The sequence below is a fragment of the Phyllobates terribilis genome, unplaced genomic scaffold (genome assembly GCF_046119375.1).
Source record: "Phyllobates terribilis strain yellow unplaced genomic scaffold, ASM4611937v1 Scaffold_25__1_contigs__length_18738178, whole genome shotgun sequence".
Taxonomy (NCBI): domain Eukaryota; kingdom Metazoa; phylum Chordata; class Amphibia; order Anura; family Dendrobatidae; genus Phyllobates; species Phyllobates terribilis.
Window position 1 is genome coordinate 16,828,266 of NW_027362785.1, and position 72,089 is coordinate 16,900,354.

Sequence of the window (72,089 nt, forward strand, 5' to 3'; positions counted from 1 at the left end):
CTCTCAGGGTAGAGGACCCCCATATGTAGAGCTGCTGTGAGGACCTGTTAGTGCACTCACCAAAGGTGCCATAATCTCTCAGAGCGGAGGACCCCCATATGTAGAGCTGCTGTGAGGACCTGTCAGTGCGCTCACCACCTGCACCATAAGCTCTCAGGGTAGAGGACCCCCATATGTAGAGTTGCTGTGAGGACCTGTCAGTGCACTCACCACCTGCACCATAAGTTCTCAGGGTAGAGGACCCCCATATGTAGAGCTGCTGTGAGGACCTGTCAGTGCGCTCACCACCTGCACCATAAGCTCTCAGGGTAGAGGACCCCCATATGTAGAGCTGCTGTGAGGACCTGTCAGTGCGCTCACCACCTGCACCATCAGCTCTCAGGGCAGAGGACCCCCATATGTAGAGCTGCTGTGAGGACCTGTCAGTGCGGTCATCACCTACACCATCAGCTCTCAGGGTAGAGGACCCCCATATGTAGAGCTGCTGTGAGGACATGTCAGTGCACTCACCACCTGCAAAATCAGCTCTCAGGGCAGAGGACCCCCATATGTTTAGCTGCTCTGAGGACATGTCAGTGCGGTCATCACCTGCACCATAATCTCTCAGGGCGGAGGACCTCCACATGTAGAGCTGCTGTGAGGACCTGTCAGTGCGCTCTCCACCTGCACCATAAGCTCTCAGGGTAGAGGACCCCCATATGTAGAGCTGCTGTGAGGACCAGTCAGTGCACTCACCACATGCATCATCAGCTTTCAGGGCAGAGGACCCCCATATGTAGAGCTGCTGTGAGGACCTGTCAGTGCGCTCACCACCTGCACCATCAGCTCTCAGGGCAGAGGACCCCCATATGTAGAGCTGCTGTGAGGACCTGTCAGTGCGCTCATCACCTGCACCATCAGATCTCAGGGTAGAGGACCCCCATATGTAGAGCTGCTGTGAGGACCTGTCAGTGCGCTCACCACCTGCACCATCAGCTCTCAGGGTAGAGGACCCCCATATGTAGAGCTGCTGTGAGGACCTGTCAGTGCGCTCTCCACCTGCACCATAAGCTCTGAGGGCGGAGGACCCCCATATGTAGAGCTGCTGTGAGGACCTGTCAGTGCGCTCTCCACCTGCACCATAAGCTCTCAGGGTAGAGGACCCCCATATGTAGAGCTGCTGTGAGGACCTGTCAGTGCGCTCACCACCTGCACCATAATCTCTCAGGGTAGAGGACCCCCATATGTAGAGCTGCTAAAGATCTGTCAGTGCGCTCATCATCTGCTCCATAAGCTCTCAGGGTAGAGGACCCCCATATGTAAAGCTGCTGTGAGGACCTGTCAGTGCGCTCATCACCTGCACCATAAGCTCTCAGGGCAAAGGACCCCCATATGTAGAGCTGCTGTGAGGACCTGTCAGTGCGCTCATCACCTGCACCATCAGCTCTCAGGGCAGAGGACCCCCATATGTAAAGCTGCTGTGTGGACCTGTCAGTGCACTCATCACCTGCACCATCAGCTCTCAGGGCAAAGGACCCCCATATGTAGAGCTGCTGTGAGGACCTGTCAGTGCACTCACCACCTGCTCCATAAGCTCTCAGGGTAGAGGACCCCCATATGTAGAGCTGCTGTGAGAACCTGTCAGTGCACTCATCACCTGCACCATCAGCTCTCAGGGCAAAGGACCCCCATATGTAGAGCTGCTGTGAGGACCTGTCAGTGCACTCACCACCTGCTCCATAAGCTCTCAGGGTAGAGGACCCCCATATGTAGAGCTGCTGTGAGGACCTGTCAGTGCGCTCATCACCTGCACCATCAGCTCTCAGGGTAGAGGATCCCCATATGTAGAGCTGCTGTGAGGACCTGTCAGTGCACTCACCACCTGCACCATAAGCTCTCAGGGTAGAGGACCCCCATATGTAGAGCTGATGTGAGGACCTGTCAGTGCACTCACCACCTGCACCATCAGCTCTCAGGGTAGAGGACCCCCATATGTAGAGCTGCTGTGAGGACCTGTCAGTGCGCTCATCACCTGCAACATAAGCTCTCAGGGTAGAGGATCCTCATATGTAGAGCTGCTGTGAGGACCTGTCAGTGCGCTCATCACCTGCACCATAAGATCTCAGGGTAGAGGACCCCCATATGTAGAGCTGCTGTGAGGACCTGTCAGTGCACTCACCACCTGCACCATCAGCTCTCAGGGTAGAGGATCCCCATATGTAGAGCTGCTGTGAGGACCTGTCAGTGCACTCACCACCTGCACCATCAGCTATCAGGGTAGAGGATCCCCATATGTAGAGCTGCTGTGAGGACCTGTCAGTGCACTCACCACCTGCACCATAAGCTCTCAGGGTAGAAGACTCCCATATGTAGAGATGCTGTGAGGAACTGTCAGTGCACTCACCATCTGCACCATCAGCTCTCAGGGTAGAGGACCCCCATATGTAGAGCTGCTGTGAGGACCTGTCAGTGCACTCACCACCTGCACCATCAGCTCTCAGGGTAGAGGACCCCCATATGTAGAGCTGCTGTGAGGACCTGTCAGTGCGCTCATCACCTGCACCATCAGCTCTCAGGGTAGAGGACCCCCATATGTAGAGCTGCTGTGAGGACCTGTCAGTGCGCTCATCACCTGCACCATAAGCTCTCAGAGAGGAGGACCTCCATTTGTAGAGCTGTTGTGAGGACCTGTAAGTGCACTCACCACCTGCACCATCAGCTCTCAGGGTAGAGGACCCCCATATGTAGAGCTGCTGTGAGGACCTGTCAGTGCGCTCATCACCTGCACCATCAGCTCTCAGGGCAGAGGACCCCCATATGTAGAGCTGCTGTGAGGACCTGTCAGTGCTCTCACCAACTGCATCATAAGCTCTCAGGGCAGAGGACCCCCATATGTAGAGCTGCTGTGAGGACCTGTCAGTGCGCTCATCACCTGCACCATCAGCTCTCAGGGCAGAGGACCCCCATATGTAGAGCTGCTGTGAGGACCTGTCAGTGCGCTCATCACCTGCACCATCAGCTTTCAGGGTAGAGGACTCCCATATGTAGAGCTGCTGTGAGGACCTGTCAGTGCACTCAACACTGGTGCCATAATCTCTCAGAGCGGAGGACCCCCATATGTAGAGCTGATGTGAGGACCTGTCAGTGCACTCACCACCTGCACAATCAGCTCTCAGGGTAGAGGACCCCCATATGTAGAGCTGCTGTGAGGACCTGTCAGTGCACTCACCAACTGCACCATCAGCTCTCAGGGCAGAGGACCCCCATATGTAGAGCTGCTGTGAGGACCTGTCAGTGCGCTCATCACCTGCACCATCAGCTCTCAGGGTAGAGGATCCCCATATGTAGAGCTGCTGTGAGGACCTGTCAGTGCACTCACCACCTGCACCATAAGCTCTCAGGGTAGAGGACCCCCATATGTAGAGCTGATGTGAGGACCTGTCAGTGCACTCACCACCTGCACCATCAGCTCTCAGGGTAGAGGACCCCCATATGTAGAGCTGCTGTGAGAACCTGTCAGTGCACTCACCAACTGCACCATCAGCTCTCAGGGCAGAGGACCCCCATATGTAGAGCTGCTGTGAGGACCTGTCAGTGCGCTCATCACCTGCACCATCAGCTCTCAGGGTAGAGGATCCCCATATGTAGAGCTGATGTGAGGACCTGTCAGTGCACTCAACACTGGTGCCATAATCTCTCAGAGCGGAGGACCCCCATATGTAGAGCTGCTGTGAGGACCTGTCAGTGCACTCACCACCTGCACCATAAGCTCTCAGGGTAGAGGACCCCCATATGTAGAGCTGATGTGAGGACCTGTCAGTGCACTCACCACCTGCACCATCAGCTCTCAGGGTAGAGGACCCCCATATGTAGAGCTGCTGTGAGGACCTGTCAGTGCGCTCATCACCTGCAACATAAGCTCTCAGGGTAGAGGATCCCCATATGTAGAGCTGCTGTGAGGACCTGTCAGTGCACTCACCACCTGCACCATCAGCTCTCAGGGTAGAGGATCCCCATATGTAGAGCTGCTGTGAGGACCTGTCAGTGCGCTCATCACCTGCAACATAAGCTCTCAGGGTAGAGGACCCCCATATGTAGAGCTGATGTGAGGACCTGTCAGTGCACTCACCACCTGCACCATCAGCTATCAGGGTAGAGGATCCCCATATGTAGAGCTGCTGTGAGGACCTGTCAGTACACTCACCACCTGCACCATAAGATCTCAGGGCAGAGGACCCCCATATGTAGAGCTGCTGTGAGGACCTGTCAGTGCGCTCATCACCTGCACCATCAGCTCTCAGGGCAGAGGACCCCCATATGTAGAGCTGCTGTGAGGACCTGTCAGTGCACTCACCAACTGCATCATCAGCTCTCAGGGCAGAGGACCCCCATATGTAGAGCTGCTGTGAGGACCTGTCAGTGCGCTCATCACCTGCACCATCAGCTCTCAGGGCAGAGGACCCCCATATGTAGAGCTGCTGTGAGGACCTGTCAGTGCGCTCATCACCTGCACCATCAGCTTTCAGGGTAGAGGACTCCCATATGTAGAGCTGCTGTGAGGACCTGTCAGTGCACTCAACACTGGTGCCATAATCTCTCAGAGCGGAGGACCCCCATATGTAGAGCTGATGTGAGGACCTGTCAGTGCACTCACCAACTGCACCATCAGCTCTCAGGGCAGAGGACCCCCATATATGTAGAGCTGCTGTGAGGACCTGTCAGTGCGCTCTCCACCTGCACCATAAGCTCTCAGGGTAGAGGACCCCCATATGTAGAGCTGCTGTGAGGACCAGTCAGTGCACTCACCACATGCATCATCAGCTTTCAGGGCAGAGGACCCCCATATGTAGAGCTGCTGTGAGGACCTGTCAGTGCGCTCACCACCTGCACCATCAGCTCTCAGGGCAGAGGACCCCCATATGTAGAGCTGCTGTGAGGACCTGTCAGTGCGCTCATCACCTGCACCATCAGATCTCAGGGTAGAGGACCCCCATATGTAGAGCTGCTGTGAGGACCTGTCAGTGCGCTCTCCACCTGCACCATAAGTTCTGAGGGCGGAGGACCCCCATATGTAGAGCTGCTGTGAGGACCTGTCAGTGCGCTCATCACCTGCACCATCAGCTTTCAGGGTAGAGGACTCCCATATGTAGAGCTGCTGTGAGGACCTGTCAGTGCACTCAACACTGGTGCCATAATCTCTCAGAGCGGAGGACCCCCATATGTAGAGCTGATGTGAGGACCTGTCAGTGCACTCACCACCTGCACCATCAGCTCTCAGGGTAGAGGACCCCCATATGTAGAGCTGCTGTGAGGACCTGTCAGTGCACTCACCAACTGCACCATCAGCTCTCAGGGCAGAGGACCCCCATATGTAGAGCTGCTGTGAGGACCTGTGAGTGCGCTCTCCACCTGCACCATAAGCTCTCAGGGTAGAGGACCCCCATATGTAGAGCTGCTGTGAGGACCAGTCAGTGCACTCACCACATGCATCATCAGCTTTCAGGGCAGAGGACCCCCATATGTAGAGCTGCTGTGAGGACCTGTCAGTGCGCTCACCACCTGCACCATCAGCTCTCAGGGCAGAGGACCCCCATATGTAGAGCTGCTGTGAGGACCTGTCAGTGCGCTCATCACCTGCACCATCAGATCTCAGGGTAGAGGACCCCCATATGTAGAGCTGCTGTGAGGACCTGTCAGTGTGCTCACCACCTGCACCATCAGCTCTCAGGGTAGAGGACCCCCATATGTAGAGCTGCTGTGAGGACCTGTCAGTGCGCTCTCCACCTGCACCATAAGTTCTGAGGGCGGAGGACCCCCATATGTAGAGCTGCTGTGAGGACCTGTCAGTGCGCTCTCCACCTGCACCATAAGCTCTTAGGGTAGAGGACCCCCATATGTAGAGCTGCTGTGAGGACCTGTCAGTGCGCTCACCACCTGCACCATAATCTCTCAGGGTAGAGGACCCCCATATGTAGAGCTGCTAAAGACATGTCAGTGCGCTCATCACCTGCACCATAAGCTCTCAGGGTAGAGGACCCCCATATGTAGAGCTGCTGTGAGGACTTGTCAGTGCGCTCACCACCTGCACCATAATCTCTCAGGGTAGAGGACCCCCATATGTAGAGCTGATGTGAGGACCTGTCAGTGCACTCAACACCTGCACCATCAGCTCTCAGGGTAGAGGACCCCCATATGTAGAGCTGCTGTGAGGACCTGTCAGTGCACTCTCCACCTGCACCATAAGCTCTCAGGGTAGAGGGCCCCCATATGTAGAGCTGCTGTGAGGACCTGTCAGTGCTATCATCACCTGCACCATAAGCTCTCAGGGTAGAGGACCCCCATATGTAGAGCTGCAGTGAGGACCTGTCAGTGCGCTCTCCACCTGCACTATCAGCTCTCAGAGTAGAGGACTACCATATGTAGAGCTGCTGTGAGGACCTGTCAGTGCGCTCACCACCTGCACCATCAGCTCTCAGGGAGGAGGACCCCCATATGTAGAGCTGTTGTGAGGACCTGTCAGTGCGCTCATCACCTGCAACATAAGCTCTCAGGGTAGAGGACCCCCATTTGTAGAGCTGCTGTGAGGACCTGTCAGTGCGCTCTCCACCTGCACCATAAATTCTCAGGGCAGAGGACCCCCATATGTAGTGCTGCTGTGAGGACCTGTCAGTGCGCTCACCACCTGCACCATCAGCTCTCAGGGTAGAGGACTCCCATATGTAGAGCTGCTGTGAGGACCTGTCAGTGCGCTCACCACCTGCACCATCAGCTCTCAGGGCGGAGGACCCCCATATGTAGAGCTGCTGTGAGGACCTGTCAGTGCGCTCATCACCTGCAACATAAGCTCTCAGGGCAGAGGACCCCCATATGTTGAGCTGCTGTGAGGACCTGTCAGTGCGCTCACCACCTGCACCATAAGCTCTCAGGGCAGAGGACCCCAATATGTAAAGCTGCTGTGAGGACCTATCAGTGCGCTCATCACCTGCAACCTAAGCTCTCAGGGTAGAAGACCCCCATATGTAGAGCTGCTGTGAGGACCTGTCAGTGCGCTCATCACCTGCACCATTAGCTCTCAGGGTAGAGGACCCCCATATGTAGAGCTGCTGTAAGAACCTGTCAGTGCGCTCATCATCTGCTCCATAAGCTCTCAGGGTAGAGGACCCCCATATGTAAAGCTGCTGTGAGGAACTGTCAGTGCGCTCATCACCTGCACCATAAGCTCTCAGGGCAAAGGACCCCCATATGTAGAGCTGCTGTGAGGACCTGTCAGTGCGCTCATCACCTGCACCATCAGCTCTCAGGGCAGAGGACCCCCATATGTAAAGCTGCTGTGTGGACCTGTCAGTGCACTCATCACCTGCACCATCAGCTCTCAGGGCAAAGGACCCCCATATGTAGAGCTGCTGTGAGGACCTGTCAGTGCGCTCATCACCTGCACCATCAGCTCTCAGGGTAGAGGATCCCCATATGTAGAGCTGCTGTGAGGACCTGTCAGTGCACTCATCACCTGCACCATCAGCTCTCAGGGTAGAGGATCCCCATATGTAGAGCTGCTGTGAGGACCTGTCAGTGCGCTCATCACCTGCACCATCAGCTCTCAGGGCAGAGGACCCCCATATGTAGAGCTGCTGTGAGGACCTGTCAGTGCTCTCACCAACTGCATCATAAGCTCTCAGGGCAGAGGACCCCCATATGTAGAGCTGCTGTGAGGACCTGTCAGTGCGCTCATCACCTGCACCATCAGCTCTCAGGGCAGAGGACCCCCATATGTAGAGCTGCTGTGAGGACCTGTCAGTGCGCTCATCACCTGCACCATCAGCTTTCAGGGTAGAGGACTCCCATATGTAGAGCTGCTGTGAGGACCTGTCAGTGCACTCAACACTGGTGCCATAATCTCTCAGAGCGGAGGACCCCCATATGTAGAGCTGATGTGAGGACCTGTCAGTGCACTCACCACCTGCACAATCAGCTCTCAGGGTAGAGGACCCCCATATGTAGAGCTGCTGTGAGGACCTGTCAGTGCACTCACCAACTGCACCATCAGCTCTCAGGGCAGAGGACCCCCATATGTAGAGCTGCTGTGAGGACCTGTCAGTGCGCTCATCACCTGCACCATCAGCTCTCAGGGTAGAGGATCCCCATATGTAGAGCTGCTGTGAGGACCTGTCAGTGCACTCACCACCTGCACCATAAGCTCTCAGGGTAGAGGACCCCCATATGTAGAGCTGATGTGAGGACCTGTCAGTGCACTCACCACCTGCACCATCAGCTCTCAGGGTAGAGGACCCCCATATGTAGAGCTGCTGTGAGAACCTGTCAGTGCACTCACCAACTGCACCATCAGCTCTCAGGGCAGAGGACCCCCATATGTAGAGCTGCTGTGAGGACCTGTCAGTGCGCTCATCACCTGCACCATCAGCTCTCAGGGTAGAGGATCCCCATATGTAGAGCTGATGTGAGGACCTGTCAGTGCACTCAACACTGGTGCCATAATCTCTCAGAGCGGAGGACCCCCATATGTAGAGCTGCTGTGAGGACCTGTCAGTGCACTCACCACCTGCACCATAAGCTCTCAGGGTAGAGGACCCCCATATGTAGAGCTGATGTGAGGACCTGTCAGTGCACTCACCACCTGCACCATCAGCTCTCAGGGTAGAGGACCCCCATATGTAGAGCTGCTGTGAGGACCTGTCAGTGCGCTCATCACCTGCAACATAAGCTCTCAGGGTAGAGGATCCCCATATGTAGAGCTGCTGTGAGGACCTGTCAGTGCACTCACCACCTGCACCATCAGCTCTCAGGGTAGAGGATCCCCATATGTACAGCTGCTGTGAGGACCTGTCAGTGCGCTCATCACCTGCAACATAAGCTCTCAGGGTAGAGGACCCCCATATGTAGAGCTGATGTGAGGACCTGTCAGTGCACTCACCACCTGCACCATCAGCTATCAGGGTAGAGGATCCCCATATGTAGAGCTGCTGTGAGGACCTGTCAGTGCACTCACCACCTGCACCATCAGCTATCAGGGTAGAGGATCTCCATATGTAGAGCTGCTGTGAGGACCTGTCAGTGCACTCACCACCTGCACCATAAGCTCTCAGGGTAGAAGACTCCCATATGTAGAGATGCTGTGAGGAACTGTCAGTGCGCTCACCAACTGCACCATCAGCTCTCAGGGCAGAGGACCCCCATATGTAGAGCTGCTGTGAGGACCTGTCAGTGCGCTCACCACCTGCACCATAAGCTCTCAGGGTAGAGGACCCCCATATGTAGAGCTGCTGTGAGGACCTGTCAGTGCGCTCATCACCTGCACCATAAGCTCTCAGAGCGGAGGACCTCCATTTGTAGAGCTGTTGTGAGGACCTGTAAGTGCACTCACCACCTGCACCATCAGCTCTCAGGGTAGAGGACCCCCATATGTAGAGCTGCTGTGAGGACCTGTCAGTGCGCTCATCACCTGCACCATCAGCTCTCAGGGCAGAGGACCCCCATATGTAGAGCTGCTGTGAGGACCTGTCAGTGCACTCACCAACTGCATCATCAGCTCTCAGGGCAGAGGACCCCCATATGTAGAGCTGCTGTGAGGACCTGTCAGTGCGCTCATCACCTGCACCATCAGCTCTCAGGGCAGAGGACCCCCATATGTAGAGCTGCTGTGAGGACCTGTCAGTGCGCTCATCACCTGCACCATCAGCTTTCAGGGTAGAGGACTCCCATATGTAGAGCTGCTGTGAGGACCTGTCAGTGCACTCAACACTGGTGCCATAATCTCTCAGAGCGGAGGACCCCCATATGTAGAGCTGATGTGAGGACCTGTCAGTGCACTCACCAACTGCACCATCAGCTCTCAGGGCAGAGGACCCCCATATATGTAGAGCTGCTGTGAGGACCTGTCAGTGCGCTCTCCACCTGCACCATAAGCTCTCAGGGTAGAGGACCCCCATATGTAGAGCTGCTGTGAGGACCAGTCAGTGCACTCACCACATGCATCATCAGCTTTCAGGGCAGAGGACCCCCATATGTAGAGCTGCTGTGAGGACCTGTCAGTGCGCTCACCACCTGCACCATCAGCTCTCAGGGCAGAGGACCCCCATATGTAGAGCTGCTGTGAGGACCTGTCAGTGCGCTCATCACCTGCACCATCAGATCTCAGGGTAGAGGACCCCCATATGTAGAGCTGCTGTGAGGACCTGTCAGTGCGCTCTCCACCTGCACCATAAGTTCTGAGGGCGGAGGACCCCCATATGTAGAGCTGCTGTGAGGACCTGTCAGTGCGCTCATCACCTGCACCATCAGCTTTCAGGGTAGAGGACTCCCATATGTAGAGCTGCTGTGAGGACCTGTCAGTGCACTCAACACTGGTGCCATAATCTCTCAGAGCGGAGGACCCCCATATGTAGAGCTGATGTGAGGACCTGTCCGTGCACTCACCACCTGCACCATCAGCTCTCAGGGTAGAGGACCCCCATATGTAGAGCTGCTGTGAGGACCTGTCAGTGCACTCACCAACTGCACCATCAGCTCTCAGGGCAGAGGACCCCCATATGTAGAGCTGCTGTGAGGACCTGTGAGTGCGCTCTCCACCTGCACCATAAGCTCTCAGGGTAGAGGACCCCCATATGTAGAGCTGCTGTGAGGACCAGTCAGTGCACTCACCACATGCATCATCAGCTTTCAGGGCAGAGGACCCCCATATGTAGAGCTGCTGTGAGGACCTGTCAGTGCGCTCACCACCTGCACCATCAGCTCTCAGGGCAGAGGACCCCCATATGTAGAGCTGCTGTGAGGACCTGTCAGTGCGCTCATCACCTGCACCATCAGATCTCAGGGTAGAGGACCCCCATATGTAGAGCTGCTGTGAGGACCTGTCAGTGTGCTCACCACCTGCACCATCAGCTCTCAGGGTAGAGGACCCCCATATGTAGAGCTGCTGTGAGGACCTGTCAGTGCGCTCTCCACCTGCACCATAAGTTCTGAGGGCGGAGGACCCCCATATGTAGAGCTGCTGTGAGGACCTGTCAGTGCGCTCTCCACCTGCACCATAAGCTCTTAGGGTAGAGGACCCCCATATGTAGAGCTGCTGTGAGGACCTGTCAGTGCGCTCACCACCTGCACCATAATCTCTCAGGGTAGAGGACCCCCATATGTAGAGCTGCTAAAGACATGTCAGTGCGCTCATCACCTGCACCATAAGCTCTCAGGGTAGAGGACCCCCATATGTAGAGCTGCTGTGAGGACTTGTCAGTGCGCTCACCACCTGCACCATAATCTCTCAGGGTAGAGGACCCCCATATGTAGAGCTGATGTGAGGACCTGTCAGTGCACTCAACACCTGCACCATCAGCTCTCAGGGTAGAGGACCCCCATATGTAGAGCTGCTGTGAGGACCTGTCAGTGCACTCTCCACCTGCACCATAAGCTCTCAGGGTAGAGGGCCCCCATATGTAGAGCTGCTGTGAGGACCTGTCAGTGCTATCATCACCTGCACCATAAGCTCTCAGGGTAGAGGACCCCCATATGTAGAGCTGCAGTGAGGACCTGTCAGTGCGCTCTCCACCTGCACTATCAGCTCTCAGAGTAGAGGACTACCATATGTAGAGCTGCTGTGAGGACCTGTCAGTGCGCTCACCACCTGCACCATCAGCTCTCAGGGAGGAGGACCCCCATATGTAGAGCTGTTGTGAGGACCTGTCAGTGCGCTCATCACCTGCAACATAAGCTCTCAGGGTAGAGGACCCCCATTTGTAGAGCTGCTGTGAGGACCTGTCAGTGCGCTCTCCACCTGCACCATAAATTCTCAGGGCAGAGGACCCCCATATGTAGTGCTGCTGTGAGGACCTGTCAGTGCGCTCACCACCTGCACCATCAGCTCTCAGGGTAGAGGACTCCCATATGTAGAGCTGCTGTGAGGACCTGTCAGTGCGCTCACCACCTGCACCATCAGCTCTCAGGGCGGAGGACCCCCATATGTAGAGCTGCTGTGAGGACCTGTCAGTGCGCTCATCACCTGCAACATAAGCTCTCAGGGCAGAGGACCCCCATATGTTGAGCTGCTGTGAGGACCTGTCAGTGCGCTCACCACCTGCACCATAAGCTCTCAGGGCAGAGGACCCCAATATGTAAAGCTGCTGTGAGGACCTATCAGTGCGCTCATCACCTGCAACCTAAGCTCTCAGGGTAGAAGACCCCCATATGTAGAGCTGCTGTGAGGACCTGTCAGTGCGCTCATCACCTGCACCATTAGCTCTCAGGGTAGAGGACCCCCATATGTAGAGCTGCTGTAAGAACCTGTCAGTGCGCTCATCATCTGCTCCATAAGCTCTCAGGGTAGAGGACCCCCATATGTAAAGCTGCTGTGAGGACCTGTCAGTGCGCTCATCACCTGCACCATAAGCTCTCAGGGCAAAGGACCCCCATATGTAGAGCTGCTGTGAGGACCTGTCAGTGCGCTCATCACCTGCACCATCAGCTCTCAGGGCAGAGGACCCCCATATGTAAAGCTGCTGTGTGGACCTGTCAGTGCACTCATCACCTGCACCATCAGCTCTCAGGGCAAAGGACCCCCATATGTAGAGCTGCTGTGAGGACCTGTCAGTGCGCTCATCACCTGCACCATCAGCTCTCAGGGTAGAGGATCCCCATATGTAGAGCTGCTGTGAGGACCTGTCAGTGCACTCATCACCTGCACCATCAGCTCTCAGGGTAGAGGATCCCCATATGTAGAGCTGCTGTGAGGACCTGTCAGTGCACTCACCACCTGCTCCATAAGCTCTCAGGGTAGAGGACCACCATATGTAGAGCTGATGTGAGGACCTGTCAGTGCACTCACCACCTGCACCATCAGCTCTCAGGGTAGAGGACCCCCATATGTAGAGCTGCTGTGAGGACCTGTCAGTGCGCTCATCACCTGCAACATAAGCTCTCAGGGTAGAGGATCCCCATATGTAGAGCTGCTGTGAGGACCTGTCAGTGCACTCACCACCTGCACCATCAGCTCTCAGGGTAGAGGACCCCCATATGTAGAGCTGCTGTGAGGACCTGTCAGTGCGCTCATCACCTGCAACATAAGCTCTCAGGGTAGAGGACCCCCATATGTAGAGCTGATGTGAGGACCTGTCAGTGCACTCACCACCTGCACCATCAGCTATCAGGGTAGAGGATCCCCATATGTAGAGCTGCTGTGAGGACCTGTCAGTGCACTCACCACCTGCACCATAAGCTCTCAGGGTAGAGGACCCCCATATGTAGAGCTGCTGTGAGGACCTGTCAGTGCGCTCATCACCTGCACCATCAGCTCTCAGGGTAGAGGACCCCCATATGTAGAGCTGCTGTGAGGACCTGTCAGTGCGCTCATCACCTGCACCATAAGCTCTCAGAGCGGAGGACCTCCATTTGTAGAGCTGTTGTGAGGACCTGTAAGTGCACTCACCACCTGCACCATCAGCTCTCAGGGTAGAGGACCCCCATATGTAGAGGTGCTGTGAGGACCTGTCAGTGCGCTCATCACCTGCACCATCAGCTCTCAGGGCAGAGGACCCCCATATGTAGAGCTGCTGTGAGGACCTGTCAGTGCACTCACCAACTGCATCATCAGCTCTCAGGGCAGAGGACCCCCATATGTAGAGCTGCTGTGAGGACCTGTCAGTGCGCTCATCACCTGCACCATCAGCTCTCAGGGCAGAGGACCCCCATATGTAGAGCTGCTGTGAGGACCTGTCAGTGCGCTCATCACCTGCACCATCAGCTTTCAGGGTAGAGGACTCCCATATGTAGAGCTGCTGTGAGGACCTGTCAGTGCACTCAACACTGGTGCCATAATCTCTCAGAGCGGAGGACCCCCATATGTAGAGCTGATGTGAGGACCTGTCAGTGCACTCACCACCTGCACCATCAGCTCTCAGGGTAGAGGACCCCCATATGTAGAGCTGCTGTGAGGACCTGTCAGTGCGCTCACCACCTGCACCATAAGCTCTCAGGATAGCGGACCCCCATATGTAGAGCTGCTGTGAGGACCTGTCAGTGCACTCACCACCTGCACCATAAGGTCTCAGGGTAGAGTACCCCCATATGTAGAGCTGATGTGAGGACCTGTCAGTGCGCTCACGACCTGCGTCATAATCTCTCAGGGTAGAGGACCCCCATATGTAGAGTTGATGTGAGGACCTGTCAGTGCACTCACCACCTGCACCATCAGCTCTCAGGGTAGAGGACCCCCATATGTAGAGCTGCTGTGAAGACCTGTCAGTGCGCTCACCACCTGCACCATCAGCTCTCAGGGTAGAGGACCCCCATATGTAGAGCTGCTGTGAGGACCTGTCAGTGCACTCACCACCTGCACCATAAGCTCTCAGGGTAAAGGACCACCATATATAGAGCTGCTGTGAGGACCTGTCAGTGCGCTCTCCACCTGCACCATAAGCTCTCAGGGTAAAGGACCACCATATATAGAGCTGCTGTGAGGACCTGTCAGTGCGCTCTCCACCTGAACCATAAGCTCTCAGGGTAGAGGACCCCCATATGTAGAGCTGCTGTGAGGACCTGTCAGTGCACTCACCACCTGCACCATAAGGTCTCAGGGTAAAGGACCCCCATATGTAGAGCTGCTGTGAGGACCTGTAAGTGCGCTCACGACCTGCATCATAATCTCTCAGGGTAGAGGACCCCCATATGTAGAGCTGATGTGAGGACCTGTCAGTGCGCTCATCACCTGCAACATAAGCTCTCAGGGTAGAGGACCCCCATATGTAGAGCTGATGTGAGGACCTGTCAGTGCACTCACCACCTGCACCATAAGATCTCAGGGTAGAGGACCTCCATATGTAGAGCTGCTGTGAGGACCTGTCAGTGCACTCACCACCTGCACCATCAGCTCTCAGGGTAGAGGATCCCCATATGTAGAGCTGCTGTGAGGACCTTTCAGTGCGCTCATCACCTGCACCATCAGCTCTCAGGGTAGAGGACTCCCATATGTAGAGCTGCTGTGAGGACCTGTCAGTGCACTCACCACCTGCACCATAAGCTCTCAGGGTAGAGGACTCCCATATGTAGAGCTGCTGTGAGGAACTGTCAGTGCACTCACCATCTGCACCATCAGCTCTCAGGGTAGAGGACCCCCATATGTAGAGCTGCTGTGAGGACCTGTCAGTGCGCTCATCACCTGCACCATAAGCTCTCAGAGCGGAGGACCTCCATTTGTAGAGCTGTTGTGAGGACCTGTCAGTGCACTCACCACCTGCACCATCAGCTCTCAGGGTAGAGGACCCCCATATGTAGAGCTGCCTTGAGGACCTGTCAGTGCGCTCATCACCTGCACCATCAGCTCTCAGGGCAGAGGACCCCCATATGTAGAGCTGCTGTGAGGACCTGTCAGTGCGCTCATCACTGGTGCCATAATCTCTCAGGGCGGAGAACCCCATATGTAGAGCTGCTGTGAGGACCTGTCAGTGCGCTCATCACCTGCACCATCAGGTCTCAGGGCAGAGGACTCCCATATGTAGAGCTGCTGTGAGGACCTGTCAGTGCGCTCATCACCTGCACCATCAGCTCTCAGGGCAGAGGACCCCCATATGTAGAGTTGCTGTGAGGACCTGTCAGTGCGCTCATCACCTGCACCATCAGCTCTCAGGGTAGAGGACCCCCATATGTAGAGGTGCTGTGAGGACCTGTCAGTGCGCTCATTACCTGCACCCTCAGCTTTCAGGGTAGAGCACTCCCATATGTAGAGCTGCTGTGAGGACCTGTCAGTGCACTCACCACTGGTGCCATAATCTCTCAGAGCGGAGGACCCCCATATGTAGAGCTGATGTGAGGACCTGTCAGTGCACTCACCACCTGCACCATCAGCTCTCAGGGTAGAGGACCCCCATATGTAGAGCTGCTGTGAGGACCTGTCAGTGCGCTCACCACCTGCACCATAAGCTCTCAGGGTAGAGGACCCCCATATGTAGAGCTGCTGTGAGGACCTGTCAGTGCACTCATCACCTGCACCATAAGGTCTCAGGGTAGAGGACCCCCATATGTAGAGCTGCTGTGAGCACCTGTCAGTGCGCTCATCACCTGCACCATCAGCCCTCTGGGCAGAGGACCCCCATATGTAGAGCTGCTGTGAGGACCTGTCAGTGCGCTCATCACTGGTGCCATAATCTCTCAGGGCAGAGGACCCCATATGTAGAGCTGCTGTGAGGACCTGTCAGTGCGCTCATCACCTGCACCATCAGCTCTCAGGGCAGAGGACTCCCATATGTAGAGCTGCTGTGAGGACCTGTCAGTGCGCTCATCACCTGCACCATCAGCTCTCAGGGCAGAGGACCCCCATATGTAGAGCTGCTGTGAGGACCTGTCAGTGCGCTCATCACCTGCACCATCAGCTCTCAGGGTAGAGGACCCCCATATGTAGAGCTGCTGTGAGGACCTGTCAGTGCGCTCATCACCTGCATCATAAGCTCTCAGGGCAGAGGACCCCCATATGTAGAGCTGCTGTGAGGACCTGTCAGTGCGCTCATCACCTGCACCATCAGCTCTCAGGGTAGAGGACCCCCATATGTAGAGCTGCTGTGAGGACCTGTCAGTACACTCACCACTGGTGCGATAATCTCTCAGAGCGGAGGACCCCCATATGTACAGCTGCTGTGAGGACCTGTCAGTGCGCTCTCCACCTGAACCATAAGCTCTCAGGGTAGAGGACCCCCATATGTAGAGCTGCTGTGAGGACCTGTCAGTGCACTCACCACCTGCACCATCAGCTCTCAGGGTAGAGGACCCCCATATGTAGAGCTGATTTGAGGACCTGTCAGTGCGCTCATCACCTGCACCATAAGCTCTCAGGGCAGAGGACCCCCATATGTAGAGCTGCTGTGAGGACCTGTCAGTGCGCTCATCACCTGCATCATAAGCTCTCAGGGCAGAGGACCCCCATATGTAGAGCTGCTGTGAGGACCTGTTAGTGCACTCACCCCTGGTGCCATAATCTCTCAGAGCGGAGGACCCCCATATGTAGTGCTGCTGTGAGGACCTGTCAGTGCGCTCACCACCTCCACCATAAGATCTCAGGGTAGAGGACCCCCATTTGTAGAGCTGCTGTGAGGACCTGTCAGTGCACTCACCACCTGCACCATCAGCTCTCAGGGTAGAGGACCCCCATATGTAGAGCTGATTTGAGGACCTGTCAGTGCGCTCATCACCTGCACCATAAGCTCTCAGGGCAGAGGACCCCCATATGTAGAGCTGCTGTGAGGACCTGTCAGTGCGCTCATCACCTGCATCATAAGCTCTCAGGGCAGAGGACCCCCATATGTAGAGCTGCTGTGAGGACCTGTTAGTGCACTCACCACTGGTGCCATAATCTGTCAGAGCGGAGGACCCCCATATGTAGTGCTGCTGTGAGGACCTGTCAGTGCGCTCACCACCTCCACCATAAGATCTCAGGGTAGAGGACCCCCATTTGTAGAGCTGCTGTGAGGACCTGTCAGTGCGCTCACCACCTCCACCATAAGATCTCAGGGCAGAGGACCCCCATATGTAGAGCTGCTGTGAGGACCTGTCAGTGCGCTCATCACCTACACCATCAGCTCTCAGGGCATAGGACCCCCATATGTAGAGCTGCTGTAAGAACCTGTCAGTGCGCTCATCACCTGCACCATTAGTTCTCAGGGTAGAGGATCCCCATATGTAGAGCTGATGTGAGGACCTGTCAGTGCGCTCATCACCTGCACCATTAGTTCTCAGGGAAGAGGACCCCCATATGTAGAGCTGCTGTGAGGACCTGTCAGCGCGCTCATCACCTGCACAATAAGCTCTCAGGGCAGAGGACCCCAATATGTAGAGCTGCTGTGAGGACCTGTCAGTGCGCTCATCACCTGCACCATAAGCTCTCAGGGCATAGGACCCCCATATGTAGAGCTGCTGTGAGGACCGGTCAGTGCACTCACCACCTGCACCATCAGCTCTCAGCTCAGAGGACTCCCATATGTAGAGCTGCTGTGAGGACCTGTCAGTGCGCTCATCACCTGCACCATAAGCTCTGAGGGTAGAGGACCCCCATATGTAGAGCTGCTGTGAGGACCTGTCAGTGCACTCACCACTGGTGCCATAATCTCTCAGAGCGGAGGACCCCCATATGTAGAGCTGCTGTGAGGACCTGTCAGTGCGCTCACCACCTGCACCATAAGCTCTCAGGAAAGAGGACTCCCATATGTAGAGCTGATGTGAGGACCTGTCAGTGCACTCACTACCTGCACCATCAGCTCTCAGGGTAGAGGACCACCATATGTAGAGCTGCTGTGAGGACCTGTCAGTGCGCTCATCACCTGCACCATAAGCTCTCAGGGCAGAGGACCCCCATATGTAGAGCTGCTGTAAGAACCTGTCAGTGAGCTCACCACCTGCACCATAAGTTCTCAGGGTAGAGGACTCCCATATGTAGAGCTGCTGTGAGGACCTGTCAGTGCGCTCACCACCTGCACCATAAGTTCTCAGGGTAGAGAACCCCCATATGTAGAGCTGCTGTGAGGACCTGTCAATGCGCTCAACACCTGCACCATAAGTTCTCAGGGTAGAGGACCTCCATATGTAGAGCTGCTGTGAGGACCTGTCAGTGCGCTCATCACCTGCACCATAAGCTCTCAGGGTAGAGGACCCCCATATGTAGAGCTGCTGTGAGGACCTGTAAGTGCGCTCATCACCTGCACCATAAGCTCTCAGGGCAGAGGACCCCCATATGTAGAGATGCTGTAAGAACCTGTCAGTGCGCTCATCACCTGCACCATCAGCTCTCAGGGTAGAGGACCCCCATATGTAGAGCTGATGTGAGGACCTGTCAGTGCACTCACCACTGGTGCCATAATCTCTCAGAGCGGAGGACCCCCATATGTAGAGCTGCTGTGAGGACCTGTCAGTGCGCTCACCACCGGTACCATAAGCTCTCAGGGTAGAGGACCCCCATATGTAGAGCTGCTGTGAGGATCTGTCAGTGCGCTCTCCACCTGCACCATAAGCTCTCAGGGTAGAGGACCCCCATATGTAGAGCTGCTGTGAGGACCTGTCAGTGCGCTCATCACCTGCAGCACAAGCTCTCAGGGCAGAGGACCTCCATATGTAGAGCTGCTGTAAGAACCTGTCAGTGCGCTCATCACCTGCACCATCAGCTCTCAGGGTAGAGGACCCCCATATGTAGAGCAGCTGTGAGGACCTGTCAGCGCGCTCACCACCTGCACCATAAGCTCTCAGGGTAGAGGACCTCCATATGTAGAGCTGCTGTGAGGACCTGTCAGTGCACTCACCACCTGCACCATAAGCTCTCAGGGTAGAGGACCCCCATATGTAGTGCTGCTGTGAGGACCTGTCAGTGCACTCACCACCTGCACCATAAGCTCTCAGGGCAGAGGACCCCCATATGTAGAGCTGCTGTAAGAACCTGTCAGTGCGCTCATCACCTGCACCATCAGCTCTCAGGGTAGAGGACCCCCATATGTAGAGCTGCTGTGAGGACCTGTCAGTGCGCTCATCACCTGCACTATAAGCTCTCAGGGTAGAGGACCCCCATATGTAGAGCTGCTGTGAGGACCTGTCAGTGCGCTCTCCACCTGCACCATAAGTTCTGAGGGCGGAGGACCCCCATATGTAGAGCTGCTGTGAGGACCTGTCAGTGCGCTCATCACCTGCACCATCAGCTTTCAGGGTAGAGGACTCCCATATGTAGAGCTGCTGTGAGGACCTGTCAGTGCACTCAACACTGGTGCCATAATCTCTCAGAGCGGAGGACCCCCATATGTAGAGCTGATGTGAGGACCTGTCCGTGCACTCACCACCTGCACCATCAGCTCTCAGGGTAGAGGACCCCCATATGTAGAGCTGCTGTGAGGACCTGTCAGTGCACTCACCAACTGCACCATCAGCTCTCAGGGCAGAGGACCCCCATATGTAGAGCTGCTGTGAGGACCTGTGAGTGCGCTCTCCACCTGCACCATAAGCTCTCAGGGTAGAGGACCCCCATATGTAGAGCTGCTGTGAGGACCAGTCAGTGCACTCACCACATGCATCATCAGCTTTCAGGGCAGAGGACCCCCATATGTAGAGCTGCTGTGAGGACCTGTCAGTGCGCTCACCACCTGCACCATCAGCTCTCAGGGCAGAGGACCCCCATATGTAGAGCTGCTGTGAGGACCTGTCAGTGCGCTCATCACCTGCACCATCAGATCTCAGGGTAGAGGACCCCCATATGTAGAGCTGCTGTGAGGACCTGTCAGTGTGCTCACCACCTGCACCATCAGCTCTCAGGGTAGAGGACCCCCATATGTAGAGCTGCTGTGAGGACCTGTCAGTGCGCTCTCCACCTGCACCATAAGTTCTGAGGGCGGAGGACCCCCATATGTAGAGCTGCTGTGAGGACCTGTCAGTGCGCTCTCCACCTGCACCATAAGCTCTTAGGGTAGAGGACCCCCATATGTAGAGCTGCTGTGAGGACCTGTCAGTGCGCTCACCACCTGCACCATAATCTCTCAGGGTAGAGGACCCCCATATGTAGAGCTGCTAAAGACATGTCAGTGCGCTCATCACCTGCACCATAAGCTCTCAGGGTAGAGGACCCCCATATGTAGAGCTGCTGTGAGGACTTGTCAGTGCGCTCACCACCTGCACCATAATCTCTCAGGGTAGAGGACCCCCATATGTAGAGCTGATGTGAGGACCTGTCAGTGCACTCAACACCTGCACCATCAGCTCTCAGGGTAGAGGACCCCCATATGTAGAGCTGCTGTGAGGACCTGTCAGTGCACTCTCCACCTGCACCATAAGCTCTCAGGGTAGAGGGCCCCCATATGTAGAGCTGCTGTGAGGACCTGTCAGTGCTATCATCACCTGCACCATAAGCTCTCAGGGTAGAGGACCCCCATATGTAGAGCTGCAGTGAGGACCTGTCAGTGCGCTCTCCACCTGCACTATCAGCTCTCAGAGTAGAGGACTACCATATGTAGAGCTGCTGTGAGGACCTGTCAGTGCGCTCACCACCTGCACCATCAGCTCTCAGGGAGGAGGACCCCCATATGTAGAGCTGTTGTGAGGACCTGTCAGTGCGCTCATCACCTGCAACATAAGCTCTCAGGGTAGAGGACCCCCATTTGTAGAGCTGCTGTGAGGACCTGTCAGTGCGCTCTCCACCTGCACCATAAATTCTCAGGGCAGAGGACCCCCATATGTAGTGCTGCTGTGAGGACCTGTCAGTGCGCTCACCACCTGCACCATCAGCTCTCAGGGTAGAGGACTCCCATATGTAGAGCTGCTGTGAGGACCTGTCAGTGCGCTCACCACCTGCACCATCAGCTCTCAGGGCGGAGGACCCCCATATGTAGAGCTGCTGTGAGGACCTGTCAGTGCGCTCATCACCTGCAACATAAGCTCTCAGGGCAGAGGACCCCCATATGTTGAGCTGCTGTGAGGACCTGTCAGTGCGCTCACCACCTGCACCATAAGCTCTCAGGGCAGAGGACCCCAATATGTAAAGCTGCTGTGAGGACCTATCAGTGCGCTCATCACCTGCAACCTAAGCTCTCAGGGTAGAAGACCCCCATATGTAGAGCTGCTGTGAGGACCTGTCAGTGCGCTCATCACCTGCACCATTAGCTCTCAGGGTAGAGGACCCCCATATGTAGAGCTGCTGTAAGAACCTGTCAGTGCGCTCATCATCTGCTCCATAAGCTCTCAGGGTAGAGGACCCCCATATGTAAAGCTGCTGTGAGGACCTGTCAGTGCGCTCATCACCTGCACCATAAGCTCTCAGGGCAAAGGACCCCCATATGTAGAGCTGCTGTGAGGACCTGTCAGTGCGCTCATCACCTGCACCATCAGCTCTCAGGGCAGAGGACCCCCATATGTAAAGCTGCTGTGTGGACCTGTCAGTGCACTCATCACCTGCACCATCAGCTCTCAGGGCAAAGGACCCCCATATGTAGAGCTGCTGTGAGGACCTGTCAGTGCGCTCATCACCTGCACCATCAGCTCTCAGGGTAGAGGATCCCCATATGTAGAGCTGCTGTGAGGACCTGTCAGTGCACTCATCACCTGCACCATCAGCTCTCAGGGTAGAGGATCCCCATATGTAGAGCTGCTGTGAGGACCTGTCAGTGCACTCACCACCTGCTCCATAAGCTCTCAGGGTAGAGGACCACCATATGTAGAGCTGATGTGAGGACCTGTCAGTGCACTCACCACCTGCACCATCAGCTCTCAGGGTAGAGGACCCCCATATGTAGAGCTGCTGTGAGGACCTGTCAGTGCGCTCATCACCTGCAACATAAGCTCTCAGGGTAGAGGATCCCCATATGTAGAGCTGCTGTGAGGACCTGTCAGTGCACTCACCACCTGCACCATCAGCTCTCAGGGTAGAGGACCCCCATATGTAGAGCTGCTGTGAGGACCTGTCAGTGCGCTCATCACCTGCAACATAAGCTCTCAGGGTAGAGGACCCCCATATGTAGAGCTGATGTGAGGACCTGTCAGTGCACTCACCACCTGCACCATCAGCTATCAGGGTAGAGGATCCCCATATGTAGAGCTGCTGTGAGGACCTGTCAGTGCACTCACCACCTGCACCATAAGCTCTCAGGGTAGAGGACCCCCATATGTAGAGCTGCTGTGAGGACCTGTCAGTGCGCTCATCACCTGCACCATCAGCTCTCAGGGTAGAGGACCCCCATATGTAGAGCTGCTGTGAGGACCTGTCAGTGCGCTCATCACCTGCACCATAAGCTCTCAGAGCGGAGGACCTCCATTTGTAGAGCTGTTGTGAGGACCTGTAAGTGCACTCACCACCTGCACCATCAGCTCTCAGGGTAGAGGACCCCCATATGTAGAGATGCTGTGAGGACCTGTCAGTGCGCTCATCACCTGCACCATCAGCTCTCAGGGCAGAGGACCCCCATATGTAGAGCTGCTGTGAGGACCTGTCAGTGCACTCACCAACTGCATCATCAGCTCTCAGGGCAGAGGACCCCCATATGTAGAGCTGCTGTGAGGACCTGTCAGTGCGCTCATCACCTGCACCATCAGCTCTCAGGGCAGAGGACCCCCATATGTAGAGCTGCTGTGAGGACCTGTCAGTGCGCTCATCACCTGCACCATCAGCTTTCAGGGTAGAGGACTCCCATATGTAGAGCTGCTGTGAGGACCTGTCAGTGCACTCAACACTGGTGCCATAATCTCTCAGAGCGGAGGACCCCCATATGTAGAGCTGATGTGAGGACCTGTCAGTGCACTCACCACCTGCACCATCAGCTCTCAGGGTAGAGGACCCCCATATGTAGAGCTGCTGTGAGGACCTGTCAGTGCGCTCACCACCTGCACCATAAGCTCTCAGGATAGCGGACCCCCATATGTAGAGCTGCTGTGAGGACCTGTCAGTGCACTCACCACCTGCACCATAAGGTCTCAGGGTAGAGTACCCCCATATGTAGAGCTGATGTGAGGACCTGTCAGTGCGCTCACGACCCGCATCATAATCTCTCAGGGTAGAGGACCCCCATATGTAGAGTTGATGTGAGGACCTGTCAGTGCACTCACCACCTGCACCATCAGCTCTCAGGGTAGAGGACCCCCATATGTAGAGCTGCTGTGAAGACCTGTCAGTGCGCTCACCACCTGCACCATCAGCTCTCAGGGTAGAGGACCCCCATATGTAGAGCTGCTGTGAGGACCTGTCAGTGCACTCACCACCTGCACCATAAGCTCTCAGGGTAAAGGACCACCATATATAGAGCTGCTGTGAGGACCTGTCAGTGCGCTCTCCACCTGCACCATAAGCTCTCAGGGTAAAGGACCACCATATATAGAGCTGCTGTGAGGACCTGTCAGTGCGCTCTCCACCTGAACCATAAGCTCTCAGGGTAGAGGACCCCCATATGTAGAGCTGCTGTGAGGACCTGTCAGTGCACTCACCACCTGCACCATAAGGTCTCAGGGTAAAGGACCCCCATATGTAGAGCTGCTGTGAGGACCTGTAAGTGCGCTCACGACCTGCATCATAATCTCTCAGGGTAGAGGACCCCCATATGTAGAGCTGATGTGAGGACCTGTCAGTGCGCTCATCACCTGCAACATAAGCTCTCAGGGTAGAGGACCCCCATATGTAGAGCTGATGTGAGGACCTGTCAGTGCACTCACCACCTGCACCATAAGATCTCAGGGTAGAGGACCTCCATATGTAGAGCTGCTGTGAGGACCTGTCAGTGCACTCACCACCTGCACCATCAGCTCTCAGGGTAGAGGATCCCCATATGTAGAGCTGCTGTGAGGACCTGTCAGTGCGCTCATCACCTGCACCATCAGCTCTCAGGGCAGAGGACTCCCATATGTAGAGCTGCTGTGAGGACCTGTCAGTGCGCTCATCACCTGCACCATCAGCTCTCAGGGCAGAGGACCCCCATATGTAGAGCTGCTGTGAGGACCTGTCAGTGCGCTCATCACCTGCACCATCAGCTCTCAGGGTAGAGGACCCCCATATGTAGAGCTGCTGTGAGGACCTGTCAGTGCGCTCATCACCTGCATCATAAGCTCTCAGGGCAGAGGACCCCCATATGTAGAGCTGCTGTGAGGACCTGTCAGTGCGCTCATCACCTGCACCATCAGCTCTCAGGGTAGAGGACCCCCATATGTAGAGCTGCTGTGAGGACCTGTCAGTACACTCACCACTGGTGCGATAATCTCTCAGAGCGGAGGACCCCCATATGTACAGCTGCTGTGAGGACCTGTCAGTGCGCTCTCCACCTGAACCATAAGCTCTCAGGGTAGAGGACCCCCATATGTAGAGCTGCTGTGAGGACCTGTCAGTGCACTCACCACCTGCACCATCAGCTCTCAGGGTAGAGGACCCCCATATGTAGAGCTGATTTGAGGACCTGTCAGTGCGCTCATCACCTGCACCATAAGCTCTCAGGCAGAGGACCCCCATATGTAGAGCTGCTGTGAGGACCTGTCAGTGCGCTCATCACCTGCATCATAAGCTCTCAGGGCAGAGGACCCCCATATGTAGAGCTGCTGTGAGGACCTGTTAGTGCACTCACCCCTGGTGCCATAATCTCTCAGAGCGGAGGACCCCCATATGTAGTGCTGCTGTGAGGACCTGTCAGTGCGCTCACCACCTCCACCATAAGATCTCAGGGTAGAGGACCCCCATTTGTAGAGCTGCTGTGAGGACCTGTCAGTGCACTCACCACCTGCACCATCAGCTCTCAGGGTAGAGGACCCCCATATGTAGAGCTGATTTGAGGACCTGTCAGTGCGCTCATCACCTGCACCATAAGCTCTCAGGGCAGAGGACCCCCATATGTAGAGCTGCTGTGAGGACCTGTCAGTGCGCTCATCACCTGCATCATAAGCTCTCAGGGCAGAGGACCCCCATATGTAGAGCTGCTGTGAGGACCTGTTAGTGCACTCACCACTGGTGCCATAATCTCTCAGAGCGGAGGACCCCCATATGTAGTGCTGCTGTGAGGACCTGTCAGTGCGCTCACCACCTCCACCATAAGATCTCAGGGTAGAGGACCCCCATTTGTAGAGCTGCTGTGAGGACCTGTCAGTGCGCTCACCACCTCCACCATAAGATCTCAGGGCAGAGGACCCCCATATGTAGAGCTGCTGTGAGGACCTGTCAGTGCGCTCATCACCTACACCATCAGCTCTCAGGGCATAGGACCCCCATATGTAGAGCTGCTGTAAGAACCTGTCAGTGCGCTCATCACCTGCACCATTAGTTCTCAGGGTAGAGGATCCCCATATGTAGAGCTGATGTGAGGACCTGTCAGTGCGCTCATCACCTGCACCATTAGTTCTCAGGGAAGAGGACCCCCATATGTAGAGCTGCTGTGAGGACCTGTCAGCGCGCTCATCACCTGCACAATAAGCTCTCAGGGCAGAGGACCCCAATATGTAGAGCTGCTGTGAGGACCTGTCAGTGCGCTCATCACCTGCACCATAAGCTCTCAGGGCATAGGACCCCCATATGTAGAGCTGCTGTGAGGACCGGTCAGTGCACTCACCACCTGCACCATCAGCTCTCAGCTCAGAGGACTCCCATATGTAGAGCTGCTGTGAGGACCTGTCAGTGCGCTCATCACCTGCACCATAAGCTCTGAGGGTAGAGGACCCCCATATGTAGAGCTGCTGTGAGGACCTGTCAGTGCACTCACCACTGGTGCCATAATCTCTCAGAGCGGAGGACCCCCATATGTAGAGCTGCTGTGAGGACCTGTCAGTGCGCTCACCACCTGCACCATAAGCTCTCAGGAAAGAGGACTCCCATATGTAGAGCTGCTGTGAGGACCTGTCAGTGCACTCACTACCTGCACCATCAGCTCTCAGGGTAGAGGACCACCATATGTAGAGCTGCTGTGAGGACCTGTCAGTGCGCTCATCACCTGCACCATAAGCTCTCAGGGCAGAGGACCCCCATATGTAGAGCTGCTGTAAGAACCTGTCAGTGAGCTCACCACCTGCACCATAAGTTCTCAGGGTAGAGGACTCCCATATGTAGAGCTGCTGTGAGGACCTGTCAGTGCGCTCACCACCTGCACCATAAGTTCTCAGGGTAGAGAACCCCCATATGTAGAGCTGCTGTGAGGACCTGTCAATGCGCTCAACACCTGCACCATAAGTTCTCAGGGTAGAGGACCTCCATATGTAGAGCTGCTGTGAGGACCTGTCAGTGCGCTCATCACCTGCACCATAAGCTCTCAGGGTAGAGGACCCCCATATGTAGAGCTGCTGTGAGGACCTGTAAGTGCGCTCATCACCTGCACCATAAGCTCTCAGGGCAGAGGACCCCCATATGTAGAGATGCTGTAAGAACCTGTCAGTGCGCTCATCACCTGCACCATCAGCTCTCAGGGTAGAGGACCCCCATATGTAGAGCTGATGTGAGGACCTGTCAGTGCACTCACCACTGGTGCCATAATCTCTCAGAGCGGAGGACCCCCATATGTAGAGCTGCTGTGAGGACCTGTCAGTGCGCTCACCACCGGTACCATAAGCTCTCAGGGTAGAGGACCCCCATATGTAGAGCTGCTGTGAGGATCTGTCAGTGCGCTCTCCACCTGCACCATAAGCTCTCAGGGTAGAGGACCCCCATATGTAGAGCTGCTGTGAGGACCTGTCAGTGCGCTCATCACCTGCAGCACAAGCTCTCAGGGCAGAGGACCTCCATATGTAGAGCTGCTGTAAGAACCTGTCAGTGCGCTCATCACCTGCACCATCAGCTCTCAGGGTAGAGGACCCCCATATGTAGAGCAGCTGTGAGGACCTGTCAGCGCGCTCACCACCTGCACCATAAGCTCTCAGGGTAGAGGACCTCCATATGTAGAGCTGCTGTGAGGACCTGTCAGTGCACTCACCACCTGCACCATAAGCTCTCAGGGTAGAGGACCCCCATATGTAGTGCTGCTGTGAGGACCTGTCAGTGCACTCACCACCTGCACCATAAGCTCTCAGGGCAGAGGACCCCCATATGTAGAGCTGCTGTAAGAACCTGTCAGTGCGCTCATCACCTGCACCATCAGCTCTCAGGGTAGAGGACCCCCATATGTAGAGCTGCTGTGAGGACCTGTCAGTGCGCTCATCACCTGCACTATAAGCTCTCAGGGTAGAGGACCCCCATATGAAGAGCTGCTGTGAGGACCTGTCAGTGCACTCACCACTGGTGCCATAATCTCTCAGAGCGGAGGATCCCCATATGTAGAGCTGCTGTGAGGACCTGTCAGTGCGCTCATCACCTGCACCATCAGCTCTCAGGGTAGAGGACTCCCATATGTAGAGCTGCTGTGAGAACCTGTCAGTGCGCTCATCACCTGCACCATCAGCTCTCAGGGTAGAGGACCCCCATATGTAGAGCTGCTGTGAGGACCTGTCAGTGCGCTCATCACCTGCACCATCAGCTCTCAGGGTAGAGGACCCCCATATGTAGAGCTGCTGTGAGGACCTGTCAGTGCACTCACCACCTGCACCATAAGCTCTCAGGGTAGAGGACCCCCATATGTAGAGCTGCTGTGAGGACCTGTCAGTGCGCTCATCACCTGCACCATCAGCTCTCAGGGTAGAGGAGCCCTATATGTAGTGCTGCTGTGAGGACCTGTCAGTGCGCTCATCACCTGCACCATCAGCTCTCAGGGTAGAGGACCCCCATATGTAGTGCTGCTTTGAGGACCTGTCAGTGCACTCATCACCTGCACCATGAGCTCTCAGGGTAGAGGACCCCCATATGTAGAGGTGCTGTAAGAACCTGTTAGTGCGCTCTCCACCTGCACCATAAGCTCTCAGGGCGGAGGACCCCCATATGTAGAGCTGATGTGAGGATAAATGATGGCGCTCCCGTACAGCCACCACTGCAGATAAAATCTCTAAGTTATTTTATTCCATTGTATAAAAGCATCGACCCCCGGACAATCGAGGGAAAAACACAAAGTCTACAAACATGTCGTACTGTGCCGTCACCACCGGAGGGACCCGAGTCCTCAATCAAGGACCCGGAGCCACGAAAGCAATCAGGAGCCCAAAGCCACGAAAGCCATCAGCATCGGTCAGGGGCATGGAGCCACGAAAACCATCAGGGGCCCGGAGTCAGCAATGCAGGATGATGAGATTCTGTCACTAATCTTGGTTCAATGAGCGAACTCCATCCCTGTGTGATCTACAGACAGAATAATACTCAGTAATATCTTATAACACATCTCCCACGAGCTCCAGCCCTGTGTGCTCTACAGACAGTATATAATACACCTCCCTCCCACGAGCTCCAGCCCTGTGTGCTCTACAGACAGTATATAATACTCCTCCCTCCCCCGAGCTCCAGCCCTGTGTGCTCTACAGACAGTATATAATACACCTCCCTCCCCCGAGCTCCAGCCCTGTGTGCTCTACAGACAGTATATAATACTCCTCCCTCCCCCGAGCTCCAGCCCTGTGTGCTCTACAGACAGTATATAATACTCCTCCCTCCCCCGAGCTCCAGCCCTGTGTGCTCTACAGACCGTATATAATACTCCTCCCTCCTCCGAGCTCCAGCCCTGTGTGCTCTACAGACAGTATATAATACACCTCCCTCCCCCGAGCTCCAGCCCTGTGTGCTCTACAGACAGTATATAATAATCCTCCCTCCCCCGAGCTCCAGCCCTGTGTGCTCTACAGACAGTATATAATACTCCTCCCTCCCCCGAGCTCCAGCCCTGTGTGATCTACAGACAGTATATAATACTCCTCCCTCCCCCGAGCTCCAGCCCTGTGTGCTCTACAGACAGTATATAATACTCCTCCCTCCCCCGAGCTCCAGCCCTGTGTGCTCTACAGACAGTATATAAAACTCCTCCCTCCCCCGAGCTCCAGCCCTGTGTGCTCTTCAGTGAGTATATAATACTCCTCCCTCGAGCTCCATCCCTGTGTGCTCTAGACAGTATATAATACTCCTCCCTCCCCCGAGCTCCAGCCCTGTGTGCTCTACAGACAGTATATAATACTCCTCCCTCCCCTGAGCTTCAGCCCTGTTTGCTCTACAGTGAGTATATAATACTCCTCCCTCCCCCGAGCTCCAGCCCTGTGTGAGCTACAGACAGAATAATACTAAGTAATATCTTATAACACACCTCCCCCGAGCTCCAGCCCTGTGTGCTCTACAGACAGTATATAATACTCCTCCCTCCCCCGAGCTCCAGCCCTATGTGCTCTACAGACAGTATATAAAACTCCTCCCTCTCCCGAGCTCCAGCCCTGTGCTCTACAGACCGTATATAATACTCCTCCCTCCCCCGAGCTCCAGCCCTATGTGCTCTACAGACAGTATATAAAACTCCTCCCTCTCCCGAGCTCCAGCCCTGTGTGCTCTACAGACCGTATATAATACTCCTCCCTCCCCCGAGCTCCAGTCCTATGTGCTTTACAGACCGTATATAAAACTCCTCCCTCACCCGAATTCCAGCCCTGTGTGCTCTACAGACAGTATATAATACTCCTCCCTCCCCCGAGCTCCAGCCCTGTGAGCTCTACAGACCGTATATAATACTCCACCCTCCCCCGAGCTCCAGCCCTATGTGCTCTACAGACAGTATATAAAACTCCTCCCTCTCCCGAGCTCCAGCCCTGTGTGCTCTACAGTGAGTATATAATACTCCTCCCTCCCCCGAGCTCCAGCCCTGTGTGTTCTACAGACAGTATATAATACTCCTCCCTCCCCCGAGCTCCAGCCCTGTCTGCTCTACAGACCGTATATAATACACCTCCCTCCCCCGGGCTCTAGCCCTGTGTGCTCTACAGACAGTATATAATACTCCTCCCTCCCCCGAGCTCCAGCCCTGTGTGCGCTACAGACAGTATATAATACTGCTCCCTCCCCCGAGCTCCAGCCCTGTGTGCTCTACAGACAGTATATAATTCTCCTTCCTCCCCCGAGCTCCAGCCCTATGTGCTCTACAGACAGTATATAATACTCCTCCCTCCCCCGAGCTCCAGCCCTGTGTGCTCTACAGACAGTATGTAATACTCCTCCCTCCCCAGAGCTCCAGCCCTATGTGCTCTACAGACAGTATATAATACTCCTCCCTCCTCCGAGCTCCAGCCCTGTGTGCTCTACAGACAGTATATAATACTCCTCCCTCCCCCGAGCTCTAGCCCTGTGTGCTCTACAGACAGTATATAATACTCCTCCCTCCCCCGAGCTCCAGCCCTGTGTGATCTACAGACAGTATATAATACTCCTCCCTCCCCCGAGCTCCAGCCCTGTGTGATCTACAGACAGTATATAATACTCCTCCCTCCCCCGAGCTCCAGCCCTGTGTGCTCTACAGACAGTATATAATACTCCTCCCTTCCCCGAGCTCCAGCCCTGTGTGATCTACAGACAGTATATAATACTCCTCCCTCCCCCGAGCTCCACCCTGTGTGCTCTACAGACAGTATATAATACTCCTCCCTCCCCCGAGCTCCAGCCCTGTGTGCTCTTCAGACAGTATATAAAACTCCTCCCTCCCCCGAGCTCCAGCCCTGTGTGCTGTACAGTGAGTATATAATACTCCTCCCTCCCCCGAGCTCCAGCCCTGTGTGCTGTACAGACAGTATATAATACTCCTCCCTCCCCGAGCTCCAGCCCTGTGTGCTCTACAGACAGTATATAATACTCCTCCCTCCCCCGAGCTCCAGCCCTGTGTGCTCTACAGACAGTATATAATACTCCTCCCTCCCCCGAGCTCCAGCTCTGTGTGCTCTACAGACAGTATATAAGACTCCTCCCTCCCCCGAGCTCCAGCCCTGTGTGCTCTACAGACAGTATATAATACTCCTCCCTCCCCAGAGCTCCAGCCCTGTGTGCGCTACAGACAGTATATAATACTCCTCCCTCCTCCGAGCTCCAGCCCTGTGTGCTCTACAGACAGTATATAATACTCCTCCCTCCCCCGAGCTCCAGCCCTGTGTGCTCTACTGACAGTATATAATACTCCTCCCTCCCCCGAGCTCCAGCCCTGTGTGATCTACAGACAGTATATAATACCCCTCCCTCCCCCGAGCTCCAGCCCTGTGTGCTCTACAGACAGTATATAATACTCCTCCCTCCCCCGAGCTGCACCCCTGTGTGATCTACAGACAGTATATAATACTCCTCCCTCCCCCGAGCTCCATCCCTGTGTGCTCTACAGACCGTATATAATACTCCTCCCTCCCCCGAGCTCCAGCCCTGTGTGCTCTTCAGACAGTATATAAAACTCCTCCCTCCCCCGAGCTCCAGCCCTGTGTGCTCTACAGTAAGTATATAATACTCCTCCCTCCCCCGAGCTCCAGCCCTGTGTGCTCTACAGACAGTATATAAAACTCCTCCCTCCCCCGAGCTCCAGCCCTGTGTGCTCTACAGACAGTATATAATACTCCTCCCTCCCCCGAGCTCCAGCCCTGTGTGCTCTACAGACAGTATATAATACTCCTCCCTCCCCCGAGCTCCAGCCCTGTGTGCTCTACAGACAGTATATAATACTCCTCCCTCCCCCGAGCTCCAGCCCTGTGTGCTCTACAGACAGTATATAATACTCCTCCCTCCCCTGAGCTCCAGCCCTGTTTGCTCTACAGTGAGTATATAATACTCCTCCCTCCCCCGAGCTCCAGCCCTGTGTGAGCTACAGACAGAATAATACTCAGTATTATCTTATAACACACCTCCCCCGAGCTCCAGCCCTGTGTGCTCTACAGACAGTATATAATACTCCTCCCTCCCCCGAGCTCCAGCCCTATGTGCTCTACAGACAGTATATAAAACTCCTCCCTCTCCCGAGCTCCAGCCCTGTGTGCTCCACAGACCGTAAATAATACTCTTCCCTCACTCGAATTCCAGCCCTGTGTGCTCTACAGACAGTATATAATACTCCTCCCTCTCCCGAACTCCAGCCCTGTGAGCTCTACAGACCGTATATAATACTCCTCCCTCCCCCGAGCTCCAGCCCTATGTGCTCTACAGACAGTATATAAAACTCCTCCCTCTCCCGAGCTCCAGCCCTGTGTGCTCTACAGTGAGTATATAATACTCCTCCCTCACCCGAGCTCCAGCCCTGTGTGCTCTACAGACAGTATATAATACACCTCCCTCCCCCGGGCTCTAGCCCTGTGTGCTCTACAGACAGTATATAATACTCCTCCCTCCCCCGAGCTCCAGCCCTGTGTGCTCTACAGACAGTATATAATACACCTCCCTCCCCCGGGCTCTAGCCCTGTGTGCTGTACAGACAGTATATAATACTCCTCCCTCCCCCGAGCTCCAGCCCTGTGTGCGCTACAGACAGTATATAATACTCCTCCCTCCCCCGAGCTCCAGCCCTGTGTGCTCTACAGACAGTATATAATACTCCTCCCTCCCCCGAGCTCCAGCCCTGTGTGCTCTACAGACAGTATATAATACTCCTCCCTCCCCCGAGCTCCAGCCCTGTGTGCTCTACAGACAGTATGTAATACTCCTCCCTCCCCAGAGCTCCAAACTTGTGTGCTCTACAGACAGTATATAATACTCCTCCCTCCCCCGAGCTCCAGCCCTGTGTGCTCTACAGACAGTATATAATACTCCTCCCTCCCCCGAGCTCCAGCCCTGTGTGCTCTACAGACAGTATATAATACTCCTCCCTCCCCCGAGCTCCAGCCCTGTGTGCTCTACAGACAGTATATAATACTCCTCCCTCCCCCGAGCTCCAGCCCTGTGTGCTCTACAGACAGTATATAATACTCCTCCCTCCCCCGAGCTCCAGCCCTGTGTGCTCTACAGACAGTATATAATACTCCTCCCTCCCCTGAGCTCCAGCCCTGTTTGCTCTACAGTGAGTATATAATACTCCTCCCTCCCCCGAGCTCCAGCCCTGTGTGAGCTACAGACAGAATAATACTCAGTATTATCTTATAACACACCTCCCCCGAGCTCCAGCCCTGTGTGCTCTACAGACAGTATATAATACTCCTCCCTCCCCCGAGCTCCAGCCCTATGTGCTCTACAGACAGTATATAAAACTCCTCCCTCTCCCGAGCTCCAGCCCTGTGTGCTCTACAGACCGTATATAATACTCCTCCCTCACTCGAATTCCAGCCCTGTGTGCTCTACAGACAGTATATAATACTCCTCCCTCTCCCGAACTCCAGCCCTGTGAGCTCTACAGACCGTATATAATACTCCTCCCTCCCCCGAGCTCCAGCCCTATGTGCTCTACAGACAGTATATAAAACTCCTCCCTCTCCCGAGCTCCAGCCCTGTGTGCTCTACAGTGAGTATATAATACTCCTCCCTCACCCGAGCTCCAGCCCTGTGTGCTCTACAGACAGTATATAATACACCTCCCTCCCCCGGGCTCTAGCCCTGTGTGCTCTACAGACAGTATATAATACTCCTCCCTCCCCCGAGCTCCAGCCCTGTGTGCTCTACAGACAGTATATAATACACCTCCCTCCCCCGGGCTCTAGCCCTGTGTGCTGTACAGACAGTATATAATACTCCTCCCTCCCCCGAGCTCCAGCCCTGTGTGCGCTACAGACAGTATATAATACTCCTCCCTCCCCCGACCTCCAGCCCTGTGTGCTCTACAGACAGTATATAATACTCCTCCCTCCCCCGAGCTCCAGCCCTGTGTGCTCTACAGACAGTATATAATACTCCTCCCTCCCCCGAGCTCCAGCCCTGTGTGCTCTACAGACAGTATGTAATACTCCTCCCTACCCAGAGCTCCAAACTTGTGTGCTCTACAGACAGTATATAATACTCCTCCCTCCCCCGAGCTCCAGCCCTGTGTGCTCTACAGACAGTATATAATACTCCTCCCTCCCCCGAGCTCCAGCCCTGTGTGCTCTACAGACAGTATATAATACTCCTCCCTCCCCCGAGCTCAAGCCCTGTGTGCTCTACAGACAGTATAATACTCCACCCTCCCCCGAGCTCCAGCCCTGTGTGCTCTACAGACAGTATGTAATACTCCTCCCTCCCCAGAGCTCCAAACTTGTGTGCTCTACAGACAGTATATAATACTCCTCCCTCCCCCGAGCTCCAGCCCTGTGTGCTCTACAGACAGTATATAATACTCCTCCCTCCCCCGAGCTCCAGCCCTGTGTGCTCTACAGACAGTATATAATACTCCTCCCTCCCCCGAGCTCAAGCCCTGTGTGCTCTACAGACAGTATAATACTCCACCCTCCCCCGAGCTCCAGCCCTGTGTGCTCTACAGACAGTATATAATACTCCTCCCTCCCCCGAGCTCCAGCCCTGTGTGCTCTACAGACAGTATACAATACTCCTCCCTCACCCGAGCTCCAGCCATGTGTGCTCTACAGACAGTATATAATACTCCTCCCTCCCCCGAGCTCCAGCCCTGTGTGCTCTACAGACAGTATATAATACTCCTCACTCCCCCAAGCTCCAGCCCTGTGTGCTCTACAGACAGTATATAATACTCCTCCCTACTCCGAGCTCCAGCCCTGTGTGCTCTACAGACAGTATATAATACTCCTCCCTCCCCCGAGCTCCAGCCCTGTGTGATCTACAGACAGTATATAATACTCCTCCCTCCCCCGAGCTCCAGCCCTGTGTGCTCTACAGACAGTATATAATACTCCTCCCTCCCCCGAGCTCCAGCCCTGTGTGATCTACAGACAGTATATAATATTCCTCCCTCCCCCGAGCTCCACCCTGTCTGCTCTACAGACAGTATATAATACTCCTCCCTCCCCCGAGCTCCATCCCTGTGTGCTCTACAGACCGTATATAATACTCCTCCCTCCCCCGAGCTCCAGCCCTGTGTGCTCTTCAGACAGTATATAAAACTCCTCCCTCCCCCGAGCTCCAGCCCTGTGTGCTCTACAGTGAGTATATAATACTCCTCCCTCCCCCGAGCTCCAGCCCTGTGTGCTCTACAGACAGTATATAAAACTCCTCCCTCCCCCGAGCTCCAGCCCTGTGTGCTCTACAGACAGTATATAATACTCCTCCCTCCCCCGAGCTCCAGCCCTGTGTGCTCTACAGACAGTATATAATACTCCTCCCTCCCCCGAGCTCCAGCCCTGTGTGCTCTACAGACAATATATAATACTCCTCCCTCCCCCGAGCTCCAGCCCTGTGTGCTCTACAGACCGTATATAATACTCATCCCTCCCCTGAGCTCCAGCCCTGTTTGCTCTACAGTGAGTATATAATACTCCTCCCTCCCCCGAGCTCCAGCCCTGTGTGAGCTACAGACAGAATAATACTCAGTATTATCTTATAACACACCTCCCCCGAGCTCCAGCCCTGTGTGCTCTACAGACAGTATATAATACTCCTCCCTCCCCCGAGCTCCAGCCCTATGTGCTCTACAGACAGTATATAAAACTCCTCCCTCTCCAGAGCTCCAGCCCTGTGTGCTCTACAGACCGTATATAATACTCCTCCCTCACTCGAATTCCAGCCCTGTGTGCTCTACAGACAGTATATAATACTCCTCCCTCCCCCGAGCTCCAGCCCTGTGAGCTCTACAGACCGTATATAATACTCCTCCCTCCCCCGAGCTCCAGCCCTATGTGCTCTACAGACAGTATATAAAACTCCTCCCTCTCCCGAGCTCCAGCCCTGTGTGCTCTACAGTGAGTATATAATACTCCTCCCTCCCCCGAGCTCCAGCCATGTGTGCTCTACAGACAGTATATAATACTCCTCCCTCCCCCGAGCTCCAGCCCTGTGTGCTCTACAGACAGTATATAATACACCTCTCTAGCCCTGTGTGCTGTACAGACAGTATATAATACTCCTCCCTCGAGCTCCAGCCCTGTGTGCGCTACAGACAGTATATAATACTCCTCCCTCCCCCGAGCTCCAGCCCTGTGTGCTCTACAGACAGTATATAATACTCCTCCCTCCCCCGAGCTCCAGCCCTGTGTGCTCTACAGACAGTATGTAATACTCCTCCCTCCCCAGAGCTCCAAACTTGTGTGCTCTACAGACAGTATATAATACTCCTCCCTCCCCCGAGCTCCAGCCCTGTGTGCTCTACAGACAGTATATAATACTCCTCCCTCCCCCGAGCTCCAGCCCTGTGTGCTCTACAGACAGTATATAATACTCCTCCCTCCTCCGAGCTCAAGCCCTGTGTGCTCTACAGACAGTATATAATACTCCACCCTCCCCCGAGCTCCAGCCCTGTGTGCTCTACAGACAGTATATAATACTCCTCCCTCCCCCGAGCTCCAGCCCTGTGTGCTCTACAGACAGTATACAATACTCCTCCCTCCCCCGAGCTCCAGCCCTGTGTGCTCTACAGACAGTATATAATACTCCTCCCTCCCCCGAGCTCCAGCCCTGTGTGCTCTACAGACAGTATATAATACTCCACCCTCCCCCGAGCTCCAGCCCTGTGTGCTCTACAGACAGTATACAATACTCCTCCCTCCCCCGAGCTCCAGCCATGTGTGCTCTACAGACAGTATATAATACTCCTCCCTCCCCCGAGCTCAAGCCCTGTGTGCTCTACAGACAGTATATAATACTCCACCCTCCCCCGAGCTCCAGCCCTGTGTGCTCTACAGACAGTATATAATACTCCTCCCTCCCCCGAGCTCCAGCCTTGTGTGCTCTACAGACAGTATATAATACTCCTCCCTCACCCGAGCTCCAGCCATGTGTGCTCTACAGACAGTATATAATACTCCTCCCTCCCCCGAGCTCCAGCCCTGTGTGCTCTACAGACAGTATATAATACTCCTCACTCCCCCAAGCTCCAGCCCTGTGTGCTCTACAGACAGTATATAATACTCCTCCCTCCCTGAGCTCCAGCCCTGTGTGCGCTACAGACAGTATATAATACTCCTCCCTCCCCCGAGCTCCCGCCCTGTGTGCTCTACAGACAGTATATAATACTCCTCCCTCCCCCGATCTCCAGCCCTATGTGCTCTACAGACAGTATATAATACTCCTTCCTCCCCCGAGCTCCAGCCCTGTGTGCTCTACAGACAGTATGTAATACTCCTCCCTCCCCAGAGCTCCAGCCCTATGTGCTCTACAGACAGTATATAATACTCCTCCCTCCTCCGAGCTCCAGCCCTGTGTGCTCTACAGACAGTATATAATACTCCTCTCTCCCCCGAGCTCCAGCCCTGTGTGCTCTACAGACAGTATATAATACTCCTCCCTCCCCCGAGCTCCAGCCCTGTGTGATCTACAGACAGTATATAATACCCCTCCCTCCCCCGAGCTCCAGCCCTGTGTGCTCTACAGACAGTATATAATACTCCTCCCTCCCCCGAGCTCCACCCCTGTGTGATCTACAGACAGTATATAATACTCCTCCCTCCCCCGAGCTCCATCCCTGTGTGCTCTACAGACCGTATATAATACTCCTCCCTCCCCCGAGCTCCAGCCCTGTGTGCTCTTCAGACAGTATATAAAACTCCTCCCTCCCCCGAGCTCCAGCCCTGTGTGCTCTACAGTGAGTATATAATACTCCTCCCTCCCCCGAGCTCCAGCCCTGTGTGCTCTACAGACAGTATATAAAACTCCTCCCTCCCCCGAGCTCCAGCCCTGTGTGCTCTACAGACAGTATATAATACTCCTCCCTCCCCCGAGCTCCAGCCCTGTGTGCTCTACAGACAGTATATAATACTCCTCCCTCCCCCGAGCTCCAGCCCTGTGTGCTCTACAGACAGTATATAATACTCCTCCCTCCCCCGAGCTCCAGCCCTGTGTGCTCTACAGACAGTATATAATACTCCTCCCTCCCCTGAGCTCCAGCCCTGTTTGCTCTACAGTGAGTATATAATACTCCTCCCTCCCCCGAGCTCCAGCCCTGTGTGAGCTACAGACAGAATAATACTCAGTATTATCTTATAACACACCTCCCCCGAGCTCCAGCCCTGTGTGCTCTACAGACAGTATATAATACTCCTCCCTCCCCCGAGCTCCAGCCCTATGTGCTCTACAGACAGTATATAAAACTCCTCCCTCTCCCGAGCTCCAGCCCTGTGTGCTCTACAGACCGTATATAATACTCCTCCCTCACTCGAATTCCAGCCCTGTGTGCTCTACAGACAGTATATAATACTCCTCCCTCCCCCGAGCTCCAGCCCTGTGAGCTCTACAGACCGTATATAATACTCCTCCCTCCCCCGAGCTCCAGCCCTATGTGCTCTACAGACAGTATATAAAACTCCTCCCTCTCCCGAGCTCCAGCCCTGTGTGCTCTACAGTGAGTATATAATACTCCTCCCTCCCCCGAGCTCCAGCCCTGTGTGCTCTACAGACAGTATATAATACACCTCCCTCCCCCGGGCTCTAGCCCTGTGTGCTCTACAGACAGTATATAATACTCCTCCCTCCCCCGAGCTCCAGCCCTATGTGCTCTACAGACAGTATATAATACACCTCCCTCCCCCGGGCTCTAGCCCTGTGTGCTGTACAGACAGTATATAATACTCCTCCCTCCCCCGAGCTCCAGCCCTGTGTGCGCTACAGACAGTATATAATACTCCTCCCTCCCCCGAGCTCCAGCCCTGTGTGCTCTACAGACAGTATATAATACTCCTCCCTCCCCCGAGCTCCAGCTCTGTGTGCTCTACAGACAGTATATAATACTCCTCCCTCCCCCGAGCTCCAGCCCTGTGTGCTCTACAGACAGTATGTAATACTCCTCCCTCCCCAGAGCTCCAAACTTGTGTGCTCTACAGACAGTATATAATACTCCTCCCTCCCCCGAGCTCCAGCCCTGTGTGCTCTACAGACAGTATATAATACTCCTCCCTCCCCCGAGCTCCAGCCCTGTGTGCTCTACAGACAGTATATAATACTCCTCCCTCCCCCGAGCTCAAGCCCTGTGTGCTCTACAGACAGTATATAATACTCCACCCTCCCCCGAGCTCCAGCCCTGTGTGCTCTACAGACAGTATATAATACTCCTCCCTCCCCCGAGCTCCAGCCCTGTGTGCTCTACAGACAGTATACAATACTCCTCCCTCACCCGAGCTCCAGCCCTGTGTGCTCTTCAGACAGTATATAAAACTCCTCCCTCCCCCGAGCTCCAGCCCTGTGTGCTCTACAGTGAGTATATAATACTCCTCCCTCCCCCGAGCTCCAGCCCTGTGTGCTCTACAGACAGTATATAAAACTCCTACCTCCCCCGAGCTCCAGCCCTGTGTGCTCTACAGACAGTATATAATACTCCTCCCTCCCCCGAGCTCCAGCCCTGTGTGCTCTACAGACAGTATATAATACTCCTCCCTCCCCCGAGCTCCAGCCCTGTGTGCTCTACAGACAGTATATAATACTCCTCCCTCCCCCGAGCTCCAGCCCTGTGTGCTCTACAGACAGTATATAATACTCATCCCTCCCCTGAGCTCCAGCCCTGTTTGCTCTACAGTGAGTATATAATACTCCTCCCTCCCCCGAGCTCCAGCCCTGTGTGAGCTACAGACAGAATAATACTCAGTATTATCTTATAACACACCTCCCCCGAGCTCCAGCCCTGTGTGCTCTACAGACAGTATATAATACTCCTCCCTCCCCCGAGCTCCAGCCCTGTGTGCTCTACAGACCGTATATAATACTCCTCCCTCACTCGAATTCCAGCCCTGTGTGCTCTACAGACAGTATATAACACTCCTCCCTCCCCCGAGCTCCAGCCCTGTGAGCTCTACAGACCGTATATAATACTCCTCCCTCCCCCGAGCTCCAGCCCTATGTGCTCTACAGACAGTATATAAAACTCCTCCCTCTCCCGAGCTCCAGCCCTGTGTGCTCTACAGTGAGTATATAATACTCCTCCCTCCCCCGAGCTCCAGCCATGTGTGCTCTACAGACAGTATATAATACTCCTCCCTCCCCCGAGCTCCAGCCCTGTGTGCTCTACAGACAGTATATAATACACCTCTCTAGCCCTGTGTGCTGTACAGACAGTATATAATACTCCTCCCTCGAGCTCCAGCCCTGTGTGCGCTACAGACAGTATATAATACTCCTCCCTCCCCCGAGCTCCAGCCCTGTGTGCTCTACAGACAGTATATAATACTCCTCCCTCCCCCGAGCTCCAGCCCTGTGTGCTCTACAGACAGTATGTAATACTCCTCCCTCCCCAGAGCTCCAAACTTGTGTGCTCTACAGACAGTATATAATACTCCTCCCTCCCCCGAGCTCCAGCCCTGTGTGCTCTACAGACAGTATATAATACTCCTCCCTCCCCCGAGCTCCAGCCCTGTGTGCTCTACAGACAGTATATAATACTCCTCCCTCCCCCGAGCTCAAGCCCTGTGTGCTCTACAGACAGTATATAATACTCCACCCTCCCCCGAGCTCCAGCCCTGTGTGCTCTACAGACAGTATATAATACTCCTCCCTCCCCCGAGCTCCAGCCCTGTGTGCTCTACAGACAGTATACAATACTCCTCCCTCACCCGAGCTCCAGCCATGTGTGCTCTACAGACAGTATATAATACTCCTCCCTCCCCCGAGCTCCAGCCCTGTGTGCTCTACAGACAGTATATAATACTCCTCACTCCCCCGAGCTCAAGCCCTGTGTGCTCTACAGACAGTATATAATACTCCACCCTCCCCCGAGCTCCAGCCCTGTGTGCTCTACAGACAGTATATAATACTCCTCCCTCCCCCGAGCTCCAGCCCTGTGTGCTCTACAGACAGTATACAATACTCCTCCCTCACCCGAGCTCCAGCCATGTGTGCTCTACAGACAGTATATAATACTCCTCCCTCCCCCGAGCTCCAGCCCTGTGTGCTCTACAGACAGTATATAATACTCCTCACTCCCCCAAGCTCCAGCCCTGTGTGCTCTACAGACAGTATATAATACTCCTCCCTCCCCGAGCTCCAGCCCTGTGCGCTACAGACAGTATATAATACTCCTCCCTCCCCCGAGCTCCCGCCCTGTGTGCTCTACAGACAGTATATAATACTCCTCCCTCCCCCGATCTCCAGCCCTATGTGCTCTACAGACAGTATATAATACTCCTTCCTCCCCCGAGCTCCAGCCCTGTGTGCTCTACAGACAGTATGTAATACTCCTCCCTCCCCAGAGCTCCAGCCCTATGTGCTCTACAGACAGTATATAATACTCCTCCCTCCTCCGAGCTCCAGCCCTGTGTGCTCTACAGACAGTATATAATACTCCTCCCTCCCCCGAGCTCCAGCCCTGTGTGCTCTACAGACAGTATATAATACTCCTCCCTCCCCCGAGCTCCAGCCCTGTGTGATCTACAGACAGTATATAATACCCCTCCCTCCCCCGAGCTCCAGCCCTGTGTGCTCTACAGACAGTATATAATACTCCTACCTCCCCCGAGCTCCACCCCTGTGTGATCTACAGACAGTATATAATACTCCTCCCTCCCCCGAGCTCCATCCCTGTGTGCTCTACAGACCGTATATAATACTCCTCCCTCCCCCGAGCTCCAGCCCTGTGTGCTCTTCAGACAGTATATAAAACTCCTCCCTCCCCCGAGCTCCAGCCCTGTGTGCTCTACAGTGAGTATATAATACTCCTCCCTCCCCCGAGCTCCAGCCCTGTGTGCTCTACAGACAGTATATAAAACTCCTCCCTCCCCCGAGCTCCAGCCCTGTGTGCTCTACAGACAGTATATAATACTCCTCCCTCCCCCGAGCTCCAGCCCTGTGTGCTCTACAGACAGTATATAATACTCCTCCCTCCCCCGAGCTCCAGCCCTGTGTGCTCTACAGACAGTATATAATACTCCTCCCTCCCCCGAGCTCCAGCCCTGTGTGCTCTACAGACAGTATATAATACTCCTCCCTTCCCTGAGCTCCAGCCCTGTTTGCTCTACAGTGAGTATATAATACTCCTCCCTCCCCCGAGCTCCAGCCCTGTGTGAGCTACAGACAGAATAATACTCAGTATTATCTTATAACACACCTCCACCGAGCTCCAGCCCTGTGTGCTCTACAGACAGTATATAATACTCCTCCCTCCCCCGAGCTCCAGCCCTATGTGCTCTACAGACAGTATATAAAACTCCTCCCTCTCCCGAGCTCCAGCCCTGTGTGCTCTACAGACCGTATATAATACTCCTCCCTCACTCGAATTCCAGCCCTGTGTGCTCTACAGACAGTATATAATACTCCTCCCTCCCCCGAGCTCCAGCCCTGTGAGCTCTACAGACCGTATATAATACTCCTCCCTCCCCCGAGCTCCAGCCCTATGTGCTCTACAGACAGTATATAAAACTCCTCCCTCTCCCGAGCTCCAGCCCTGTGTGCTCTACAGTGAGTATATAATACTCCTCCCTCCCCCGAGCTCCAGCCCTGTGTGCTCTACAGACAGTATATAATACACCTCCCTCCCCCGGGCTCTAGCCCTGTGTGCTCTACAGACAGTATATAATACTCCTCCCTCCCCCGAGCTCCAGCCCTATGTGCTCTACAGACAGTATATAATACACCTCCCTCCCCCGGGCTCTAGCCCTGTGTGCTGTTCAGACAGTATATAATACTCCTCCCTCCCCCGAGCTCCAGCCCTGTGTGCGCTACAGACAGTATATAATACTCCTCCCTCCCCCGAGCTCCAGCCCTGTGTGCTCTACAGACAGTATATAATACTCCTCCCTCCCCCGAGCTCCAGCCCTGTGTGCTCTACAGACAGTATATAATACTCCTCCCTCCCCCGAGCTCCAGCCCTGTGTGCTCTACAGACAGTATGTAATACTCCTCCCTCCCCAGAGCTCCAAACTTGTGTGCTCTACAGACAGTATATAATACTCCTCCCTCCCCCGAGCTCCAGCCCTGTGTGCTCTACAGACAGTATATAATACTCCTCCCTCCCCCGAGCTCCATCCCTGTGTGCTCTACAGACAGTATATAATACTCCTCCCTCCCCCGAGCTCAAGCCCTGTGTGCTCTACAGACAGTATATAATACTCCACCCTCCCCCGAGCTCCAGCCCTGTGTGCTCTACAGACAGTATATAATACTCCTCCCTCCCCCGAGCTCCAGCCCTGTGTGCTCTACAGACAGTATACAATACTCCTCCCTCACCCGAGCTCCAGCCCTGTGTGCTCTACAGACAGTATGTAATACTCCTCCCTCCCCAGAGCTCCAAACTTGTGTGCTCTACAGACAGTATATAATACTCCTCCCTCCCCCGAGCTCCAGCCCTGTGTGCTCTACAGACAGTATATAATACTCCTCCCTCCCCCGAGCTCCAGCCCTGTGTGCTCTACAGACAGTATATAATACTCCTCCCTCCCCCGAGCTCAAGCCCTGTGTGCTCTACAGACAGTATATAATACTCCTCCCTCCCCCGAGCTCCAGCCCTGTGTGTTCTACAGACAGTATATAATACTCCTCCCTCCCCCGAGCTCCAGCCCTGTGTGCTCTACAGACAGTATACAATACTCCTCCCTCACCCGAGCTCCAGCCATGTGTGCTCTACAGACAGTATATAATACTCCTCCCTCCCCCGAGCTCCAGCCCTGTGTGCTCTACAGACAGTATATAATACTCCTCACTCCCCCGAGCTCAAGCCCTGTGTGCTCTACAGACAGTATATAATACTCCACCCTCCCCCGAGCTCCAGCCCTGTGTGCTCTACAGACAGTATATAATACTCTTCCCTCCCCCGAGCTCCAGCCCTGTGTGCTCTACAGACAGTATACAATACTCCTCCCTCACCCGAGATCCAGCCATGTGTGCTCTACAGACAGTATATAATACTCCTCCCTCCCCCGAGCTCCAGCCCTGTGTGCTCTACAGACAGTATATAATACTCCTCACTCCCCCAAGCTCCAGCCCTGTGTGCTCTACAGACAGTATATAATACTCCTCCCTCCCCGAGCTCCAGCCCTGTGTGCGCTACAGACAGTATATAATACTCCTCCCTCCCCCGAGCTCCCGCCCTGTGTGCTCTACAGACAGTATATAATACTCCTCCCTCCCCCGAGCTCCAGCCCTATGTGCTCTACAGACAGTATATAATACTCCTTCCTCCCCCGAGCTCCAGCCCTGTGTGCTCTACAGACAGTATGTAATACTCCTCCCTCCCCAGAGCTCCAGCCCTATGTGCTCTACAGACAGTATATAATACTCCTCCCTCCTCCGAGCTCCAGCCCTGTGTGCTCTACAGACAGTATATAATACTCCTCCCTCCCCCGAGCTCCAGCCCTGTGTGCTCTACAGACAGTATATAATACTCCTCCCTCCCCCGAGCTCCAGCCCTGTGTGATCTACAGACAGTATATAATACCCCTCCCTCCCCCGAGCTCCAGCCCTGTGTGCTCTACAGACAGTATATAATACTCCTCCCTCCCCCGAGCTCCACCCCTGTGTGATCTACAGACAGTATATAATACTCCTCCCTCCCCCGAGCTCCATCCCTGTGTGCTCTACAGACCGTATATAATACTCCTCCCTCCCCCGAGCTCCAGCCCTGTGTGCTCTTCAGACAGTATATAAAACTCCTCCCTCCCCCGAGCTCCAGCCCTGTGTGCTCTACAGTGAGTATATAATACTCCTCCCTCCCCCGAGCTCCAGCCCTGTGTGCTCTACAGACCGTATATAAAACTCCTCCCTCCCCAGAGCTCCAGCCCTGTGTGCTCTACAGACAGTATATAATACTCCTCCCTCCCCCGAGCTCCAGCCCTGTGTGCTCTACAGACAGTATATAATACTCCTCCCTCCCCCGAGCTCCAGCCCTGTGTGCTCTACAGACAGTATATAATACTCCTCCCTCCCCCGAGCTCCAGCCCTGTGTGCTCTACAGACAGTATATAATACTCCTCCCTCCCCTGAGCTCCAGCCCTGTTTGCTCTACAGTGAGTATATAATACTCCTCCCTCCCCCGAGCTCCAGCCCTGTGTGAGCTACAGACAGAATAATACTCAGTATTATCTTATAACACACCTCCCCCGAGCTCCAGCCCTGTGTGCTCTACAGACAGTATATAATACTCCTCCCTCCCCCGAGCTCCAGCCCTATGTGCTCTACAGACAGTATATAAAACTCCTCCCTCTCCCGAGCTCCAGCCCTGTGTGCTCTACAGACCGTATATAATACTCCTCCCTCACTCGAATTCCAGCCCTGTGTGCTCTACAGACAGTATATAATACTCCTCCCTCCCCCGAGCTCCAGCCCTGTGAGCTCTACAGACCGTATATAATACTCCTCCCTCCCCCGAGCTCCAGCCCTATGTGCTCTACAGACAGTATATAAAACTTCTCCCTCTCCCAAGCTCCAGCCCTGTGTGCTCTACAGTGAGTATATAATACTCCTCCCTCCCCCGAGCTCCAGCCCTGTGTGCTCTACAGACAGTATATAATACACCTCCCTCCCCCGGACTCTAGCCCTGTGTGCTCTACAGACAGTATATAATACTCCTCCCTCCCCCGAGCTCCAGCCCTGTGTGCTCTACAGACAGTATATAATACACCTCCCTCCCCCGGGCTCTAGCCCTGTGTGCTGTACAGACAGTATATAATACTCCTCCCTCCCCCGAGCTACAGCCCTGTGTGCGCTACAGACAGTATATAATACTCCTCCCTCCCCCGAGCTCCAGCCCTGTGTGCTGTACAGACAGTATATAATACTCCTCCCTCCCCCGAGCTCCAGCCCTGTGTGCTCTACAGACAGTATATAATACTCCTCCCTCCCCCGAGCTCCAGCCCTGTGTGCTCTACAGACAGTATGTAATACTCCTCCCTCCCCAGAGCTCCAAACTTGTGTGCTCTACAGACAGTATATAATACTCCTCCCTCCCCCGAGCTCCAGCCCTGTGTGCTCTACAGACAGTATATAATACTCCTCCCTCCCCCGAGCTCCAGCCCTGTGTGCTCTACAGACAGTATATAATACTCCTCCCTCCCCCGAGCTCAAGCCCTGTGTGCTCTACAGACAGCATATAATACTCCACCCTCCCCCGAGCTCCAGCCCTGTGTGCTCTACAGACAGTATATAATACTCCTCCCTCCCCCGAGCTCCAGCCCTGTGTGCTCTACAGACAGTATACAATACTCCTCCCTCACCCGAGCTCCAGCCATGTGTGCTCTACAGACAGTATATAATACTCCTCCCTCCCCCGAGCTCCAGCCCTGTGTGCTCTACAGACAGTATATAATACTCCTCACTCCCCCAAGCTCCAGCCCTGTGTGCTCTACAGACAGTATATAATACTCATCCCTCCCCCGAGCTCCAGCCCTGTGTGCTCTACAGACAGTATATAGTACTCCTCCCTCCCCCAAGCTCCAGCCCTGTGTGCTCTACAGACAGTATATAATACTCCTCCCTCACCCGAGTTCCAGCCCTGTGTGCTCTACAGACAGTATATAATACTGCTCCCTCCCCCGAGCTCCAGCCCTGTGTGCTCTACAGACAGTATACAATACTCCTCCCTCCCCCGAGCTCCAGCCCCGTGTGCTGTACAGACAGTATATAATACTCCTCCCTCCCCGAGCTCCAGCCCTATGTGCTCTACAGACAGTATATAATACTCCTCCTTCCCCTGAGCTCCAGCCCTATGTGCTCTACAGACAGTATATAATACTCCTCCCTTCCCCGAGCTCCAGCCCTGTGTGCTCTACAGACAGTATATAATACTCTTCCCTCCCCCGAGCTCCAGCCCTATGAGCTCTACAGACAGTATATAATACTCCTCCCTCCCCCGAGCACCAGCCCAGTGTCCTCTACAGACAGTATATAACACTCCTCCCTCCCCCGAGCTCAAGCCCTGTGTCCTCTACAGACAGTATATAACACTCTTCCCTCCCCCGAGCTCCAGCCCTGTGTGCTCTACAGACGGTATATAATACTCCTCCCTCCCCCGAGCTCCAGCCCTGTGTGCTGTACAGACAGTATATAATACTCCTCCCTCCCCCGAGCTCCAGCCCTGTGTGCTGTACAGACAGTATATAATACTCCTCCCTCCCCCGAGCTCCAGCCCTATGTGCTCTACAGACAGTATATAATACTCCTCCCTCCCCCGAGCTCCAGCCCTATGTGCTCTACAGACAGTATATAATACTCCTCCCTCCCCCGAGCTCCATCCCTATGTGCTCTACAGACAGTATATAATACTCTTCCCTCACCCGAGCTCCAGCCCTATGTGCTCTACAGACAGTATATAATACTCCTCCCTTCCCCCGAGCTACAGCCCTGTGTGCTCTACAGACAGTATATAATACTCCTCCCTCCCCCGAGCTCCAGCCCTGTGTGCTCTACAGACAATATATAATACTCCTGCCTCCCCCGAGCTCCAGCCCGGTGTGCTCTACTTACAGTATATAATACTCCTCCCTCCCCCGAGCTCCAGCCCTGTGTGCTCTACAGACAGTATATAATACTCCTCCCTCCCCCGAGCTCCAGCCCTGTGTGCTCCACAGACAGTATATAATACTCCTCACTCCCCCGAGCTCCAGCCCTGTGTCCTCTACAGACAGTATATAATACTCCTGCCTCCCCCGAGCACCAGCCCTGTGTGCTCTACAGACAGTATATAATACTCCTGCCTCCCCAGAGCTCCAGCCCTGTGTGCTCTACAGACGGTATATAGTACTCCTCCCTCCCATGAGCTCCAGCCCTGTGTGCTCTACAGACAGTATATAATACTTCTCCCTCCCATGAGCTCCAGCCCTGTGTGCTCTACAGACAGTATATAATACTTCTCCCTCCCATGAGCTCCAGCCCTGTGTGCTCTACAGACAGTATATAATACTCCTCCCTCCCCCGAGCTTCAGCCCTGTGTGCTCAACAGTATATAATACTCCTCCCTCCCCAGAGCTCCAGCCCTGTGTGCTCTACAGAAAGTATATAATACTCCTCCCTCCGCCGAGCTCCAGCCCTGTGTGCTCTACAGACAGTATATAATACTCCTCACTCCCCCGAGCTCCAGCCCTGTGTGCAGTACAGACAGAATAATACTCCTCCCTCCCCCGAGCACCAGCCCTGTGTCCTCTACAGACAGTATATAATATTCCTCACTCCCCCGAGCTCCAGCCCTGTGTGCTCAACAGACGGTATATAATACACCTCCCTCCCCCGGGCTCTAGCCCTGTGTGCTATACAGACAGTATATAATACTCCTCCCTCCCCCGAGCTCCAGCCCTATGTGCTCTACAGACAGTATATAATACTCCTCCCTCCCCCGAGCTCCAGTCCTGTGTGCTCTACAGACAGTATATAATACGCCAACCTCCCCCGAGCTCCAGCCCTGTGTGCTCTACAGACTGTATATAATACTCCTCCCTCCCCCGAGCTCCAGTCCTGTGTGCTCTACAGACGGTATATAATATTCCTCCCTCTCCCGAGCTCCAGCCCTGTGTGCTCTACAGACGGTATATAATACTCCTCCCTCCCCCGAGCTCCAGCCCTGTGTGCTCTACAGACAGTATGTAATACTCATCCCTCCCCCGAGCTCCAGCCCTGTGTGCTCTACAGACAGTATATAATACTCCTCCCTCCCCCGAGCTCCAGCCCTATGTGCTCTACAGACAGTATATAAAACTCCTCCCTCTCCCGAGCTCCAGCCCTGTGTGCTCTACAGACCGTATATAATACTCCTCCCTCACTCGAATTCCAGCCCTGTGTGCTCTACAGACAGTATATAATACTCCTCCCTCCCCGGATCTCCAGTCCTATGTGCTCTACAGACGGTATATAATACTCCCCCCGGCATTATACATACTACGCTCATCCTTCGCACCTTACTCTCCTGGGGCACCGCGTATTCCACGATATCCATCCCATCTTCTCCTTCATAGATCAGGTCAAACTTCCCCGGCTCCTTCTCTGTAGACAGAGAAACCAATCAGAACGCGGTGCCAGGCCCGAAATATGGGGGTAACAGAGGGGAACGTCAGACAAGAAATATGGGGTAAGTGGCATTGAGATGGACGTCAGCCTTAGGGCGACGGTGAGGAGTACATGGGCCACAAAGGAGGACAACAGCCTGAGGGCAGAATACAAAAGGCTGAAGGCCACTCCAAAAAGAGGATTTTGGGATATAGTTTTGGGGGCACAAGTGACAAACACTAAAGCTGCCGTTATAGCTGTTACCAAGACGGGGAGAAACAACGGGGGAGACTGACTAGTCACAAATGTGGCCCCGGCACTTACTCTTCTGCTGTGAGAGGACCTCCACCTCCAGCTCCTGACTGACGGCATCGTAGCTCAGGACCCGACCCTCCTGTGCGGAAACACCAGACACATTATATAGTAGGAGAAGCTGGGACCCTCCACCGTCCCTTACTACGAGGCTGCACCCAGGAGCCCCTTTACCTTGTAGTCGGACACCTCCGGGCTGTAGTTCTCCGTCAGCTCCAGCAGCTGTAAGAAGAGGAACAGAGGAGTTTCCAGATCACAGTCCTGATGACATCACATTGTACACTGTCACCAAGCTTTCCCAGGACTGGCCAGTGGAGGAGGAGCGTGAGTGTGATACGGGGGCAGGCAGATCAGTGTCCAGGGAGGGAAGGAAGGGGGGGGGGGGATTAGTGTCCAGGGAGGGAGGGAAGGAAAGGGGGGGGGGATCAGTGTCCAGGGAGGGAGGGAAGGAAGGGGGGGGGGGGGATCAGTGTCCAGGGAGGGAGGGAAGGAAGGGGGGGGGGGGGATCAGTGTCCAGGGAGGGAGGGAAGGAAAGGGGGGGGGGATCAGTGTCCAGGGAGGGAGGGAAGGAAGGGGGGGGGGGGGATCAGTGTCCAGGGAGGGAGGGAAGGAAGGGGGGGGGGGGGGATCAGTGTCCAGGGAGGGAGGGAAGGAAGGGGGGGGGGGATCAGTGTCCAGGGAGGGAGGGAAGGAAGGGGGGGGGGGGGGATCAGTGTCCAGGGAGGGAGGGAAGGAAGGGGGGGGGGGATCAGTGTCCAGGGAGGGAGGGAAGGAAGGGGGGGGGGGGATCAGTGTCCAGGGAGGGAGGGAAGGAAGGGGGGGGGGGATCAGTGTCCAGGGAGGGAGGGAAAGAAGGGGGGGGGGGATCAGTGTCCAGGGAGGGAGGGAAGGAAGGGGGGGGGGGGGGATCAGTGTCCAGGGAGGGAGGGAAGGAAGGGGGGGGGGGGATCAGTGTCCAGGGAGGGAAGGAAGGGGGGGGGGGGATCAGTGTCCAGGGAGGGAGGGAAGGAAAGGGGGGGGGGGATCAGTGTCCAGGGAGGGAGGGAAGGAAGGGGGGGGGGATGGGGATCAGTGTCCAGGGAGGGAGGGAAGGAAGGGGGGGGGGGGGATCAGTGTCCAGGGAGGGAGGGAAGGAAAGGGGGGGGGGGAATCAGTGTCCAGGGAGGGAGGGAAGGAAGGGGGGGGGGGGGATCAGTGTCCAGGGAGGGAAGGAAGGGGGATCAGTGTCCAGGGAGGGAGGGAAGGAAGGAAGGGGGGATCAGTGTCCAGGGAGGGAGGGAAGGAAGGAAGGGGGGGATCAGTGTCCAGGGAGGGAGGGAAGGAAGGGGGGGGGGGGGGATCAGTGTCCAGGGAGGGAGGGAAGGAAGGGATCAGTGTCCAGGGAGGGAAGGAAGGGGGATCAGTGTCCAGGGAGGGAGGGAAGGAAGGAAGGGGGGGGATCAGTGTCCAGGGAGGGAGGGAAGGAAGGAAGGGGGGGGATCAGTGTCCAGGGAGGGAGGGAAGGGGGGGATCAGTGTCCAGGGAGGGAGGGAAGGAAGGAAGGAAGGGGGGATCAGTGTCCAGGGAGGGAGGGAGGGAAGGAAGGAAGGAAGGGGGGATCAGTGTCCAGGGAGGGAGGGAGGGAAGGAAGGAAGGAAGGGGGGATCAGTGTCCAGGGAGGGAGGGAGGGAAGGAAGGAAGGAAAGGGGGGGATCAGTGTCCAGGGAGGGAGGGAGGGAAGGAAGGGGGATCAGTGTCCAGGGAGGGAGGGAAGGGGGGGGATCAGTGTCCAGGGAGGGAGGGAAAGAAGGGAGGGGATCAGTGTCCAGGGAGGGAGGGAAGGGGGGGGGGATCAGTGTCCAGGGAGGGAGGGAAGGGGGGGGATCAGTGTCCAGGGAGGGAGGGAAGGAAGGGGGGGGGGGATCAGTGTCCAGGGAGGGAGGGAAGGAAGGAAGGGGGGGGGGGATCAGTGTCCAGGGAAGGAGGGAAGGAAGGAAGGAAGGAAGGGGGATCAGTGTCCAGGGAGGGAGGGAAGGGGGATCAGTGTCCAGGGAGGGAGTGAAGGAAGGGGGATCAGTGTCCAGGGAGGGAGGGAAGGAAGGAAGGGGGGATCAGTGTCCAGGGAGGGAGGAAAGGAAGGGGGATCAGTGTCCAGGGAGGGAGGGAAGGAAGGAAGGGGGGATCAGTGTCCAGGGAGGGAGGGAGGGAAGGAAGGGGGATCAGTGTCCAGGGAGGGAGGGAAGGAAGGGGGATCAGTGTCCAGGGAGGGAGGGAAGGGGGGGGGATCAGTGTCCAGGGAGGGAGGGAAGGGGGGGATCAGTGTCCAGGGAGGGAGGGAAGGGGGGGGGGGATCAGTGTCCAGGGAGGGAGGGAAGGGGGGGGGGATCAGTGTCCAGGGAGGGAGGGAGGGAAGGGGGGGATCAGTGTCCAGGGAAGGGGGAATCAGAGTCCAGGGAGGGAAGAAAGGGGGGGGGGGGGGATCAGTGTCCAGGGAGGGAGGGAAGAAAGGGGGGGGGGGATCAGTGTCCAGGGAGGGAGGGAGGGAAGGAAGGGGGATCAGTGTCCAGGGAGGGAGGGAAGGAAGGGGGGGGATCAGTGTCCAGGGAGGGAGGGAAGGGGGATCAGTGTCCAGGGAGGGAGGGAAGGAAGGGGGGGGGGATCAGTGTCCAGGGAGGGAGGGAAGGAAGGGGGGGGGGGGGAAGGAAGGGGGATCAGTGTCCAGGGAGGGAGGGAAGGAAGGGGGGGGGGGGATCAGTGTCCAGGGAGGGAAGGAAGGGGGATCAGTGTCCAGGGAGGGAGGGAAGGAAGGGGGGGGGGGATCAGTGTCCAGGGAGGGAGGGAAGGAAAGGGGGGGGGGGATCAGTGTCCAGGGAGGGAGGGAAGGAAAGGGGGGGGGGGGATCAGTGTCCAGGGAGGGAGGGAAGGAAAGGGGGGGGGGGGATCAGTGTCCAGGGAGGGAGGGAAGGAAGGGGGGGGGGATCAGTGTCCAGGGAGGGAGGGAAGGAAAGGGGGGGGGGATCAGTGTCGAGGGAGGGAAGGAAAGGGGGGGGGGGATCAGTGTCCAGGGAGGGAGGGAAGGAAAGGGGGGGGGGGGGGGATCAGTGTCCAGGGAGGGAGGGAAGGAAGGGGGGGGGGATGGGGATCAGTGTCCAGGGAGGGAGGGAAGGAAGGGGGGGGATGGGGATCAGTGTCCAGGGAGGGAGGGAAGGAAGGGGGGGGGGGGATCAGTGTCCAGGGAGGGAGGGAAGGAAAGGGGGGGGGGGATCAGTGTCCAGGGAGGGAGGGAAGGAAGGAAGGGGGATCAGTGTCCAGGGAGGGAGGGAAGGAAGGAAGGGGGGGGATCAGTGTCCAGGGAGGGAGGGAAGGAAGGGGGGGGGGGGAATCAGTGTCCAGGGAGGGAGGGAAGGAAGGGGGGGGGATCAGTGTCCAGGGAGGGAAGGAAGGGGGATCAGTGTCCAGGGAGGGAGGGAAGGAAGGAAGGGGGGGATCAGTGTCCAGGGAGGGAGGGAAGGAAGGAAGGAAGGGGGGGGATCAGTGTCCAGGGAGGGAGGGAAGGGGGGGGGATCAGTGTCCAGGGAGGGAGGGAAGGGGGGGGGATCAGTGTCCAGGGAGGGAGGGAAGGGGGGGGGATCAGTGTCCAGGGAGGGAGGGAAGGAAGGAAGGGGGGGATCAGTGTCCAGGGAGGGAGGGAAGGAAGGGGGGGGGGGATCAGTGTCCAGGGAGGGAGGGAAGGAAGGGGGGGGGATCAGTGTCCAGGGAGGGAGGGAAGGAAGGGGGGGGGGGGAATCAGTGTCCAGGGAGGGAGGGAAGGAAGGGGGGGGGGATCAGTGTCCAGGGAGGGAAGGAAGGGGGATCAGTGTCCAGGGAGGGAGGGAAGGAAGGAAGGGGGGGGGGGATCAGTGTCCAGGGAGGGAGGGAAGGAAGGGGGGGGGGGGGATCAGTGTCCAGGGAGGGAGGGAAGGAAGGGGGGGGGGAATCAGTGTCCAGGGAGGGAGGGAAGGAAGGGGGGGGGGATCAGTGTCCAGGGAGGGAGGGAAGGAAGGGGGATCAGTGTCCAGGGAGGGAGGGAAGGAAGGGGGATCAGTGTCCAGGGAGGGAGGGAAGGAAGGGGGATCAGTGTCCAGGGAGGGAGGGAAAGAAGGAAGGGGGGGGGGATCAGTGTCCAGGGAGGGAGGGAAGGAAGGAAGGAAGGGGGGATCAGTGTCCAGGGAGGGAGGGAAGGAAGGAAGGAAGGGGGGATCAGTGTCCAGGGAGGGAGGGAAGGAAGGGGGATCAGTGTCCAGGGAGGGAGGGAAGGGGGGGGGGGATCAGTGTCCAGGGAGGGAGGGAAAGAAGGGAGGGGATCAGTGTCCAGGGAGGGAGGGAAGGAAGGAAGGGGGGGGATCAGTGTCCAGGGAGGGAGGGAAGGAAGGAAGGGGGGGATCAGTGTCCAGGGAGGGAGGGAAGGAAGGAAGGGGGATCAGTGTCCAGGGAGGGAGTGAAGGAAGGGGGATCAGTGTCCAGGGAGGGAGTGAAGGAAGGGGGATCAGTGTCCAGGGAGGGAGGGAAGGAAGGAAGGGGGGATCAGTGTCCAGGGAGGGAGGGAAGGAAGGGGGATCAGTGTCCAGGGAGGGAGGGAAGGAAGGAAGGGGGGATCAGTGTCCAGGGAGGGAGGGAAGGAAGGGGGATCAGTGTCCAGGGAGGGAGGGAAGGAAGGGGGATCAGTGTCCAGGGAGGGAGTGAAGGGGGGGGATCAGTGTCCAGGGAAAGGGGAATCAGAGTCCAGGGAGGGAAGAAAGGGGGGGGGGATCAGTGTCCAGGGAGGGAGGGAAGAAAGGGGGGGGGGGGGATCAGTGTCCAGGGAGGGAGGGAGGGAAGGAAGGGGGATCAGTGTCCAGGGAGGGAGGGAAGGAAGGGGGGGGGGATCAGTGTCCAGGGAGGGAGGGAAGGGGGGGGGGGGATCAGTGTCCAGGGAGGGAGGGAAGGAAGGGGGCGGGGGATCAGTGTCCAGGGAGGGAGGGAAGGAAGGGGGGGGGGAATCAGTGTCCAGGGAGGGAGGGAAGGGGGGGGGAATCAGTGTCCAGGGAGGGAGGGAAGGGGGGGGGAATCAGTGTCCAGGGAGGGAGGGAAGGGGGGGGGGAATCAGTGTCCAGGGAGGGAGGGAAGGAAGGGGGGGGGGTCAGTGTTCAGGGAGGGAAGGAAGGGGGGGGGGGATCAGTGTCCAGGGAGGGAGGGAAGGAAGGGGGGGGGGGGGATCAGTGTCCGGGGGAAGATTAGTGTCCGGGAGGGAGGGAAGGAATGGGGGGGGGGGGAGATCAGTATCCGGGGGAAGGGGGGGGTCAGTGTCTGTGGGGGGGTGAGGGGTCAGTGTCCAGAGGACAGCTCACTCCTGGGGACAGCTATCGTCGCCTCACCAGCGATGACTGCTGACCACCCTGTCTACCTTGTTCTTCCATGTCTGGCCAGTAGATGTCACAGCTGCCGGACGCGACAGAGTCTATCCGCAATTAGTGACTGTCATAGAAAATATTAAGATTTTCTCTCTCCCCCTGAAACCACTCATTCCCCCCTCCTCTATACCACATGTCAAAGAAGGTCACCATCTAAGGAGCTGTTCATATGCAAATTAGCACACACAGGAGAAGTGGCTAATATGCAAATGCTAGTACAAAAGGAGCCCCTAACCTAACAGAACAGACCAGTGATAAATATACACCTAGGTGAGAAGGATGCAGTTCCTGTCTTCAAAAGAAATCTCCCTCACCCCCATTTGCTCAAGAGAAATCTACAGTCTCAAAGGCACAGACACAAAATATGGAATATCGGAAGTTCTATACTTTTGATAATAATGGGACACATTTTTAGTGGCAGGGTTAGCTAAGGAACAATACGCCTAATTTTCTGAATCTGTACGCCCTTCCGGGGAGATGTAATGCAAAAGTACAAAATAACAGACTGCAGCTATATCATGTGTGGTTTCTAAAGAAAGGTAAATTCATTATGGAAAATATGGTATTACTCGTGCGCTTCTGCGATCAACCCGCGAGGAGTTATTTTTATTTTAATAAAAACATGAAGAGTGGAGCCCCGACCACGTGATGTTTGGGCAGGTCCCACCGCCCACTTCGGCATAAAAGATCCAGCCGAGGATGGGTCAGTACTCATGCCGGGAGTATATATTTCATATAGCACGAGTCACGTTTGATAAGGGTCAATTGGAGCGCCTCCCCTCCAGCTCAACGGAGTCGTCTCTGCGAACTGTATAGTAAGTTTCTTCTTTAATCCCATTTTATTTGTGTAACTGTATATTCTGTACTGATTGTCCCCCTTTGTAAAACCTTTTGTATATTTTTCATAAACACTGCCCCCCTTTTAGATTAAATATAAAATTTAATAGTTCTGTTTCTTTTGTCCTGTAATCGTTCCTCCCCCGAAGCCATATACGCTACCAAAACGCAGGCGTCCGGCCAGGCCTGTATTATATTTCAAATCTGGATGGTGGTGGCAGACAATAATCGTAATAGGGCTATCGTGAAGCTGGCAGTGACCGTACAGGGGCGTATACACATATTCCATGCGTTGGAATCCGGAGGTGTATACGCCATACGCTCACTGGTCGCTTGCCGATAGCTACGTAGTGAGTAATCGGGATAGTGCGTGCGCGAATCCCTGACAAATCCTGACAGCGACATCTAGTGGCCAAGATATAGGAGAACAAGTGACAGTCTACAGTAAGAGGCGAGTGCGGCCACTCACATGGACACTTGTATGATCCACCCCTCGAGATCCACCACCTATCACTATCACCACCGTCACTGGCTCTGACACCCAGGGTCTCTGTCGCCCCTACAGTCACTGCTCACATCTTACTTTGAAGGCGATGATCTTCCCGGGTTGCGGCGGAGCAGCGAGGAGCGGGAGAGCGCTGTAGTCTTTATTCACAGCTTCTGGGGGATTCTGGGAAAAATCAGAGTAATGAAGTCACTAGTAACAGATGGACCCCACGGGCGAAACATAGGGGAGGAATGTACCATTACATAGAGGTGGGGGGGGGGGGGGGGGGGGGGGAGACAGACATCCAGTGATCATACAGTGCAGTGGGCACGTGCTTTCAGGGACCTCGTGGCTGGGGGGGCGCGCTTTCAGGGACCTCATGGCGGGGGGGGGAGCGCGCTCTCAGGGACTCACCTGGATCAGTACAGACACGTTGCTCGCGTCCTCGTTCAGCTGCTGCTCTTTTATCGTCTCGGGGCTGTAGAAGAAGTGATTTTGGGGCTGTGACTCCCCTCGACCTCGGAATCCTCGGCCCCTCCAGGGCAGGTTGTCTGTGCCCTGCCCTCTGCCAGCACCGCGTCCCGCAGTCTGCAGAAGAGCTCTGTGCGGAGCGGCGCCCTGGGCCACATGGCCATTATATTTAGGAGAGGAGATCAAGGGCTTCTTGGTGCCGAGAAGGTCTGGGCTGGAAGAGCCGTTGGTTTGCTGAGCCATCACTGGGGGTCTGCATCCTGCCCTCCTGCTCAGATCCCCGTCCTCCTGGTCAGATGATGAGGACGAGGTCTCCTCTTTCTGGGTAAGGTCTGGAGCCGTCTGGTGGGCTGCGCTGAGGGGACCACCTGGGGTAAGAAGCTTCTTAGTCTCCAGTTCCTTGGAGACACCGTATTTCCCAGGTTTCTTCATGGACTCCTGACGTGGGCCCCTCGTCGTCTCCTCCCCCACTGGAGCCGCCACCCCCTTGCTCTTCTTGCTGATCTCCTCCTCTGCGCTCCTTTCTTCCATCTTCTTGGTTCTCTTGGAAGCCCTGATGTGGTCACCTCGTTTCTTCCTGAGGTCCCAACAGTCATCACTCTCATCCTCCTGTGAAGAGGCCTCCTTGCCTTCCTTAGTCCTCGGCTGCTCTCTGACCACCTCCTCAGGGGCCCCCTTCTCCTTCTTTTTTGGCCGCTGTCTCACATCCTCCTCGGGGTTCTCATTGCCTTTTTTCTTGGGCCGCGGTCTCACCTCCTTCTTGGGAGTCTCCTTGCCTTTCTTCTTGGGCCGCTCTGTGACCTCCTCCTCGGGGGTCTCCTTCCCCTTCTTCTTTATCTGGTCTCTGACCTCCTCCTCGGGGGTCCCCTTCCTCTTCTTCTTGAGCAGCTTTCTAACTTCCTTTTTGGGACGTTCCCCGACCTCCCGCTCCTCGAGGGTCACCTCGCCCTTATCCTTCTTTTTTGGCCTCACTGGGATATCATGCTCCACGGGTGTCGCCTCCCTGCTGTTTTCGGTGGTCAGTCTGTGGACACCCCTTGTCTTCTTGATGTCTCTGTAGTCATCACTCTCCTCCTCCACCCTTGGCCTCTTCTTGGCTGTCTGGTGTGGGCTGTCATGTGGATGGTACTCTTCCCATTTCACACTGCGGATAGAAGCAGCAGATCAGATCGAGACTGACCATACATTACACTGCAGGGAGCGCTGCTCTGAGGGATCCCTTACATTTTATATTTAATCCAGAAAGGTAGGCAGTGTTTATAAAAATATACAAGATGATACAAAATTGAAACAAAACAATACGATATATACAATTACATAAAATAAAAGGATAAACTGAAGAAAATTACTAATCCTGATGTAGCAGGGTTGGATCTGACTCTTATGAAGGGATATCTTCGCCCTGGAGGTTCTAGTGGGAGATATTACTGTTATGTTTTTCCCATCCCAATTTTACCTTCCTATAGAAGGGAGACATGGCATGGATAGCATCATCTATCTGAGCGGTATTCATTTGGAGGTGTTGTCTCCACCGCCCAGCGATGTAAGACAATGTGTTAAGTTCGTCACGACTGAGAAAATATGACTATCATATCGGTCATGTCTACGCTGTTCATCAAAACCCAATGTTCATAACTGGAGTCTGGACCGAAGTGATCAGCTTCTCTTTCTGTTCACGCTGAGGCTAAAGATGATCAGTTATCTCCAGTGGCCATAAATCAGTCATATCCCATGATTCCTCTGTCGGACGGTCCTGGTCTGCGATCCATCAGATAATCCTCACTACTTACTTGTTATCAGGAAGGGGGCCTGATGCACAAGGGTCATGTAGTGGTCAAACCCTTGCTTCTATTATAATAATTATTAAAGGCCTTCAGCTCGGTCTCGAGCCATGGTGACTTGACGGTTCCTGTGCGGCTTAGATCGGTCACCAGGGTCTTCTCCACCATTATCTTGATGGCCTGAAACTATCAGGTTGCTGGTCTTTCTCTTTGCCTTCTCCTTCTAATCCTCCGACCATGATGTGCTCCTCCAGTGATGGCGCTCTTCTTAGGAAGTGTCCACAAGTTGATACTTCTGTCTCCTTTCTTGACCGTCCAGATGTTACTACAGATAAGACCAGACTGTGCTGTAGCCGAGTCGTCTTGACTAGTGACGCATTACTGGATGTGAGGAGCTTCTCCGGTGACTTCATGGTGATTTGCCCCGTTGTTCTCCTGTTGACTTTCGGTGTCCTCGTTGCATCTTCAGTGATCATTGATCGGAGGAGGATGAAACCCTTTACAAGGTCCACCTCATGGTCGACCACCTCAGAGGAGTCCTGGAGGAACCGGCAGAAGATAGGGTTCATCCTCATTGTAGAAGTCCCTGAGGTGTGACACCAGACCCCTCATCACTATACAGTCAGCTGTATATACTCAGAGCAGAGCTCCTCACAGTGTGACACCAGACCCCTCATCACTATACAGTCTGCAGTATATCCTCAGAGCAGCGCTCCTCACAGTGTGACACCAGACACCTCATCACTATACAGTCAGCTGTACATCCTCAGAGCAGAGCTCCTCACAGTGTGACACCAGACCTCTCATCACTATACAGTCAGCTGTACATCCTCAGAGCAGAGCTCCTCACAGTGTGACACCAGACCCCTCATCACTATACAGTCAGCTGTACATCCTCAGAGCAGCGCTCCTCAGTGTGACACCAGACGCCTCATCACTATACAGTCAGCTGTACATCCTCAGAGCAGAGCTCCTCACAGTGTGACACCAGACCCCTCATCACTATACAGTCAGCTGTATATCCTCAGAGCAGAGCTCCTCACAGTGTGACACCAGACCCCTCATCACTATACAGTCAGCTGTACATCCTCAGAGCAGAGTTCCTCACAGTGTGACACCAGACCTCTCATCACTATACAGTCAGCTGTACATCCTCAGAGCAGCGCTCCTCAGTGCGACACCAGACCCCTCATCACTAAACAATCAGCTGTACATCCTCAGAGCAGCGCTCCTCACAGTGTGACACCAGACCCCTCATCACTATACAGTCAGCTGTACATCCTCAGAGCAGAGCTCCTCACAGTGTGACACCAGACCCCTCATCACTATACAGTCAGCTGTATATCCTCAGAGCAGAGCTCCTCACAGTGTGACACCAGACCCCTCACCACTATACAGTCAGCTGTACATCCTCAGAGCAGAGCTCCTCACAGTGTGACACCAGACACCTCATCACTATACAGTCAGCTGTACATCCTCAGAGCAGCGCTCCTCACAGTCTGACACCAGACACCTCATCACTATACTGTCAGCTGTACATCCTCAGAGCAGCGCTCCTCAGTGTGACACCAGGCCCCTCATCACTATACAGTCAGCTGTACATTCTCAGAGTAGCACTCCTCACAGTGTGACACCAGACCCCTCATCACTATACAGTCAGCTGTACATCCTCAGAGCAGAGCTCCTCACAGTGTGACACCGGACCTCTCATCACTATACAGTCAGCTGTACATCCTCAGAGCAGCGCTCCTCACAGTGTGACACCAGACCCCTCATCACTATACAGTCAGCTGTATATCCTCAGAGCAGAGCTCCTCACAGTGTGACACCAGACCCCTCATCACTATACAGTCAGCTGTACATCCTCAGAGCAGAGCTCCTCACAGTGTGACACCAGACCCCTCATCACTATACAGTCAGCTGTATATCCTCAGAGCAGAGCTCCTCACAGTGTGACACCTGACCCCTCATCACTATACAGTCAGCTGTATATCCTCAGAGCAGCGCTCCTCACAGTGTGACACCAGACCCCTCATCACTATACAGTCAGCTGTACATCCTCAGAGCAGAGCTCCTCACAGTGTGACACCAGACCCCTCATCTCTATACAGTCAGATGTACATCCTCAGAGCAGAGCTCCTCACAGTGTGACATCAGACCTCTCATCACTATACAGTCAGCTGTACATCCTCAGAGCAGAGCTCCTCACAGTGTGACACCGGACCCCTCATCACTATAGTCAGCTGTACATCCTCAGAGCAGAGCTCCTCACAGTGTGACACCATACCCCTCATCACTATACAGTCAGCTGTATATCCTCAGAGCAGAGCTCCTCACAGTGTGACACCAGACCCCTCATCACTATACAGTCAGCTGTACATCCTCAGAGCAGAGCTTCTCACAGTGTGACACCAGTCCCCTCATCACTATACAGTCAGCTGTACATCCTCAGAGCAGCGCTCCTCACAGTGTGACACTAGACCCCTCATCACTATACAGTCAGCTGTACATCCTCAGAGCAGAGCTTCTCACAGTGTGACACCAGTCCCCTCATCACTATACAGTCAGCTGTACATCCTCAGAGCAGCGCTCCTCACAGTGTGACACCAGACCTCTCATCACTATACAGTCAGCTGTACATCCTCAAAGCAGAGCTCCTCACAGTGTGACACCAGACCCCTCATCACTATACAGTCAGCTGTACATCCTCAGAGCAGAGCACCTCACAGTGTGACACCAGACCCCTCATCACTATACAGTCAGCTGTACATCCTCAGAGCAGAGCTCCTCACAGTGTGACACCAGACCCCTCATCACTATACAGTCAGCTGTACATCCTCAAAGCAGAGCTCCTCACAGTGTGACACCAGACCCCTCATCACTATACAGTCAGCTGTACATCCTCAGAGCAGAGCTCCTCACAGTGTGACACCAGACCCCTCATCACTATACAGTCAGCTGTACATCCTCAGAACGGAGCTCCTCACAGTGTGACACCAGACCCCTCATCACTATACAGTCAGCTGTACATCCTCAGAGCAGAGCTCCTCACAGTGTGACACCAGACCCCTCATCACTATACAGTCAGCTGTACATCCTCAGAGCAGAGCTCCTCACAGTGTGACACCAGACCCCTCATCACTATACAGTCAGCTGTACATCCTCAGAACGGAGCTCCTCACAGTGTGACACCAGACCCCTCATCACTATACAGTCAGCTGTATATCCTCAGAGCAGAGCTCCTCAGTGTGACACCAGACCCCTCACCACTATACAGTCAGCTGTACATCCTCAGAGCAGCGCTCCTCAGTGACACCAGACCTCTCATCACTATACAGTCAGCTGTACATCCTCAGAGCAGAGCTCCTCACAGTGTGACACCAGACCACTCATCACTATACAGTCAGCTGTACATCCTCAGAGCAGAGCTCCTCACAGTGTGACACCAGACCTCTCATCACTATACAGTCAGCTGTACATCCTCAGAGCAGAGCTCCTCACAGTGTGACACCAGACCCCTCATCACTATACAGTCAGCTGTACATCCTCAGAGCAGAGCTCCTCACAGTGTGACACCAGACCCCTCATCACTATACAGTCAGCTGTATATCCTCAGAGCAGAGCTCCTCAGTGTGACACCAGACCCCTCACCACTATACAGTCAGCTGTACATCCTCAGAGCAGCGCTCCTCACAGTGTGACACCAGACCCCTCATCACTATACAGTCAGCTGTATATCCTCAGAGCAGAGCTCCTCACAGTGTGACACCAGACCCCTCATCACTGTAGTCAGCTGTACATCCTCAGAGCAGAGCTCCTCACAGAGTGACAGCAGACCCCTCATCACTATACAGTCAGCTGTACATCCTCAGAGCAGAGCTCCTCACAGTGTGACACCAGACCCCTCATCACTATACAGTCAGCTGTATATCCTCAGAGCAGCGCTCCTCACAGTGTGACACCAGACCCCTCATCTCTATACAGTCAGCTGTACATCCTCAGAGCAGAGCTCCTCACAGTGTGACACCAGACCCCTCATCACTATACAGTCAGCTGTACATCCTCAGAGCAGCGCTCCTCACAGTGTGACACCAGACCCCTCACCACTATACAGTCAGCTGTACATCCTCAGAGCAGCGCTCCTCAGTGTGACACCAGACCTCTCATCACTATACAGTCAGCTGTACATCCTCAGAGCAGAGCTCCTCACAGTGTGACACCAGACCCCTCATCACTATACAGTCAGCTGTACATCCTCAGAGCAGACCTCCTCACAGTGTGACACCAGACCCCTCATCACTATACAGTCAGCTGTATATCCTCAGAGCAGAGCTCCTCACAGTGTGACACCAGACCCCTCATCACTATACAGTCAGCTGTACATCCTCAGAGCAGAGCTCCTCACAGTGTGACACCAGACCCCTCATCTCTATACAGTCAGCTGTACATCCTCAGAGCAGAGCTCCTCATAGTGTGACATCAGACCTCTCATCACTATACAGTCAGCTGTACATCCTCAGAGCAGAGCTCCTCACAGTGTGACACCAGACCCCTCATCACTATACAGTCAGCTGTGCATCCTCAGAGCAGCGCTCCTCAGTGTGACACCAGACCCCTCATCACTATACAGTCAGCTGTACATCCTCAGAGCAGAGCTCCTCAGTGTGACACCAGACCTCTCATCACTATACAGTCAGCTGTACATCCTCAGAGCAGAGCTCCTCACAGTGTGACACCAGACCCCTCATCACTATACAGTCAGCTGTAAATCCTCAGAGCAGAGCTCCTCACAGTGTGACACCAGACCTCTCATCACTATACAGACAGCTGTACATCCTCAGAGCAGAGCTCCTCACAGTGTGACACCAGACCCCTCATCACTATACAGTCAGCTGTACATCCTCAGAGCAGCGCTCCTCACAGTGTGACACCAGACCCCTCATCACTATACAGTCAGCTGTACATCCTCAGAGCAGAGTTCCTCACAGTGTGACACCAGACCTCTCATCACTATACAGTCAGCTGTACATCCTCAGAGCAGAGCTCAGTGTGACACCAGACCCCACATCACTATACAGTCAGCTGTACATCCTCAGAGCAGCGCTCCTCACAGTGTGACACCAGACCCCTCATCACTATACAGTCAGCTGTACATCCTCAGAGCAGCGCTCCTCACAGTGTGACACCAGACCCCTCATCACTATACAGTCAGCTGTATATCCTCAGAGCAGAGCTCCTCACAGTGTGACACCAGACCTCTCATCACTATACAGTCAGCTGTACATCCTCAGAGCAGCGCTCCTCACAGTGTGACACCAGACCTCTCATCACTATACAGTCAGCTGTACATCCTCAGAGCAGAGCTCCTCAGTGTAACACCAGACCCCTCATCACTATACAGTCAGCTGTACATCCTCAGAGCAGAGCTCCTCACAGTGTGACACCAGACCCCTCATCACTATACAGTCAGTTGTATATTCTCAGAGCAGCGCTCCTCACAGTGTGACACCAGACCCCTCATCACTATACAGTCAGCTGTACATTCTCAGAGCAGAGCTCCTCACAGTGTGACACCAGACCCCTCATCACTATACAGTCAGCTGTACATCCTCAGAGCAGAGTTCCTCACAGTGTGACACCAGACCTCTCATCACTATACAGTCAGCTGTACATCCTCAAAGCAGCGCTCCTCACAGTGTGACACCAGACCCCTCATCACTATACAGTCAGCTGTACATCCTCAGAGCAGCGCTCCTCACAGTGACACCAGACCTCTCATCACTATACAGTCAGCTGTACATCCTCAGAGCAGAGCTCCTCACAGTGTGACACCAGACCTCTCATCACTATACAGTCAGCTGTACATTCTCAGAGCAGCGCTCCTCACAGTGTGACACCAGACACCTCATCACTATACAGTCAGCTGTACATCCTCAGAGCAGAGCTCCTCACAGTGTGACACCAGACCTCTCATCACTATACAGTCAGCTGTACATCCTCAGAGCAGAGCTCCTCACAGTGTGACACCAGACCCCTCATCACTATACAGTCAGCTGTACATCCTCAGAGCAGAGCTCCTCACAGTGTGACACCAGACCCCTCATCACTATACAGTCAGCTGTACATCCTCAGAGCAGAGCTCCTCACAGTGTGACACCAGACCCCTCATCTCTATACAGTCAGCTGTATAACCTCAGAGCAGAGCTCCTCACAGTGTGACACCAGACCCCTCATCACTATACAGTCAGCTGTATATCCTCAGAGCAGAGCTCCTCACAGTGTGACACCAGACCCCTCATCACTATACAGTCAGCTGTACATCCTCAGAGCAGAGCTCCTCACAGTGTGACACCAGACCTCTCATCACTATACAGTCAGCTGTACATCCTCAGAACGGAGCTCCTCACAGTGTGACACCAGACCTCTCATCACTATACAGCCAGCTGTACATCCTCAGAGCAGAGCTCCTCACAGTGTGACACCAGACCCCTCACCACTATACAGTCAGCTGTATATCCTCAGAGCAGAGCTCCTCACAGTGTGACACCAGACCCCTCATCACTATACAGTCAGCTGTACATCCTCAGAGCAGAGCTCCTCACAGTGTGACACCAGACCCCTCATCTCTATACAGTCAGCTGTACATCCTCAGCCTCAGAGCAGAGCTCCTCACAGTGTGACACCAGACCCCTCATCACTATACAGTCAGCTGTACATCCTCAGAGCAGAGCTCCTCACAGTGTGACACCAGACCCCTCATCACTATACAGTCAGCTGTACATTCTCAGAGCAGCGCTCCTCACAGTGTGACACCAGACCCCTCATCACTATAGTCAGCTGTACATCCTCAGAGCAGAGCTCCTCACAGTGTGACACCAGACCCCTCATCACTATACAGTCAGCTGTACATCCTCAGAGCAGCGCTCCTCACAGTGTGACACCAGACCCCTCATCACTATACAGTCAGCTGTATATCCTCAGAGCAGAGCTCCTCACAGTGTGACACCAGACCTCTCATCACTATACAGTCAGCTGTACATCCTCAGAGCAGCGCTCCTCACAGTGTGACACCAGACCTCTCATCACTATACAGTCAGCTGTACATCCTCAGAGCAGAGCTCCTCAGTGTGACACCAGACCCCTCATCACTATACAGTCAGCTGTACATCCTCAGAGCAGAGCTCCTCACAGTGTGACACCAGACCCCTCATCACTATACAGTCAGTTGTACATCCTCAGAGCAGCGCTCCTCAGTGTGACACCAGACCTCTCATCACTATACAGTCAGCTGTACATCCTCAGAGCAGAGCTCCTCACAGTGTGACACCAGACCCCTCATCACTATACAGTCAGCTGTATATCCTCAGAGCAGCGCTCCTCAGTGTGACACCAGACCTCTCATCACTATACAGTCAGCTGTACATCCTCAGAGCAGCGCTCCTCACAGTGTGACACCAGACCTCTCATCACTATACAGTCAGCTGTACATCCTCAGAGCAGAGCTCCTCAGTGTGACACCAGACCCCTCATCACTATACAGTCAGCTGTACATCCTCAGAGCAGAGCTCCTCACAGTGTGACACCAGACCCCTCATCACTATACAGTCAGTTGTACATCCTCAGAGCAGCGCTCCTCAGTGTGACACCAGACCTCTCATCACTATACAGTCAGCTGTACATTCTCAGAGCAGCGCTCCTCACAGTGTGACACCAGACCCCTCATCACTATACAGTCAGCTGTACATTCTCAGAGCAGCGCTCCTCACAGTGTGACACCAGACCCCTCATCACTATACAGTCAGCTGTACATCCTCAGAGCAGCGCTCCTCACAGTGACACCAGACCTCTCATCACTATACAGTCAGCTGTACATCCTCAGAGCAGAGCTCCTCACAGTGTGACACCAGATCACTATACAGTCAGCTGTACATCCTCAGAGCAGAGCTCCTCACAGTGTGACACCAGACCCCTCATCACTATACAGTCAGCTGTACATCCTCAGAGCAGAGCTCCTCACAGTGTGACACCAGACCCCTCATCTCTATACAGTCAGCTGTATATCCTCAGAGCAGAGCTCCTCACAGTGTGACACCAGACCCCTCATCACTATACAGTCAGCTGTACATCCTCAGAGCAGAGCTCCTCACAGTGTGACACCAGACCTCTCATCACTATACAGTCAGCTGTACATCCTCAGAGCAGAGCTCCTCACAGTGTGACACCAGACCTCTCATCACTATACAGTCAGCTGTACATCCTCAGAACGGAGCTCCTCACAGTGTGACACCAGACCCCTCACCACTATACAGTCAGCTGTACATTCTCAGAGCAGAGCTCCTCACAGTGTGACACCAGACCTCTCATCACTATACAGTCAGCTGTACAACCTCAGAGCAGAGCTCCTCACAGTGTGACACCAGACCCCTCATCACTATACAGTCAGCTGTACATCCTCAGAGCAGAGCTCCTCACAGTGTGACACCAGACCCCTCATCACTATACAGTCAGCTGTACATCCTCAGAGCAGAGCTCCTCACAGTGTGACACCAGACCCCTCATCACTATACAGTCAGCTGTACATTCTCAGAGCAGCGCTCCTCACAGTGTGACACCAGACCCCTCATCACTATACAGTCAGCTGTACATCCTCAGAGCAGAGCTCCTCACAGTGTGACACCAGACCCCTCATCACTATACAGTCAGCTGTACATCCTCAGAGCAGAGCTCCTCACAGTGTGACACCAGACCCCTCATCACTATACAGTCAGCTGTATATCCTCAGAGCAGAGCTCCTCACAGTGTGACACCAGACCCCTCATCACTATACAGTCAGCTGTACATCCTCAGAGCAGAGCTCCTCAGTGTGACACCAGACCTCTCATCACTATACAGTCAGCTGTACATCCTCAGAGCAGCGCTCCTCACAGTGTGACACCAGACCCCTCATCACTATACAGTCAGCTGTACATCCTCAGAGCAGAGCTCCTCACAGTGTGACACCAGACCTCTCATCACTATACAGTCAGCTGTACATCCTCAGAGCAGCGCTCCTCACAGTGTGACACCAGACCCCTCATCACTATACAGTCAGCAGTATATCCTCAGAGCAGAGCTCCTCACAGTGTGACACCAGACCTCTCATCACTATACAGTCAGCTGTACATCCTCAGAGCAGAGCTCCTCACAGTGTGACACCAGACCCATCATCACTATACAGTCAGCTGTACATTCTCAGAGCAGAGCTCCTCACAGTGTGACACCAGACCTCTCATCACTATACAGTCAGCTGTACAACCTCAGAGCAGAGCTCCTCACAGTGTGACACCAGACCCCTCATCACTATACAGTCAGCTGTACATCCTCAGAGCAGAGCTCCTCACAGTGTGACACCAGACCTCTCATCACTATACAGTCAGCTGTACAACCTCAGAGCAGAGCTCCTCAGTGTGACACCAGACCCCTCATCACTATACAGTCAGCTGTACATCCTCAGAGCAGAGCTCCTCACAGTGTGACACCAGACCCCTCATCACTATACAGTCAGCTGTAGATCCTCAGAGCAGAGCTTCTCACAGTGTGACACCAGACCCCTCATCACTATACAGTCAGCTGTACATCCTCAGAGCAGAGCTCCTCACAGTGTGACACCAGACCCCTCATCACTATACAGACAGCTGTACATCCTCAGAGCAGAGCTCCTCAGTGTGACACTAGACCTCTCATCACTATACAGTCAGCTGTACATCCTCAGAGCAGAGCTCCTCACAGTGTGACAACAGACCTCTCATCACTATACAGTCAGCTGTACATTCTCAGAGCAGAGCTCCTCAGTGTGACACCAGACCTCTCATCACTATACAGTCAGCTGTACATCCTCAGAGCAGAGCTCCTCACAGTGTGACACCAGACCCCTCATCACTATACAGTCAGCTGTACATCCTCAGAGCAGAGCTCCTCACAGTGTGACACCAGACCCCTCATCACTATACAGTCAGCTGTACATCCTCAGAGCAGAGCTCCTCACAGTGTGACACCAGACCTCTCATCACTATACAGTCAGCTGTACATCCTCAGAGCAGCGCTCCTCACAGTGTGACACCAGACCCCTCATCACTATACAGTCAGCAGTATATCCTCAGAGCAGAGCTCCTCAGTGTGACACCAGACCTCTCATCACTATACAGTCAGCTGTACATCCTCAGAGCAGAGCTCCTCACAGTGTGACACCAGACCCCTCATCACTATACAGTCAGCTGTACATCCTCAGAGCAGCGCTCCTCACAGTGTGACACCAGACCTCTCATCACTATACAGTCAGCTGTACATCCTCAGAGCAGCGCTCCTCACAGTGTGACACCAGACCTCTCATCACTATACAGTCAGCTGTACATTCTCAGAGCAGAGCTCCTCAGTGTGACACCATACCCCTCATCACTATACAGTCAGCTGTACATCGTCAGAGCAGCGCTCCTCACAGTGTGACACCAGACCCCTCATCACTACAGTCAGCTGTACATCCTCAAAGCAGAGCTCCTCACAGTGTGACACCAGACCCCTCATCACTATACAGTCAGCTGTACATCCTCAAAGCAGAGCTCCTCAGTGTGACACCAGACTCCTCATCACTATACAGTCAGCTGTATATCCTCAGAGCAGAGCTCCTCACAGTGTGACACCAGACCCCTCATCACTATACAGTCAGCTGTATATCCTCAGAGCAGAGCTCCTCACAGTGTGACATCAGACCTCTCATCACTATACAGTCAGCTGTACATCCTCAGAGCAGAGCTCCTCACAGTGTGACACCAGAGCTCTCATCACTATACAGTCAGCTGTATATCCTCAGAGCAGCGCTCCTCAGTGTGACACCAGACCTCTCATCACTAGTCAGATGTACATCCTCAGAGCAGAGCTCCTCACAGTGTGACACCAGACCCCTCATCACTATACAGTCAGCTGTATATCCTCAGAGCAGAGCTCCTCACAGTGTGACACCAGACCCCTCATCACTATACAGTCAGCTGTACATCCTCAGAGCAGAGCTCCTCACAGTGTGACAACAGACCCCTCATCACTATACAGTCAGCTGTACATCCTCAGAGCAGAGCTCCTCACAGTGTGACACCAGACCTCTCATCACTATACAGCCAGCTGTACATCCTCAGAGCAGAGCTCCTCACAGTGTGACACCAGACCTCTCATCACTATACAGTCAGCTGTACATCCTCAGAGCAGCACTCCTCACAGTGTGACACCAGACCCCTCATCACTATACAGTCAGTTGTACATTCTCAGAGCAGAGCTCCTCACAGTGTGACACCAGACCTCTCATCACTATACAGTCAGCTGTACATCCTCAGAGCAGAGCTCCTAACAGTGTGACACCAGACCCCTCATCACTATACAGTCAGCTGTATATCCTCAGAGCAGAGCTCCTCACAGTGTGACACCAGACCCCTCATCACTATACAGTCAGCTGTACATCCTCAGAGCAGAGCTCCTCACAGTGTGACACCAGACCCCTCATCACTACAGTCAGCTGTACATCCTCAGAGCAGCGCTCCTCACAGTGTGACACCAGACCTCTCGGCACTATACAGTCAGCTGTACATCCTCAGAGCAGAGCTCCTCACAGTTGACACCGGACCCCTCATCACTATACAGTCAGCTGTACATTCTCAGAGCAGAGCTCCTCACAGTGTGACACCAGACCTCTCATCACTATACAGTCAGCTGTGTGACGTCAGAGCAGAGCTCCTCACAGTGTGACACCAGACGTCTCATCACTATACAGTCAGCTGTACATCCTCAGAGCAGAGCTCCTCACAGTGTGACACCAGACCCATCATCACTATACAGTCAGCTGTACATCCTCAGAGCAGAGCTCCTCACAGTGTGACACCAGACCCATCATCACTATACAGTCAGCTGTGTGACGTCAGAGCAGAGCTCCTTACAGTGTGACACCAGACCCCTCATCACTATACAGTCAGCTGTATATCCTCAGAGCAGAGCTCCTCAGTGTGACACCAGACCCCTCATCACTATACAGTCAGCTGTACATCCTCAGAGCAGAGCTCCTCACAGTGTGACATCAGACCTCTCATCACTATACAGTCAGCTGTATATCCTCAGAGCAGAGCTCCTCACAGTGTGACACCAGACCCATCATCACTATACAGTCAGCTGTACATCCTCAGAGCAGAGCTCCTCACAGTGTGACACCAGACCTCTCATCACTATACAGTCAGCTGTACATCCTCAGAGCAGAGCTCCTCACAGTGTGACACCAGACCCCTCATCACTATACAGTCAGCTGTACATCCTCAGAGCAGAGCTCCTCACAGTGTGACACCAGACCCCTCATCACTATACAGTCAGCTGTACATCCTCAGAGCAGAGCTCCTCACAGTGTGACACCAGACCTCTCATCACTATACAGTCAGCTGTACATCCTCAGAGCAGAGCTCCTCACAGTGTGACACCAGACCTCTCATCACTATACAGTCAGCTGTACATCCTCAGAGCAGAGCTCCTCACAGTGTGACACCAGACCCATCATCACTATACAGTCAGCTGTACATCCTCAGAGCAGAGCTCCTCACAGTGTGACACCAGACCCATCATCACTATACAGTCAGCTGTGTGACGTCAGAGCAGAGCTCCTTACAGTGTGACACCAGACCCCTCATCACTATACAGTCAGCTGTACATCCTCAGAGCAGCAGTGTGACACCAGACCCCTCATCTCTATACAGTCAGCTGTACATCCTCAGAGCAGAGCTCCTCACAGTGTGACACCAGACCTCTCATCACTATACAGTCAGCTGTACATCCTCAGAGCAGCGCTCCTCACAGTGTGACACCAGACCCCTCATCACTATACAGTCAGCTGTATATCCTCAGAGCAGAGGTCCTCACAGTGTGACACCAGACCCCTCATCACTATACAGTCAGCTGTATATCCTCAGAGCAGAGCTCCTCACAGTGTGACACCAGACCCCTCATCACTATACAGTCAGCTGTGTGACGTCAGAGCAGAGCTCCTCACAGTGTGACACCAGACCTCTCATCACTATACAGTCAGCTGTACATCCTCAGAGCAGAGCTCCTCACAGTGTGACACCAGACCCATCATCACTATACAGTCAGCTGTATATCCTCAGAGCAGAGCTCCTCACAGTGTGACACCAGACCCCTCATCACTATACAGTCAGCTGTATATCCTCAGAGCAGAGCTCCTCACAGTGTGACACCAGACCCCTCATCTCTATACAGTCAGCTGTACATCCTCAGAGCAGAGCTCCTCACAGTGTGACACCAGACCTCTCATCACTATACAGTCAGCTGTGTGACGTCAGAGCAGAGCTCCTCACAGTGTGACACCAGACCTCTCATCACTATACAGTCAGCTGTACATCCTCAGAGCAGAGCTCCTCACAGTGTGACACCGGACCCCTCATCACTATACAGTCAGCTGTACATCCTCAGAGCAGAGCTCCTCACAGTGTGACACCAAACCCCTCATCACTTCACAGTCAGCTGTACATTCTCAGAGCAGAGCTCCTCACAGTGTGAC

At 54.7% G+C, this 72,089-nt stretch overlaps 1 protein-coding gene across 1 annotated transcript; it reads right to left on the bottom strand.

The window, feature by feature from the left end:
- Positions 1–28,349: 28,349 nt before the first annotated feature.
- COIL (coilin) lies at positions 28,350–57,890 on the bottom strand (the record flags this gene model as incomplete). Its single annotated transcript, XM_073660394.1, has 6 exons — positions 28,350–28,645; positions 49,125–49,210; positions 49,538–49,607; positions 49,700–49,747; positions 56,355–56,441; positions 56,673–57,890. Coding segments are annotated over 6 exons (1,593 nt in total), but the record flags the coding sequence as incomplete, so codon positions are not given.
- Positions 57,891–72,089: the final 14,199 nt, after the last annotated feature.